This window comes from Poecile atricapillus, chromosome 2 (genome assembly GCF_030490865.1).
Source record: "Poecile atricapillus isolate bPoeAtr1 chromosome 2, bPoeAtr1.hap1, whole genome shotgun sequence".
NCBI classification, from domain to species: Eukaryota; Metazoa; Chordata; class Aves; order Passeriformes; family Paridae; genus Poecile; species Poecile atricapillus.
In genome coordinates, this window is record NC_081250.1 from 67,716,699 (window position 1) to 67,780,008 (window position 63,310).

Below are 63,310 nucleotides of genomic sequence, written 5' to 3' on the forward strand. Positions count from 1 at the left end.
TGAGAAAGAGAGAAAGAGAAGAGAAAGAGAGAGAAAGAGAGAAAGAGAGAAAGAGAGAGAAAGAGAGAAAGAAAGAAAGAAAGAAAGGAAAGAAAGAAAGAAAGAAAGAAAGAAAGAAAGAAAGAAAGAAAGAAAGAAAGAAAGAAAGAAAGAAAGAAAGAAAAGAAAGAAAGAAAGAAAGAAAGAAAGAAAGAAAGAAAGAAAGAAAGAAAGAAAGAAAGAAAGAAAGAAAGAAAGAAAGAAAGAAAGAAAGAAAAGGCTTTGCAGATTTTTGTTACAAACAAACTATACTGCAGTACATGCAGAGCACAGCTACTGATTCCATATTTTGTCCAACCAAAATAGGTCAGTTAGGAAGCACTCCAAAGTTGCACAGAAGTTGGCATTTCTGATTATTCGGGCTGAACGATTCCAACGGGCCAGTTGTCAAGCACAATTTGCAAAGGCTCCTGGCACTCTGGCCAGGGGGGAGTTCCCCAATTTATGTTATAAACACAGACAACAGCAGTAACATTTTAATCAGACAGTTGAGCCTGCTGAGAAGCTCTGTTATAATCCATTGTTAAACCCCAAAGGACTGCAGTTAGATATGGATGGGGAGTCTACAGTGGGCTGTGGTTCCTTAGTGCAGCCACCGTGGATGTCAATGCAAAATTAAAGAAAAGATATTTCCCCTCTCCTTGACACACACTGCTGTGAGTGACTTTAGTAAATTATGCCTTCTGCACACAACTCTAAGCTATTTTAAGAGCTATCTGCTCTGCAATTAGATCAGGGAATACCTTGTATGTTAACAGGGGAAGTTGCAATTAGGAAGCAGAGACAGAGTTCTTTGTCTAGAGGACTCAAAAGATGGATCCCAAGAGCTCGCTTTGGGCAATTAAATGCATGTTAAGCATGAGTTCTTCATCTATACCAAACTTCTAAGATATGTTCTTGCAATCAAGAATTTAAAATCAAAAGTAAGGTTTTTGATTTGCTGTAATGTCAAAACCATTCTGTCTTTCAAAGATACTAAGGAATAAGAGCAACAATATCAGCCTTCATCTCATGGTCCACTTGACAAGGCCTCAGTATAAAACCAAAAATACTTCAAGAAAAAGAGAGGAGGAGCGAGAAGAAAGAACCATAGGACTATGGATTTTGCAGAAAAAGAAGTAGTGTATTTAAGGAAAAAACAAACAACAAAACACTGTTCAAATGGAATTAAAAATATATAGTCTTGAAATTTAAATACTATAAGTACAATAGTTCCTAGGTTTATGTTTTAATTACATGAACTAGTATCTTTCTTGAAGCAATTATAGTATCCCTAATTAAACTGTAGGTCTTTTACAGTACTATCAATTAGCTCTTTAAAAACCACATTATTAATTTATCAAGAAGACAACTTGATAACATAGTGAAGTCAATGAAATAGATCAGTCTGTAACACCCACTGCTAGAAGGAACAGACTTCATTCAAAAGTAAATGGACAGTGAATCTCCACTAACTTCTGAGAAGCTGCACAGATTCACCCCTCTCAGAATGGGATTTGCATTCCTAACATCAAAACTTTCTTCTTTATCTTTTTTTTTGCCTGTTTTCTATACACACAAACATGAAGAAAATCATATTGTCCCAGAGTATGACATGTAATGAGGCTGTATCATACTGGTTTTTGCTTTGCTATAAAATGCATCTTAGTGTGTCTGGGAAGAAGAAAAGGGCATAAAATAAGTTGGAGGGGGAATAAGAACTGAAATTAAAACGAACAACCAAAACAAAATAAGAACTTCACTGAAAGGTACTTTAGATACTGACAACAAAGTTTCCAGATGATCCAGAAAAGAAAGGAATATAGGAAATACTTCTGGAAAGTACTTCTGAACAGCAAAGAGATGGTTGGGATGGGTTGTGTGTGTTTGACAGCAGCTACTCTTTGGAGTAATAAAGGAATACTAGACAACTCTTCGATCTGCTGGTGGTTTTGGATGGCAGAGATCCATCTGCACTCAATGTGGCATTACTTTATAGGAAGGAAAATATACAAATCCTCTGATGAAGAGGAATACAAACAAACAGTGCAGAGGGAGAAGCACGAAAATCTTCCCCTAGTGCCACAGAATTATGCAGCTCCTTGCTTACCAAGCCATTACACTGGCAACTGTGTGATACAACATAGATACTGATATAGATACTGATCTGGATATATAGATATAGATATATGGAGTTGGTATTTCTCCTCACTTCTGTTCATTACATCTTACCAATTTCATTACTCCTTTCTGTTTCTTCTTTCAACCATATTTCTAACATAATTTCCGCTAAGCATTCTTCTAGAGACAATTTCCTCATCAGGGCCCCACAGATATCTTCCTGATTTGCAAAAGTGTCATCTGTATTTACATACATGTTTGTGGGTCAAAAACCAAGCCTCCCAATCACTTCAGCATGTGCCTGCAATGACTTGCTGATGTCGACATGCACCCTCTTTGGGCCCTGCACAGAAAGTGTAATGTAGAGCTCCATCTGCTGCTGCAGGGGCCTCTTGCTTGGATCATCACCACACAGATTCCTGCAAATGCACGTAGGGAGGACACAAAGTTTGTGCTACTGAGTCTATGGGAGTTCTACACGGTCTGCCACCCATATAGTATATAGACTTCCACATGAGCCTTTCTGCTTTGTTCTGATGCTCAGGACACTTGGGCAACATTAAAAACACTGTAGATGAACCCAGTCTCTACCAAATGAAATGTCTGGAGTCACAGAATTGGTATTTTCTGCAGGGAGACAACTGCACCACTGGAAAAAATTCTCACTAATTTTAACAAAAAATTCAGGGGTTATTTGGTGACAAAAAATCACCTAAATCTTCTGTAATATAATGTAGGTAGGAAAAGGGTTCCCACTCTTCCAAATATCTTTGAAAGAAAGAAGGGTTTGCAGGGTAAAGTCAAAGTGGTAGCTAGATATTAGAGACCCACAAAATATCACCACAGAAGCATAAATAATACAGCAAGACAAAATAAACAGAAATTTAAAATACAATTTTCCTTTGTTAAAATTTCTCTCAGAAAATTATCTTTCTTTATAAGGAATCATTTACCTTGAAATACTATTCCTATTCTATTACAGATATCTGAAGAGAAATGAAAATAAAACTATAAAAGCTGAAACTACATATTTGGGAGCACGGTTTTGGTACTCTAATTGGTCAAAGCAATAATGAGGAAAGTGGATAAAAGTTTTCAAGGAGAACTGACTTTTGCAAGATTTATCAAGAACTGTGTTTTCTAAATGATAGTAATAATAAAGAAATGCAGCATGCTTAGGTAGGAAATTGTTTTCCTCTATTAAATTTAAAATAATCACAATCTGGAACAATGACTTTAATATAGCTGATACAATTTGTTGTCATCCATGACAACATTCCAGATAATCAGATAAAATAGTTCTGGATTTGGATGAAAACTACCATTTCTGGTAGGTTTGAGCCTATATAGAGTGTATAAACCTCTGCACCTTCAGCCCATATAGTGAAAATTATGCATTTAAGCTGTCTTGTTTGGCAGTTAAGTCTCCAAACATGACTTCTCATGCAACAGGACCAGGAGGCTGTAAGACTGTGAAAGACCTCTTGGGCAGCACACAGCCAGCTTCTATCACAGTGCAGGGGATTGCAACAAAAACTTGTGCAATACACCAAGAAGGGTGATAAAAGAGGAGAAAGACCTACTAAGCTGAAATAAATGGGATAAGTACATAAATCAAATGCTCGTTGCTCATTGCCAAACTGTTTTTGACCAAATCCAGGAAAGATGGAAAAAATTTTGCAAATGGCAAACCTCCAAAACAGTGATACCTTACATATGGTTCAGGGAATGTTGCCTTTGAAGTTAAAAGGCAGCCAAGTGTGAAATCTGTGATCAATATAGGAAGCAGAAGGAAAAAGCTAACCAGACACAAACAAAAAATCCTGATGGCATTTTAATTCCACATGCATTAGACAGCTCCCAGGGAAAAGACCAATAACTGGATATACTTTAAATAAACTGCATGCAAAATATGCAGTGTTCATCCTTAATAGTATACCTACTTCCATTATCAGTTAGGCACTCTTTCATTTTCATTTTCTTTTGATTCTTTGAAGTTTTGAAAGGATGAGATTTTATAAAATTAAATAAATTTATTCTTCTTTGCTAAGGAGTATTGCTGATATTTTTTAAGAACATTCAGGAAATTTATGTAGCTACAAATATTTGCTCTTTAGGCATTTAGCAGCTTCAGGAAGTATCATCAGCAATTAGAGGAAGAATGCATTAAATCTGGAATTAGATAAAACTTTATACTATTCCCACTGAAATTTCTCGTGGTCAAATATTGGCTGCATGATTTCAAGAAGGCCTGGCTCTCACTGATACAAATAATCCAGTTAGGGAAAGCTTAATTTTAAAGTTCGGGGAAACTCCCTAAATCATATTTTCCCTCTGCTATGTCTTTCAGAAATGAACTATTTCAGCTTTGACTAGAGACAGATCTTATGAACAAAGCTGGGCTCCAAAGATCAATTTTCCTCAAAATATGGCAAGCATTTCAGTTTGTTTTTCTGATTTTTTTCTGAAAGAGATACAAAATTTTTGAATATGATATTTTCTAGCAAATGCTTGTTGTGCTGCCATTTAAAATGCTTCAGCACCTCAACTGAACACATATTTAATATCCCGTCTGTTTTTAAACAGGTGAACAGTGTGAACTGATTTCAATAGTATCTTGTATGTCTTTTAACAAGACAGAGAACAGAAGAATAGCTGACCTCCCAGGGCAAACTCAAACTATACACAGCAGTCCTCTCCAAAGTGCATTAAGCTGGGTAGGCATGGCAGGAGGCTGTTTTGGCAAGTGTCACTCCCCTTTGATGAAGAAAGATTTGGGAAGCTACAGGCTGGTCAGTCTTGTCTCAGTTCCTGAGAAGAAAATGCATCAAATCTTCCTGAACATCATTTTTGGACAAATGAAGGAGAAAAATGTGATGAGACTACTCATTCAGTAAATAAGGGTATGAAAGTGGATGTCATTTACCTTGCTTTTAGTAAGGCTCTTGACACAGTCTCCCAAAGAATCTTTTCATCCTATCTGGAAGGGTATGGCTTATGAGCATGGAAAACTAGTTGGTCTGCCAGCCTCAAAGAGCTCAAAATCAAACGGTAGTCAGTTACTAGCAATGCTTCTAAGTGTTGATCTTGGTACTGGTATTGCTTAACATCTTAAGAAACAGAGCACAACCAGTCACTGTCTGCTACCAACACACTGCTGGCAGTAGGAATAGTCTTGGTCACAGAACCTCAAGGCTCCATGGAGATGGACACCATCGGAGTATAACGCTGTTGACTGGTGCCACTAGAAGGCATATAAAATAATGGTATAAATAAACAAAACAGCACATATCCAATATGCAAAACTTACTTCATATGGACCTCAATCTATTTTCTTTTAATCTGCCTAGACGTGTCATGACAGGGAACAAATCTACTTCTTAGTTTTTTGAAAGCCAGCAGCAAGTCTGTTGTGACTCAGATCTTGGGGGAGTATCAGGAGCATGTTGAAGTATTTAGAACCACAAATTAGGAATCCTTTCTCATTTTCATAAAATGGCCTCCTTGATTTAAGATTAGAAATCCAGGACAGGATTTTTTAATGGCTAGGCAGGATCATCAAAAATGTTTCAGGTCTCTAAATTTATAATATGCCATTTAATTTTTATGGATTAATGCACTGTTTTGACATGTTTCTGTTGCAGAAGTAAATACTGAATAAGCTAGATGAAAATAATCTCTTTTCCTTTGTCTTCCTTTCTCTGTTTCAGTCTTTTGGGTAACTATAAGTGTCCTGAACATTTTCTAAATATGAGTTGGGACTGTGCTGTGCAAGTTAGGGCATCATATTTAGTTTTTGTAACTTCTCTTTTCTCAAGCGACCAAACACTTTTGACTAAGAATGTATACTGTACATATGAAATTATGAAGGATTTATTGCCATTTTTTCATTTCTTTAAATATGTGAATAGTATCCTAAGATACCCTATCAAATGTTAATTGAAGGGTTGAGAAGGAAAAGTGTTTAGTGAAGTTTTTTTTTTAAAGAATAACAAACAATTGGTCTGGGAATACTCTTCATTACTCTTAGGGAAAAATAAAGCATTTATAAAAAACCAAAAGAGACTTCATGCCTCCTACTACTGTCTGCCATGACTGAATAGAAGTTGGATAAGGCATTCCTGCAGGACAGATGGTGTTGGGCATCCCTCTTGACACATACCTCTTCAGCCTCTGACTACTGTAAGAGACCTACAAGGGCTTATAGCCTATTAATTTGTTTTGGTCTGTTTGGTGGTACAGGAACACTGCAGGTTTTGTTTGTTCTCTTTGTATCTGTCCTAAGCCTTCACAAAAAGCACATTGTAAGCATTGGATTAATAACTCCTCTATGCTACAAGTATCCAGACAGCCTTGAGGTGTATGCAACTCATGCTAAAGACATCCTTCATGCCAAATATAATCACCTATAATAACACAACAAATAGCTTTTGAAACTGATGGGAGGCTGCTGTGGAGGGCACTGTGGATGAGAAGTATGGCATTCATATCCAGTTTTAGGTCTGCTTGCTGACTTTGTATCGCAAGTATGCCCTTATTGATGAGAAAAACCATGGACACAAACCATAAAGCGTCTACTGCTGGATTCTACTGCAATGGACCTCTCTTAAACTATAAAGTAACAACCCTCCTAATTTTCCTATCTTGTTTTAATTTGAATTCATTCTTTCAGGAAGGAATTGAGTCTGATCATTGTTAATGCAAATAAAAGACTCCTGTAACTTACCACTAACAGCAAAAAGCCAAAGCAAAAGTAAACTACCCAGAAGATGCAATTTTACCACCCTTGTGGTGTATTGAGTAATACATATACTGTAAACTACAGATTACCAAGCTTGTGCAATGAATTTCCAGATGCCTCCTAAGGACTGTCAAAAGCAGTTGCTAATACCTCTAACATCCATTGACTTTAATAGAAGTGTAATCAGAACAAACAGAGCACATCTAAGCAAGTGTACATTGTCTTTTAAGAGCATGACTACATCTAGACCAAAACCAATGTACTGAACTTCTAATCCAAAGAAAAGAAAGTATAATTTGTTCCTGTTTTGTTCTTTCTAAGCAAATACAAAGTAGAAATACAAATGGTTAAACAGCAATATATATAACAACATATACTAATAACAGTTTTTGAGAGATCCCCTCAAAATATAACTCTACATTTTTATCCATGTAAACAATACATTATGACAAAACTTATTATGTGAGGTTCCTTCAAAAAGAACACCTAGACTTTAGCTGGCAGAGAAAAATTTTCAATAAAACTGGGTAGTATCAAATTTTGGATCCTATGCTAGGCTGTGAATTTATCTTTACAAAATACCCAATGGTCTGACTCAAGTCCCTTCCTTATTAATTAACACCAGGCTTTGCATTTATAGGTGGGAGATTTCTTTCAGCCTCTGAAGTTTGTTTTCAGAACAATGTCCTCTCAAATTAGTCCTGCAGTTTACAAAGCATTAATACACTTGATTTTTAGTGGCTGAAGCTCATAATGCTTTTCTTAAAGGCATTCACTGCCAACTAGTGACTGGGGAGACAAAAGAACATTTGAAGTTTACCATACTTTAAACATGTTGCAGTTGACTTAAGGGAAGGCACAAATACTTAACACCTAATATTCCATTTCTTCTTTCTCAAAAAGGATGCAAGGGCACAAATTGGTTTATGATTTGTTCATAAAACTATTAATATAAAATACAGTTATTAGAGGTTTCAATAGCTGAACTGAGTACAAACTGTTCTATTTAGTTGCATTTATATAAACTTTCTGGAGGCCAAGTCAAAGAACTGGGGAAGCCAAAGAATTCAGCCTTAAATTTATGAAAAATATTAATGCTCCTGGAAAGCTAAACAATAATTTGATTGCAACCATGGGACAGCCTACAATAAAGTCTTCTGGCTCTCAGTCTTGGCCTTAATTACACTTCTTCCAAAAATAGTGATGTGTAATTCCACTGGAGGCACTGTAAAAAGAGCAGGTGAGACCACAATCATGCCTTTTGAGTCCAGTATCAACCTCTCCACACTTTTATTTAAAAAAAAAAAAATTCCTCTTGATTCATATTACACATTTGTTCCTAGATATTCTGGCAGGAAAGCAGTCTCTATTTCTCTCTCTTTTCCTTTTTTTTTATTCAGAGGTACATGGAAATTACACAGCACATGAAAAGCTGCCAAGGACAGTTCAGTTCTAAGTGTCATAACAAGCATCATATTTCATGCATTTCTTAACCAGCCTTGATGTACTGCAGGAATGATCAAATTATCTTTGGCATGTGCAAGTGAAGGACACACCAATATACCATGTCAAAGCTACAACAGGAGGAAGCTGGTATGAATGCTCGGAGTTTATTATCTGGGAAATATTTCAGCCTTGAAACCCACCAAAAGCCCTCAGATATAGTTTCAAATCTTAGAAAACAAGGCAAGGAGCTGAATACTTAAATCTTTTGCTCCTCCTAAATCTCTCTGTGGGTGGTGTCCCTTCCAACCTTAACCGTTCAGTGATTCTATGAGATTTACTTCCAAATTTGCACTGACTGGGTTACTACACATCAGAATGACTCCTTGCTTCTGCCTCCTACCTTCTCATGTACAGGAGAACAAGAGCCCTCAGAAATCAGTAGGTCTGCAAAGATAACAACAGTGTATTGGAGGGCAGGCTGCTGGGATTCCAGGCAGGCGCAACAGAGTACCATGGTCAGTAACAAGAAGGAGACAGGGATATACCTGTGACCTCTATTAAAACACAGAGCACCTTCAGTAATGATGCATTACTGACTGGTAGAATGAGAATGAGTGTCTGAAGAAATACTGATTAAAATAAAATACAAACCATTTGAACCTGGTCATTTCCCTCATCACCACTCAGAAAGCTGGACTGGATTCCTTACCCCATTGCTTCCTTTGTGTCTCTCAGACACGCCTCCATCATCAAACTGTACTTCATGTAAAAGTGGATGAACCCCACATATAAGAACAGCACCAGTTTGCACTGGTGTGTTAAGGAGACCTCCTTGTCATTCAGGGAAGTAGCAACTACTACTCTCATGAGAACAACCTCAACAATTTTACAGAAAATGTCAGAGAGTGAATAAATTAAGAAAGGACATTTTTAACTTTGGCATGTAAAAACCTGAGCCAAAACCCGCCCAAGACAGCAGGAAAACCTAGTGCAGAACCTCTGCTGGTGCAGCTACACAGCCAATGTCTGTACTCTAGATGCAGCCTGCAAGCAAGAGCGGCTCAAGGGACTATTTGGAGATTGCTGTGCTGTTATCTGTGATATCAACAAGCTACAGATACAGATGGATTTTGAAACAGCAATTTTTTTTTACCACAGTGGTAGTCAGTTGACAACAGCAGTTTTTTCCAGGAAACTTTAAGGGAATTCAGGAGAAAATAGGACTGTCCTTATATTGATCTATTTGCAACACATGTCCCACAGTTTTTTTAGCATCTCCTCCCACTATAGATCTTACTTATTCATATATCCAGACTCACTTTACTGCATCTCAGATTCCTATAAAGTCTTTTGCATCTTATTAACTTCCATAATTCTAAAAACAGCTTTCAGGAAAAATAAGGTTTTGGTCTGCTTACAAGGACCTTCCTACATGAATAAGATTTTTAAAGTACTTAAAGTCCTGCAAGTTTTATTTAAATAAAACATTGAGCCACCCACAATGAGTTCAGAGGTAATCAGTTTCTTCTGGGATTTACTCATTTGCACAATGGTTGCGCTAGATTGAGACAGGAAGGGCAAGTTCTTACTGTACCAGCTAGAGCAGCAGAGAGGCTTCAGGGCACATATGAAGGGAGGGAGGGAAGGAAGGAAATTAAGAGGGAGGAGCACTGTTTTTTGAGATGGGAGAAGGATAATAAATTCTCATCTCCTTTAGCAGAGAAACACAGAACAAGATAGAACATCATAATTTATTGGGTTCAAGTGCCCTGCTAAGGCATTCCTGCTAACCTCAAGGTTATTTTATTGATGACCAATATTTGCTCATTTGTTCATTGGGAAAGACTGGGAAGATGCATTGCATCTCCTTTATTTAAAACTCAGTGATTGCTTGTTGATAATAATGGCAGACAAAGATGTCTGTTTCATTCTTACTTAAGCAACCCTTTTATCTAATTAAATCCAGTTCATGTGCTTTCCTTTCTCCCTCCCCCAAAATCTTTAGACAAAACCTACATAGTCAAGACCTTCTTTTTCACTTTCATTTCGTTAAAAATGCTGATTTGAAAAAATTAAAAATAGAATTTCCTTCAAATGTCACTGGAAGTTAAAAATAGGAAGGTATCAGAAAAGCCTTTTATAGTGCAATCACAATACTACCACATCATTGTTGAGCACCACAATTAAAATGATCCACTGTGACAGTGATGTGATACATCTCTGCATTTGGTTTTCAGGAAGCAGAAAAAGAAATAGTGCAATTCTTGTTCTGTCTGTCAATGGATTTTTCAAATGGGGTACTCATATACTTGGAGATGCTAAAGTATTCTTTCCTTTAGATGTTGTGATATGGATATTTTTTAAACACATTTTTGAGATGTTAAAGTAACATTATTACATAGCCACCAAATCTGCTAAGACAAGAAAAGGAAAACTAAGACTCTACGGTAGGTAATACTTGCAGCTGGCTCCAAGAACCACAGTTTGTTTGGAAGACTGTGGCCAGGATAGTTATGTTGCCTTTTGCAAATTAGGTGAGAGCTGCAGGTGTGAAATTACTTTTGATATTTAGATAATTAAATTAATTTAGGAGACAAATTTGTGCTGACATTTATAAACATGAAGGCTGCTACAGTTCAGACTGAAAATGAAATGTGAAAACCCTTTAAAGGTGAAGCATGTAAGGAGGCATTTCTGAACTATACAAATCCTGTTTTCTTTACAATGAAGGGCCATCAGAAGAGAACTGTTTTCTTCAAAAAACAACCCTGTTACATAATACAGAAATTATTATAAGGGTCCACAGTACATTACAATTTAAGCAAGTTAATCTTACTTTATAATTCGCTATAATAAGATATTCATTAATACTTTATTGGTTTATTCTATATGAATTAAGATCAAGGAAGATTGCAAACTTAAAGGAAATTTTAGATGCATATATTAAGTAAATAAAAGGAAAAATATTTACCATTGCACCAGATCTTGAATATGCAAGGAATAATACTAAGAAATACAAACCTAAGTTTAAGTCCTTAGAGGTATTTGAAGTACTGTGTTAAAAACAGGGGGGACCCCTGTGGCCAGTCCCTACGACCCATGCTCTTGAAGCTCCCCTCCAAGCTGACTCGGACATACCATCTTTTTGTGATATGAATGTTACATATTCCAAAACATTTGGTCAGTACTTCTTTGCCAAGAGGGCTTTGAGAAACTGTAGCTTCTTTTCTAATAGTTCTTTTTGCCAATACAGATGACACAAACTTGCATTCAACAAGATCAAGGTGTTTACCTCAGTAGGACACCAATGGAAAAACTGGTGTAGGGAAAAATTAACCTCAGGGGGTAAGAGTTTAATTACTACTTAAGCAACACAGCTGTTTGCAGAAGAGCATACCAATGTGTTGCACAATTCAACACGGAGTGGAACCAGAGTATATAATAATGACATTTAACTCAGAAAGAAGGAAAGAGGGGAAAAAAAGAAAAACCAGAAAAAACCCCATAGCTATCTATAGTATGGGAGACAAGGAGTGAGGAAGGATGACTTATTTGCAAGGGCAGAGTAGGCTACTTCATATCATTACATCTGAAACCAAACATTTAGAGAAAAAAATAAATTCCTGATGTTAATTGTAGAGGTAGGAATAGCTGGAATATGGGACAGTATAAAGGCTGTTTGCAGAAGGTGTACTGCTGGAAACATCCAAAAATTGACTGAAGAATTAACTGAAACCATTAGAATTTTCAGGGTTTTTACCAGCTAGATTGTAACACCATGACCTGGACAGAAAAGTGCTGTGCAAGATTTTGTCATCCTGCTGAAGTAAAAGCCAACAACATCCATAGCTCCTTCCTCTTTCATAGATCTAGTCATTTAATTATAACATGAATTGTGTCAGTCAATGCAATAAATGGAATTGGTTCATGCTAACTAAATTGTAACTATTTGGAAAGTTTTTATTAGAAGCAATCAAAAGAATCAGTGTTACAAGGAGGTGTACCCCTTTACAGATGTTACATGTTAAAATTGAGGGGCAGGATGTAGTTTGGAAGATAAGCGATGTCCCAAGATGAAAATGGCCTTGAGATGGACAAAATTAGAACGACTTTAGGCATAGGGCCTAAAATTCATTAAATGTAAGATTAATTAGTAGACTTACATAACACAATGCTTAGTATGCACGTGCAAACCTGTGAGGCCATCCAGAGGACAGCGAGGATGAGTATAAGCCTTCATCCAAAGACCACCAAAAGAAGACTGGAGACTCCCTAACAACAAGTGAAGCGTGCACTGTAAGGAATAGTGATGTAAAGTCAGAAAAATCAGAAATAGGAGGAAACTTATGGGAAATATTAATGAATATGTGTAAGCATACAGTATATAAGTTTAGCTTGAAGTGCTTTGTTTTGTATGTGAGGCAGGGTGGGGAACCCCCCCCGTACCCCGGTCGGTTTTGTACATGAGGTGGGGTGACAAGCCCTCCCCATACCTTGGTCGGTTTTGTTTATGCTTTAATCATACTTAATTAGTGGCAAATTATAGCTATAAATGGTATTTTTTTTACTAAATTTTTTTCTTTTATTAAATTGTATTCTTTTATACCAAATTACTATTCAATTCACTAAATTGTATTGATTTTTAATTAAACTGTTATTAACTCAAGGGACCTAGTTGTCAAAATTCTAATTTCATTTATAACAGTCAAGCATATCACCCTTGACAAATTCACAGTGTTCTCAGTGACCTTCTTCTCCTTCATGTGGTGAGGACTGGCTTCCAAGAGGACTTGAGCCATAATCTCCAAAAGAAGTAAGCAAATTTGGCCGACCTAGTTCCATGTATTTTTATGGGTTGAGATTTCTCAAGTGAACTCTCACTTGGCCATCCAACACAATCCCTCCTTATCTGAATATGTCTCTGACACAAGGCTTGGGAAATGCTGATAAAGACAGAGGCATTTTTAAATCTTCTGCCACTAATTTTCCCAGCACTTTCAGCATTTGTTCTTTTTGCTGCTAAGCTAGCAGTAAGCATGCCCTTGATGTTTATTGTCTGTTTCAGCTCTAGCTGAACTTTTACTGCCCTACTGCCACCCACGCCATTGTGGGCAGCCTCTATATTCTTTCTTTGTAGTCTGCTTCTGCCTCTTACACACGTTCTTTTTGCCTTGGAACTGAGCCACATGTTCCCTATTTTGTCAGGCCATGATATGTATACTAATTTTCCTGGACAATATTTCCCCCCTTATAATAAGTAATAACTTGAGCTCCTTTGCTCTTCAGTGATGCCTTCTACAGGATCTCACCAACCAGCTCCCCTTGAATAAGCCAAAGTCTTCTCAGCTGAAGTTGAATCTCTCCCTTGTTCTTTGCCTACCTCATCCCACTCAGGATCTTGAACATTGCTGCTCTATGGTCACTGGGGACAAGGCTACCATTGAGAAATTACATCATCTCAAATCACGGTATTCAAAGGGCTGAGATACTCAGTCCAACAACACCAATAGTAAAGATCACTCCTGAACTCCCAGGGCTCAGAATACTTGCAGAGGAAGCTTCACTATGCAGCAGAAAATGTGCTTCTTAAAATTTCAGAAAATTTCCTTCCTAAGAAATGGAAGAAATAGCAAAAGCTGTACAACATGTTTGTATGGATTTCATTATTTAGGAGAATCTATATCAGCTCTTTGCAAGAGAGAATTATCAATTCTGGCATGTCACATAAATATATTTATTCTTGATAGAATAGGGCACTGGAGGATTTGAAGCCATGCTCTTATCCTCTTCCCTTTAAATACCCAGTAATGACAGCTGTACCAGTCTCCCATGAATTCACTGGCAGCTGTTTATTTCTTTATGCCTCACTGTCTTTCTCCATCCTGTTGTCTCTTAAATTGTAAGCTCTTTGTGGCAGGAAAGCTCTTTGTTCATTGTTTTGTTGTGGGTTTTTCTGGACAGCACCCAGAACAACAAGGAATGAAGTTCCTAAACTTTACCATAATACTAAGCAACACATGTTCATATTTTTTCCTATTTTTATATCTTTAGAGGTGACATTTTAGACCCTTTTTGCCCAGCTCAGCTAGACTTCAGAAGCCGCTCCATTCACATCTTCATAGTGGTTTCAGCCACAGTAAGCAGAAGACTAATCCAAATAATCTTCTTCAAATATGTGTAACATAAGTACTGCCCAATGTGCCATCTACAGATATAATCAGCTTTCTAAAGAAAGACAGAGGCACAAAAAGATGACCATGTTACAGGCTGCTTTTGCCAGAGAAAGCAAACTGGTCTTTGTTACATTGAGTGGTTTTCTTTAAAAATAACAGAAAAACAAATGAGAAAGAACATGATGTTGTTCTTCATGACAGAGGAAGATGGTTCTCATTAACTTTGCCTGAAGAATTGACATACTTCTACTTCAGTTTTTACAGTAGGTGCTTGGACCCAGAGAAAGATTACTTTTCATTTTTGAAAACTTTGGAACATCAGAACACCAGTGTTTCATCATGCCATCAACAATACACAATCATGTAGAACAAACCTCACCTTTAAAAAAATTCCACACTCTCCACAAGCATAGGTGCACAATTTCATGGATGATGGAGAAAGTAAAAAGTGTTTGTCTCTAAAGGCCTCCTCTTTTCACAGGTTTTCACAAACTGTTTCTTGTACAAAATATTTGGCAAATTTAGTTCCTTCCAAGGCTTAGCAAGCGCTACCTAAAATGCCGCTACATTTAGTGGTGTTTTAGAAGAGAAGAAACAAAATAATTCTTGCCTCTAGAGATGATACTAGTCAGGTCACCAAAGAGGTGGTCCAACTGTACTAACAGTCCCTCTCATCCCAAATGTTTCAGTGTTTAAGAAAATGGTCTACAGCTATGTAATCTATTCAAGCCTAATCAAAATATCCCAGGATTACAAGAGCACTGATGAATGATGCCTATGTTCTCATCTGTGTCTATATGTCAGACCCATTTTGTTGTGGGAGTACTTTGAATGGAACATCTTTTTGTTCCAGGAGTAACTATTCTGAGCAAGATTTGAATACATTAGTGTCTCCTTTCACCTCTGTGAATAAATTTGCCAACACTTCTAAGCATCTGAAAATAAATAATAAGAAAAATGACCTTTCATGAAGTCTGACTTGCATAATATTTTGTACTCCGTGTGCATTTTTCCCGAGAGAATCTAATGCTCTGAAACCTGGATGTATTCCATACGACTCTCAAAATTTAAACAATTTAGTCCTATATTAAATATATCTAATGAACTCCTGAAGGAAATTCAACACATTCACCTTACACCATGACATTCCATCAAAGATCTAAGAACTAAGAAACAACTATTATATCTGAAAAGCAGCTATAAAGCTCTTGTAGCTTGCACATGCAAAACATTTAAGGTGTGCCTCTCAGAATTTATTTTCATAATTTAATATTTTGTTTCCAGGTCTGCTAGTTTTTCTGAAATGGTCATATAAAAAACTTTAAGACATGACTTCTTTTAAATGCATGTGAAAAAGAGATAGCTAGATAATTTGAATTAATTTTTAGAGGATTCTGTAAACAGCAAAGGATTCTTGTGCATCATCTAACAAAGCTGGCTTTTCTTGCTTGTTTTGCACTGAGAATAGAGTCCCTCACATCTCTACTACCTTGTAGTACTATAGCTATTTCAACTGAGGACTCACAAGGGGAAAGAGATTAATGGCCCAACAATTTTCTACCTCACCCCATCAGTCCTGGCTGTACCAGGACATCATGTGAGACAGAAGACTATGCCTTTCACAGCCAAGATTAAGTCCCTTAGAGTGATAAAAATCACCAGTGGTGACAAGTCAGTTCATAAGGGTGATCAGAGGCTTATGCTGAGGGGCTTTTCTGTATGAGCAGCTTCTCTGAGATGGTCCCTAAAATTGGTAACATCAGTGTTTTTCCTGCACCTACTAGTATGGCAATTATTTCCATAACACTAACAAGTAACTGATGCTGTTTACAATGGCACTGAATGCAGGTTTGTAGGGTAAGCGCCAAAGGTATGAAAACAGAAACAAAAGAAGATCTAGTGCATGCCATTCTAAATGAGAACATAAAATTCACACAGCTTCAGAAGATCCAGGTGTCCACCTAGTGTTTCTCCAAAGCATTAATTTATGGGACACTCTCTGAAGAGCTCACAGAGCTTTAATCACATTGCAAATCCACATGTAGCCTGAATATCTGAACTAGATTTAAAAAAACAGATTCAATAAAGTGCTGCACCCTTGTTCTCAGTGAAAAGATGTTCAAATATCATTGTGTCAAAAGAGCAAGGCAGCTACAATTCCAGCTAAGAATAAATTTCTAGGAAGTGACACATTTCATGTGAAACAACAACACAGAGACAGAATGTTTCTTTTGTCAGAAAAGAAACAAAAGCTTCAAGGCACAAAGGAATCACGAAGGATTAATTACTTCACTGATACTGTCTTTCCGAAGTGGGCACTTCAGTGAATCAGCAGTACTTATGATGACATCTACCAAGAAAAATGCAATACCACCTTTCAGAATTATTCATTTTCACAGACCATGTTTACTGAAGCATTCTTTGTTTACTCATGAGATTGTGGTAGGAAAACTAATATTTTTGATGTTTCTTCTTGCTATAATGCCTATCGTGACTATATGAGTAGAGGCATCTAATAAAAGGAACTGGGTGCTACAAATGTAATTACTGAGAGGGCCAGACAAACTGAACTGTCTAGGATATCTGCTTGTCTACAATGTGCATACAATAACTTTGTCAGCTAGATATTCAGTTGCCCATGTGCACTGAAATAAAAGATTTTGGTTCAGATTGTATTTTGAAGCTATTTTGAAAGTACTCTCTTAGTCCAGGTGGTAAATAATGTCTCTCAGACTTAGGGGTTTTAAAAAGGTTTAGTTTTATAAGAGGATAAGCATCACAGAATTGATGACACCAGAGTACTTGTATATAGACATTTGGATAAACACAAGGCAACTGGATAATTGTTATAAACTCTTGCAGATGATAGAAGTTTGGGATTCAAAGAGATCAAGAGGATGTTGGGATCTTATTCAAAATACTCAAGAAGAACTGGATGGATCCAACAAGCAGTGATCAGGCAGTTGTCAGCCTGTGAAACTAGTCCTGCCATTTTTATTCAGAGCAAGGAGAAGACAGCTTCCAGATCTGCCTAGAAAGAAAAGAAAATTGTTGTAGTAAAACACCTACTAGAACTTTACAAGGGTTTGGACTTAATCTGAAAGAAAAGGGTGCAGGACTGTCAGGAGATAATGTTACCATCAAACAAAACAGATTTGTTTGGACCATGGTAAGTGTTGCTCTAATGTCCTTTTCATTGCTTCAAGAACTACTCTCCTCCTCCCATAGTAGGTTCAATTTCTAAAAACTGTAATGAAAGAGCCGGAATGAAGCAGCCTCAGGAAAAGGAGCAGCAAAGAATTGAAGTTGTGCTAAACCCAGCCCCTGGCCAGGTTGGGGTTATTGCTGGCCTAAGTTTGAGCCAAAGAATAAATATTGTGAATAGTAAATTGCAGAGCTTGTGGAGAGGTCATTGGCAAATCAAAACAGCACAAAAACCTAGAATTGATGTGGTAATCCATATATGCTGGGGGCACAGCAATAAAATGTGCTGACAGGTACAACAGATACTTATTAAAGTGTTTAAGAACACATCTGCAGATCACAATATGATATGATTTTTTGCAGAGCTTTATCAATAAACTGCATTTACTTAAATGCTTGACCAAAAAGGACAATTAAAAAGATACTACAAGCATAAGCATGACAAAGGTATCTGTAACACTTCTATAATACTTAAAGCAGTTCCTATGCTTTATGGTGGCCAAAGAACACCGTGAGGAAGCCTAACTCCTTGGATTATCTGTGGAGGAGAGGCCTGTTAATTTGCTTTCAGTAGGTATAAAAAAACCAGTCACTTCTCAAGACACTCCATCAAGAGGAGTATAGGAATGAAATCGCATATAGAATACCAGAAAAATATGGAGCAAGGGAAAAAGGGGAAAACTAAACCAAATTTTAGTAAGAAAGTGTACTTGCTTGTAATTAACACTTACAAAACAGTGAGAAGCCTTTGCAGCATTCTTGTTTACAAATTGTATCAGCAGAGCCACGGAACAATGAAAACACTGTAGTCTTAGCAAGCCTGTGATTTTTTCAGCAGACATCTTCTGGGCTTAAGCAAATCTGGAGTTTCCTCAGTTTTGCCTCAGAATTTTCAGGAATTCTCACTGCATATATATTCTTGGGTCATAGAATAGTTTAGGTTGGAAGGGGCCTGCAGATCATCCAGTTCCAACTCCCTACCATGGGCAGGGACACCTTCCACTAGGCCAGGTTGCTCAGAGCCCCTCCAACCTGGCCTTGAATACTTCCAGGGATGAGACATCCACAACTTCCCTAAGCAACCAGTTCCAGTGCCTCACACCCTCATAGTAAAGAATTTCTTCCTAATGTGTAATCTCAGTGCAGCCTTTTTCAGTCTGGACCCATTTCACCACAAGTGCAACAACACAGATCACATATAAGTGAAAGCCATTAGCAATTCTTCTGCTCCAGAAATTTTCCAGTTCACTCCAGACAGCTCCTTCTCTGCAAAAGCCGTCTGTATCAGCTTGCACCCTATGCAAAAGTAAAGCTGGACTTCTGTGTAATTTCTGCATTATTGGCCCATGGTAACAGTCTCAGACAACTGGCTGGGTTGCAGTAAATTACCTAGAACATAGATCTGTATTAGCTATAAACTTATACTGTTCAAATAAACAGTGAAGTAAAGGGTGCTAAAAATAATTTTAAGGTTGACTGGTAGAAAGAAAATTAGTAGGTTATCTCAAGTTTACATTTAATTCCTTATAATTTACTAAGAGTATACCTAATGGCCTTACTCCAAGAAGACAGCTACATGTTTATTTATAAAACAATGGGTATGTGTTATATCTCTTAAATTGTGTCAAGAATCTTTAGTTACTAAAGAAGTGTGGCTTAAGTGTTACAGCTTGTCTTCGTCAGTAGGGATAAGGTGAATGATGTTACAAATACACATTACCAATTACCAAAGACTAGTAAACCCTGGATGTAGAGTTAAGCATCATTAGAATTTATGCATCAAATGTGACCGATTGCTAATGTTTCTGGTCTTACTTCATTTACTTACTCAGATTGCACTGCACCTTGCAATCTGAAAACTGTTTTACAGGAAAGCAAGCATCTACAACACTCTCATGTATCTGTACTCAGCTTCATTATTTGACAGAGCATGAATCCTTTGATTAGGTTTGTTTCATTTGTGTTTTATGTATTTGATTATCTGTGTTGGTGCACGACAAAGGATGCTGCCTTAATGTCATCCTTGTCCTCGTTTTCCAGTGCTTTACCACGAGGAGGAGCTGTAGGGAGCCTTGTAATGAGATAGAAAACTCCTGGGAAATTTATCTTGGAACACACTTGCAGCAAGCATTTGCTCCAGATCCCGCCACTGCTGGCACAAGTATTTAACACAACTGCTTACAACAACTCTTATTGTCAGGATAAAGGCTGCACTAGACTCTTGTCCTCTGAAATTATTCAATGTGATTTCTATTTTTTTAAAAAAATACAACAAATTTAGGTCACTAATAATTAGATTTAGCTATTTTTTTCCTAGCTTTTGCTCTCTCTCCCAAATGCAGGATGATGAAATTAACTGTTAATGCTGGGATTCATGCATAGTCACACGTGTGTGCATGCAAAGGTCCCTTCTGTATGGGAGGTGGGATATTTTTCCAAGCAGGAGAGTCTACCAGAAGCTTAAATCTATATTTGAACTGGCTGAGTTCTCTCCAGAGAAGAAGGAAAAAACGAATTAGCATATATTACACTCTAGTGTCTTCTAAAAATTTAGTGTACACATTATTTATAAATCCCAAGGGAGAAATTAGTAAAGAATTTCATTTGAAGCCTATAGAATTTTATGTTATTTCCCGCTCAGTTTTACAGCGGCTTTACTATTTAGTTATAGAGATGTAAAACACCAACAGCATACTGTGAACATGCTCTTCAAAGCAATAGTCATGACAAATATTTTACAAGCCAACCATGCTCTGAAATATTTTAACTTTTATTCCTAACCCAGATTAATGGCACATTTCTTTATGAAGCAGAAAAGGATGAGAAAATTACCACAACTTTTTCATTTAGCCTTTTCTTTCATAGAATGAGATACTTCAGTCATTTCCTGATATCCTTCTCTCCCTACCTTTTCTATCATTCTCTTTTTTCCAGTATATGAACAGTAGAAATTGTCTCGCTCTTCATGTCTGTTCATCCTTTTGCTTCTCTGCTGCCTGCTGCTGTCGACCAGCATGACAACTGGTGCCAGTGTCTGGTATGATCTGGACACCTACTTGCTAGGAATTAGAAATGAGCTTGGTACAATTTCAATGCATGCCTCTTTAGGATTGCATTCAACTTTGCAAAATAAATTTCTATTTCCCGACTTAATGTGTTCAAAAATATTTGAATCCCAGCACATTCAGTCAAAGATAAAGTTTTATTTTCATTGCAAGAACTTTACAGTTTTGTTTTCAGTGATATTATAAACAGGATAATTTGGAGCCCTGATGTGTTCCACTAATAGCTTTCATCACTGAAAGCAATGAATCACTGTCATTGCTGAAGGTCTCTAGGCCATCACAGGAATTGGAGCCATACATAAAAAAGCTGCTGTCATGGCCTAACTGCATACATCAGGTACTCTCTCCATAAAATAACACTCTATTTTCTTTGTCTACTGCCAAAACAGATCCAAAATCAACAAGAGACACATTTAGAATCTTCAAAGATAAAACAGTTCAAATCTTCTGAGAGGAAACTACAGCTCTGCACCTTTCAAGTAATTAATATTTTAATGTTAAGGGAAATATCTGCAAAGCACTCTCCACACATGACTAAAAGCACTAGACAATTAAAGGGTATTCATTGCATACTGGAGGAAGAGGACCATTATCCTCTCCTCAACCAAAAAGCATTTCCACCACGAGAAAATAGAATTCTATTGACTTACTGCATCAACACAAACTTCTTTGTCAGGCACAGTTTACCCCTTTAAACATGAGGCAACACTTCTGGCTCACAGGGTTTATAGCACTGTTGGGATGCACAGATTAAATCCCCATGTACAAGAAGGAGGCATCATGTTTTTCAGCAAACTTTACCTTGTTTTTCAAGAAACAATTTTACTTATTGGCACAAAACATGTGCTGTTAGATTGAAGGATAACAACTTCTACTCTTGGCTATGCCAAATCCATTTTAAGCAGCTTAGTGTCATTCTATTATGGAACGGCCGGAAAGAGACGGCACAGACTCTCATGGAGTCGGAACAGGAGAATTCCTTAGTTTATTGCTTCAGCCTTGTTTTATAGACTGGTTTGTGGAAGGTACAGAAAAGAAACTCTTATTGGTTAGTAAATCACTACATCACCATCATTGGTCAGTGGTGTATAACACCCTCTGATTTTCTCTTGCCAAGAAAACAATGGGCAGACAAACAGCACCTGGTGCTGCTGTTTTCTGTCTGTGAGGATTGTTTTCAAATCCTCCCATGAATTTCTCAGGCTAGCTCTCCAGAGCTAGCATCCATAGCTTAGGTTTTTGGTTTTTGAGCAGAAACAGTCTTGAGTTTCATTGCAGATACAATTCAAGGCCATTTACTGGTTATGCTCAGGTTCTCTCCATGGACATACAGGCCCCAGGACTGCCCAAGTTCATTCTGTAACCAAGCCAGAGCCCAAGTTCTCACTTCATTCATAGTCATAAGATTCCTGATTTCCTTAGTGGTGATTCCATGCAACAGAAATAGAAAATGTCATGGTCTCCATTACAGCAACATAATTTAAAGGTTTTCTCTATGAGTTTAATGGCTAGGCACTTGCATGAAAACAAAAACATTCTAAAATGTAATTGGGAAACAGCATTTCTATAAACACACCCCTCTAAGAGAAGCATCTCAGCTATGTGTATTAACCTGCCTTAGATAAATATTGAATGAAATTATTTAAAGCAACTAGTAACACAGGAGCAAGTTTGAGGTGGTGTTGGTGAGAAGCAGGGGAGAGGCAAGAGAATAGAGACTGAGGGGGTAATTTGAGAAAAGGAAATAAGAGGTTGTCATAAGGTTAGTTTACCTTTAAGGAAGTTAAAGTTGCTGGGGGCTCTTGGGAGTCTTTTCTCTTGACCAATTATCGGTCATTGCTGAGAATTGACAGCAGTTTTAGCCATTGAAAAGTAGAATCAACTTGTGAACCCCACCTTAAAGTGTACACCCAGAAGTCTGTGGTGCTCCTTTGTTTTCCTGACTGCGAAGTGTGGCGGAGCTCCGGCTGGCTTTCGGTTCCCTGCCCAAGCCATGCGGCTGGGCGGGGGCCGGGCCGGGCCCGCCGCGTCTCTCGTCTCCCGGCCGGGAGATGGGGCTTGCCCCGAGCTAGGTCGGGCTGGGCCGGGCTCGGCCCGATCTCTGGTTCAGCTGGAGGTTTTGCTGTAACTACATTCACTAGAAAACTGCTGAGTGAAAGAGGAAAGGAACTCTGAGCCTGCAGCAAGCAAAGACAGAGACCACGCTCTCTAAAAGCAGCTATGAAGAACTTTCCATCGCAGACGGCTCTAGCTCCTGTTCAGCAGAGATCACCGAACCATTTACAAAAGCTTGGGCAAGATTTTAACTCTTTCTTATCCAGATGAGACTTGCGGATTAATCTTTTTATCCAGAGAGAGAAAAGGAGAGTGATCAACATGAAAAAAGACTTTATAAACTACTAGTGGCAAGAAAGAAAAGAGACTTCAAGAAAGGTAGAGAATTAAGAAGATGCTTTAATTAAGCTGAAATATCTTTCTGTTAAAACTATGGAGATGGACAATGAAGTCCTGAAAAAAACCCCTTTAATTCATAATAGAGTATGGAGAGGAATAAGGTGTTCAAAGTGTAAATTTGAGTAAAAAGTGAAGTAATTGTGGTATAGTGAAGTGCTGAGAGATTTGAAGCCTTGAGAGGCAATGAGAAAACTGGTTTTTAGTGAAGCTCACAGAAGCAGATGAAGAATACTTTTTTGCCTTTGACTAACTTATCCTTAAAAATGCTATCTTCAAACTCATGACCCATAACACATTTCAGAGTGATGTGGAATGGGAGGGGTGGGCTTTAATAACAGTAGCTCTGAGCAGCTGATATCAGAGAAACGAGAAACTATAACAAAAATAGTTTTCTTGTGACAAACTCCATAAATTAACAGAAAGGAACTTCTGTTTCTCTACAGAAACTGAGGAAAAGACTATAAGAAAATTAGAACTGTTTAAACCATCAAAATTATAAAGTTTTTGTCTCTGTTGTCATGTGAACGAAAGAATAGTGAGCAGTGAGAAATGAAAAGGTTTTTCTAAAAGTTTATTCTGGTGTTCTTATTCTTGTAGTTTGTCAATAAACTTCTCTTTATTCCTTTTAAGTTTTATGCCTGATTTGCTCTTATTTTAATCCATATCTCACAGCAAAAAAATAATAATTCTTTTTTCCCCTTTGTTTGTTAATTACTAGTTCAAAACCACGACAGAGGTAGAGAAGAAAAACTTAAAGGAAGAAAAGAGATAACTTACTTAAGAAAAAACAAGGGACTCAAGATTTAAAGTATCAGGATTTCAAAATTTTGACCAAGTATAATAAGTAAGCTTTTACTTCAATTGACTCTCAAGTCGCCGGGCTCCTTAAGGGGTATGTGAGGATGTGTGTGGGGGTGATTTCCCTTAGGAAAGTACTCCTATTATTCTAATGATTAATGGATTCCTTTATATGACCTGTTTATCAATCCAATTTAAAACAAAAATTGTAACTATAACAAATTAAGTAAATCAGTCAGGTTAGTTCACATCATTTCAAAGTAATATACCCATAGTATCAAAGCTCCTAGGTAGCAGGTTTACTTCCTTAACCTCATAAGATTTATGATATAGAAGCATTTTGCCCCAGTTCATACAGACATGAACAAAGATGCAAAAAGTCAGATCTGTTTTAATTGCTATTGAGTACAAAACTGATGTTATCACAGAATTATTACAGTTCAATACTTTAGCATACCTATTAAAATAGAATGGATATCATATAAAATTTTCTAGAGTGAATTCATCTGACATTTTACCATCCAGTCACTCAATCTTATGATGTCCTTATGCATATCTTTGCCATTGGCATGTATCATTCCTTCTGTGTTCCTACTGTTCCTACTCCATTAAGAGTTGCCAGGCCAGTGGAAGAGAAAAGAGCAGTGCATGAAATGTGTTGTCCTGGTTTCAATTGAGATAGAGTTGATTTTCTTCCTTGGAACTGGCACAATGCTGTGCCTTGGACTGAGGTTGAGATAAATTTTTATATACACTGATGTTTGCTGCTAAGAAGTGCTTACCTTAAATTAAGGATTTTCATTTTCCCATGCTCTGCTAGGCAGGAGGTGCACAAGAAACTGGGAGGAAGCATGGCCAGGACAGCTGACCTGAGGTGACCAAAGGGATATTCCATACCACAGACATCCTGCTGAGCATATAAACTGGGGGGAATTGTCTGGGAGAGGCCTATCACTGCTTGGGGCTGGGTATTTGTCAGTAGGGGTGAGCAAATGTACTCTGCTTTGGTTCATAGGTTTTACCTCTCTTTTTATATTCTCCATTATCATCATCATCATTAGCTTTAGTTATTAAGCTGTTCTTACCTCAACCCAAGGGTTTTACTTTTTTTCCAATTCTCTTTGCCACCCCATCAGTTTATCTGTGCGTGTGTAAAGTGAGTAAGAGGCTGTGTGTTACTTAGTTGCCAGCTGGGGTTAAACCAAGGCATACATACTGACCAAAATTGACCACAATTTCAAAACTAAACTTACCTAAAAGCAGAACCAATGAAAATAAGGATTACAAAGGAAAAATGTTATATATTAGGGTAGTCTCCAAAACACCTTCAACACCCCACAAAATTACTAACTCAAATTTAAAGAGGAATCACCAGCCTCTGACATCTGAGTTGTGCAAGCAGTTCAAGCAAAGCTCTGAGATGGACCTACACCATACCCTTGTCAACAGATTTATGGCAGCCTGGAGTCTGCTAGGTCATCCAAGCCCTGGGCTGTGGGAGGAAATGAATTAGCAGGACTAAGTCTCCAAATTACACTGGATACAAGCAGAATGCCCTGCTGCACTTAACTCCTACCCAAGTGTGATTTACTGCTAGAACTCCTGTCCTGACACTGGTCACCATGTGGAAAGGTGAAGTAATGAAGTAACTAAGTATTACTAAACAGTGATACAGTCCAAAGATAAATGTTTCAGCCATCTCAAAGAGTGACTGTGCTCTGAGCTGTGTCAGCTCCACTGTTCTTGTGGAGAGAGGAAATCAAAATAGGAAACTGGTCCAGCTAATGGGTTTTCTTGTGTCGGTTATTTTTTAACTGCATCAGTTCTCTGATATGGTTTGTTGAATGCCCACGCAAATACCTGTGTCAGCACTGCACAGTGGGCTGTGCAAGGGTGATCACAAACAAGCAGAAGCAGAGAATGCTTCTCCTTACAATACATCATGGCCCAGAGAATCTCACACATGAGAAAAATGTTTACTACAACAATTGTTTGATAGAATACAAAGATTGTGATGTAGTCTTTTGCTTACTGGAACCATTAATAGTTTCACTTTCTTCTGTAAACAAAAAAAAAAAAATATATGTGTAGGGACTTAATATCTTCTGCTATCTCTCTGTCAAGTTTAATTTTAACACGCTAATTGATGCAGACCACTGTCAATTTGTAATGTGCCTCCTAGAGGAGCCAGGTAACAGCCCCATTTGTACCTACTTATATGTGTAGTGCTTCCTGCAAAATAAAACATTTTAGCAATATAAACAGCCCAAGACAGAAAGCATACCAAATCCCTCAAGGCTGTGACAGAAATCAAAACAAATCCCCCAGAGGCAGTGCATTAATGCTTTAATATCATAAGCTGACAAAACTGCTGCTGAAAGAAGCAATCCTACTGCCTGTCAGGCCCCTTCACATCTCCCTCCTTGGCTGATGTAAGAGTGTGCATTCATGTGTGTGACAAAAAGGATAAGTTGTTTGATCTGGGTCACAATTAACCATCATTCATTTACTTACTGGGTTTTTTCCTGGTTAATCGTAACTCAAATCAATTCCCTGAGCTGGGTCAATGCGTGGCCATGAAAACAGCCCTGTCAGCAGAAAACAAGGCATGGGAGTGAGCTGGGAGGGACTGAGGAAAACAGAAAAACTGCTTTTTCAGTAGTGTGTTTACTTATTCTAGCTTAAACTTTAAACTGAAATGAAGGCCCAAAATACTTTTTTTAAAAATTTTTATTTCAAGTGAAAACACAGAAACAGGAGTGCCAGATCTTTGGCAAAAGGGTCTGATGAGCCCACAACCAACACCTGCATCACTTAAGGGTTCTGGAAACTAAAAGGGTCTCCAGCTTAAGAAGATTTCAATTCCTTTAATTAACAACAATTCTGCCATTTGTTGATTCATATGTAAAATAAGACTCCTGTAACTACATCTCCTGATTGAATTCCAGGCAATAGTGGTTTTTTTATCAGGTGCTTTCAGTGTGAAAAACCAGTGGAACCCAACATATCATTTTACATGCATCCAAACAGGATTTTCTCATTTCCTGCATTTGCAGATTAATTTTAATGGGTATCTTGCCAAAATACTGACAAATATGTAACTGACTGATATGTAACCTTTCACAAATAGTTGTAGCACTTCAGAACAGGAGGATGAGAATGTACACATTCCACAGATTGTGAATAGGGGTTGCAAATCTTCAACATATTTGAAAACATACAGGTCTTTAAAAAGCTTAATACATAGATTTGCTGGTTACCGTGTAAAGCTCCACAAAAATATATTTGAGTTCGCTTTCCATGTTATTTCCTGAAAAAAAAAAATTGTTTGTAATTGCACTTTTGTTTCTGTTCTTGTTTAACATCTTTAGAATAATATTCCTATGCAGTTTAAATGTTCATTCAATAAACCAAGCAAGATGATGAGGAAAGTTCTGCAATTTCTGAACACCAATACACTGGTTAGAGAGAGGTCTCAAAACAAGATTGCCAAGTAGTTTGTTTAAACCTGAAACTTGTAAGAGTAGCTAAGGGCTGGTGATAAGAAGCACAAAAGTTATTATGATGATGACCACAGAGTGAACAGCCTTCTCAACAGTGTCTGAAGACTGTAAGTAAATAGAGGATGACCAAAATAAATAGGAATCTGCCCATATTCTACCTACGGAAAATTGTACAAGACCCTGCGTGACACAGGCACCTCCTGCGACTGTACTGTAAAGGGATCAGAAAGACTGTACAGTGAAATTCTGGAAGAAAATTTGAGAGACATTATGGCACACAGAGAAAAGAACTAAGCAATAAAATAGAATGTGACAGCTAACTTTATGGTACACTTGAGGTAAGTCCTTCAATAGCAGTGTAGTGCCTAACTAATTACAGTCATTTCCAGACAGGAGCCTTAGCCCCTCAGATACTCCTTTATGAAAATATTTCAGTGAGACAGGCCTAAATTTATAGCCCAGTACATAGGATCTTGATAAAAATTATATGCATTGTCCAACTTTACTGAATGCTGAGAGTTTTGGAAAGATTCATAATTCAAGACAGAAGAGACTATATTTTTATTAGATGAGGATAATCTACAGCTAGATGGGATACATTAATTTACATTCATGGTAAAAGAACTGCAATGATTTGGAGTAACAGGGATATTTTTGAATGGAACACTAGGACAAAGTGTAAGAAGACAGAGACAGCTCAAGGTATGCATCAGGTGGTCAGTGGAGGTGACTACTGAGAATTGTGGACCAAGAACTTGGTGGTTTAGACCCAAAATAAGCACAATGCTGCAAAAAGGCTATTCCTCCAGAATTAATGATTGCATGAGAATGAACCAGCAATCCAACCAAGAAAAGTGGAGCATAATTTGTGAGCACCTGATTAAGTCTCACATTCATATTTCTCTGTTGGTAAAAAAACTCTGCTTAAGTAAATAGGTCCAAGTGTAATTCCTTCTTGAGTGTCAGGAACTGAGCATACCTTTCCTGCTGAGGAAAAAACAGGGCCCACATAAACAGGAGGTTACAAAGACGTCAGTGATTAATGCCCGTTGCTAACATTGTCATTCTCTATACTGAAGCAGCAAAACTATGAAAACTCCTCTCCCACATGTGTGAAACAGATTGTCATCATCAATGCAAAAACCATGCTAATATCATCACAAAGTAAGTCTTGCAGGATTTTTTGGACTGGTTTTCAAGTGGAAAACCGTTTGTCATGGAAATCAAGTTCTGAATAATAAAATACACAACACATCTGCTTTCTGGATAAACATTTCCATCAAGGAGAAAACAGCTGCATTATGGTAATTCATGGTAAAGAATTGCAAATATTCAACTCCTTATATATGACTTCAGTCCAGTAACATTATAAAAAGCTTATTCTAGAAAATCTACAGGAAAAACAATCAAACCAAACAGAAAGACTACAGAAATCATTACAAAGATGAAATAAAAAGAAAAAAATATGATTGTGCTGGTCAGAGTGTAGAATATTGCACAACTGAAGAAGAATAAACTGGTGATACAAATGATAGAGTGATCACCTCAGCATATCAAAATCAGCTTTGATTGTGTCAACTCCATTCCTCCCTTCCACCACAAAATTACGCAAAGCACTTCTTGTTCAGACTTGCACCAATACACTAGAGAACCTGCAATTATGCTGAAGCACAGAGCATGTACGTATAGATTACAACAGGCAATCACTCTGCAAACAAAACATCAGGATCTGGTGGTCTGAAAACTTAGTGCATGATTTGGTGTTTCATAAGAAACGCCTGGTGTTTTCTCTAGCACATATATACGTGCCCATGTATAAAGGGACAGAACAAAAGTGCATAAACATTGAGCCACACTGAAAGCTGTGAGGTTGGTGGCCTTGCTCCCCCAAGATCACAATTCCAGTAATAAGAATACATCACAAAGAAGAAACAGTTAAAAACATGCTAAGAAAAGAAACCATATTGCATATGTAAGCAAAATATAACACCACCCATAGGACAGAAAGAGGTTTATGTGATAAGCTATTCCTAAAATGGGGGATTGATTATGTTTTAGCTCACCTGAGCAGTGAGATGAATGAAAAGAAGTTGAGAGAAAAACTAGAGATGAAAAAAGAGAAAAGAAAAAAAGAAGGAGGACATCTGGAGGTATAGGTTTCTAGGGACAGACAGATACAGCAAATTACACTCTTGTAGACACAATACATGGATTGTGATCTGTATCTTAGAGAGGTGATGAGAAAAAGAAGTTGCTGAGGTTACGATTTCTCTATGCCCCTCTCTGTAGGCACAGAATACAACCAATGTCTGTGTTTAATCCTATAGAATGCAATCCATCTTTGAATGCAAAGACGCCTTTTTGCAGTCTTTAGGCAAAACTGAAAAATGTTCATGTATTTTCAGAAGTTCCAGTGTAACTTTATTAAAAGCCTGGCCTATTTAAACTGACATACATTCAGCATAAAGAAATTAAGCAAAATTAGACTTCTAGGCAGTAGCAGAAAATGTGAAGATGAACTAAAGGAAAGAACATAACAATTTTACCCAAGGATAAAAGTGCAGTGAGGAAAAAATCTTCATCTTAACATTAATAATAAAATGCTAGAGAGGGCATTGCCATGAGGGACTTGTTTGTCAAACAATAAATCTGAAGCAAATTACTAAATGAGTTCTCTAGGGAGCCCTCTCTAGATTCATTACTTTAGTGCTAACAATACTACTACAGTAAACTTTCAACAGATATTAATAGTGTTACATTTCTGTAGTGATTTTTCTGTCCTTTATAAATAACAAGACCAAAATTGTTGTGTTCATAAGGTTTTAGTTTAAAAAAAAAAAAAAGGGTTCCTATAACTGGACAAAACGAATGCTAGCATTTTAGAGGCAAATTCTCCTGTTATTCACAGAATAAGCCTCGATCCTATATCTCAGGGCAAAACTTAGTCCACAGTTCAAAATATTGTCTCTAACAAGTTCTATACTTGTAAGCCATGAGTTTTGCTTGATTAGGGGAAAATAAGGATATAGATCAACAGAAGCATTTACTATAACACCTTCAGGAGAGTGCTTTTAAAGTCTTCTGCAAATATGAAATAATTTCACATCACAGTCTAGTGTAGCAAAGATGGACATTGCTACTGAGAGGCTAAAGCACAAATACCTGCTTTAAGTAGGTCTGCTAGAGCTGTAAACCAGTAAAGATTGTTTCTGAAATTGAGAAATGCTAGGCTTTTGGATCCGTAATCACGAGCAAAAGCTGTGCATCAAGTTCAAAGAAGAACACCCAAACTTGAAACCCAAGGCTACATTAAAAAAAGTCAGCTACATGTGATTTGACCCAGGACACACATCACGACCTTCACAGTATGAGGGGAAAAATGTGTCATCCTGATTGTTAGTATCTAACAGCTATATACTATTTGGAAAACTCTAGTCAAACACTTAAGGAAGGAGAACCCTGCAGGTCATTAGCAGCCTCAAAACATTTATCCTTGAGGAGAGTCTTAAATGCATTTATTTTTGGGGAGGGGGAGGGGAAAGCCCCAGGACTAAAAGGTGATTTTATTAGATGTCTTCTGAAAGGAAACTATCAGATCTGAATCATACCTGAACTGTGAGGATCTTCAGAGCACTTATGCAAACACAGAAACATCTTTCACAGAGCAGGTAACACTGGTAAAGGAAAATTAAATTTACCTTCAGGAGCTGAAGATGAAAAAGCAAAAGCTGAGCAATAGTGATATCTTTTAAGTTAGATGGAGCAGACAATAGAGTTTATTCTGCCCTTACATGGTGACAGTGCCACCGAGGTACAGACACCAAGCCAACCAGCAGCCTGTCAAGTGATTTGTCTGTGCAAACAACAACACAAACATTTTAGGAGCTTCCTAAATACAAAGTTAATACATTAAGTGGATGTAATTAATGATGCAATTAGCCCACTACAAGCTGCTTTTGCAGGGACTGAGACAAGTTCACTACTTTTGCTCGTGAAAGGGTTCTGGTTTCCTATCAATTCATTTTTCATTGGCTGCTCTGGTGACCTTGGCCGACCACCAGGTTTGCACCACAGCTGGTTCCATTTCTCACCCTGCAGAATTTGCAGCATGTGGAACTGCCTGGTCTTCTTGTTACTCTTGCTGTCAGTGAGTTTAAGGTCCTGATCAGCTCCTAAAGCATCTTTAGACACTCCCAAGTTTAAGGGACCGGATGGGATTTTTCCAAGGGTCCTAGGGGAGCTGGCTCACTAAGCTGCTCTCCATCATTTATTATCAGTACTTTGGGAGCTAGAGTTGTTTAGCCTAGAGAGGAGGAGACTCAAGGGTGACCTTATCACTCTCTACAACTTCCTGAAAGTTGTATTGGCTTCTTCTCCCAGGCAACGAGTGACAGCATGAGAGGATGTAGCCTCAAGCTGCACCAGGAAAGCTTCAGGTTGAACATTATGAAGAACTTGTTCACGGAAAAAGTGAAGACACTGGAATGGGCTGTGCAGGGAGGTGGTGGCGTCACCATTCCTGGAGGCGTTCAAGAAACAACTGCACTAAGTTCAGCCAGTTCACCTGGTGCCATGGTCTAGCTGACAAAGTGGTGTTGGGTTGTAACTTGGAGCCGGTGATTTCAGACGAATCTGTGGCTCCGGGGCATAACTACGGAGCACTGCTACATACGGCAGTGCCCGCCTGCTTTTACCGACAGGACGGGGATCTGCCCCAGCCCCGCCCTCAGGCCGCCCTCTCCGCGGCCATGGAGGCGGCTCCATCCCCGGGCGGGGGCGGGCGGCTGCCACCGCCCGGCTGAGGGCCCGGCGGGGCGGGGTTTTCTGTCTCCTCCCGCCTCCCGCCTGCTTTTCCCCTGGTTATGGCGTCCCTGGCCCTGACCTTCGTCCGGAGGCTGTGCTGGCGGTCGCCCTGCGGGACAAGGTGAGTGCCGATCGCTCCGGGGCTGCCCGGTGGAGCCCTTCACGGGGGCGGGCAGGCTCGGGCCGGGGGTGTCCGTGCCGGGGGCTGGGCAGCCCCAGCTGGCTCCCGCCGGGGCTTGGCGTGCAGAGCAGGTGCTGCCCTGCCCGTGCCGCTGCATGAGCCGGGCTGGCGTTCCCCGGATGGCCCCGGCGTTAGACACCGGGCCGGCCGCCGCTCTCATCCCCAAAACAGGGGACGTCGCTTCCTGCTAAAGTTGGGGACCCCTCTGGCCTTACCCACCGCCTTTAAGTGTTTGAACACAGCGTGGGACTGGGAACCCTGTGTTTGATGCCTTGCTGAGGGGATATTTCAGCGCCAGAAAAATTGTTGGTTAGACTGGAGGTGAGGTATCCAAAACCGCACTGAAATGTGTAAAAGAGTGTGTGTTTGGGCCTTTTCTTGTTTTCTGTATTTAACAGGCCCATAGACCATATAATCATGGATGGTTTGGGTAAGAAGGGAACTTAAAGTTCATCTAATTCCAACTTCACTGCCAGGGCAGGGACACCTTCCACTGGACCAGGTTTTTCAGAGCCCCATCCAGCCTGGCCTTGACAAAACCAAGCTTAATTGTGTGTCCAGCTGATTAGGTCTTCTTGCTAAGACTTTTCTGGATTTCCAAATAATCACACAGCATCTCCCACACCTCTATTTATTACATATTGCTTTTAAGCTGTTTCCAAATAAAGTGTCAGTAAAATGGTTGTATATGAATAAGAATCACAAAGTATGCCAATTCATAGAATTTCCTCTTCCAATCAAAAATAGCTTAATACTCAAGAAAAAGCAAGATGTGTTAAGTATACTTGGTAAACAAGTTTCTAAATAGAATAGTGAAGCAGACATTGTCATACCAATAGATGTAAAGATGAGTGATACTCTGATTTTTAACAGTATTCAGATTTGACTGTTATAATGCACACTTTCTTAAGTGAAATGCTTTTTCTCAATTATCCAAGTATGTCTGTTAGGCATGAGTGCATCTTAACCAGAAGACTGTAAGACATTTATGCATTAAACTGTAGTATTTTTCACCCAAAGCATTGTATGAAATCATTTAAGTATGTACATGAACATCATAAGACAGAAGGAGAAACAAAGAGAATTGTGTGACTTCTTCCCTCATTTAAAAAAAATCCCTAGGCAAGCTTTCTCAGCTAAATAATATGAGTTTAATGTATCTAAGTTGTTAAAATGAGAGCGAGGGAAAGCAGTATTAGATTGGGAAAACACATGAGAGACTTGCCTGCTGATCATCATTAGGCTGTGGAGTCAGATGCTTTTGAAATAGCAAGTTTCTATATGAGACAGCAGTTCATAAATCAGCATTAATAATGGATTCATGGTTTTAGTATTTAATCAGATATAATAAAGAAAAACAGTGCAGTTTTTCTAATGCTGGAGCACCACAAGGGTGAGCTTTATTTTCTGTATTAGCAGTATGCAAGCAGAATTTTATCAAAGACACTGGCAACATTGCTGTGCCAGTGAACTTAGGAAGCATTTTTTGCAGTCTAAACTTGGAAAAAAAGAGTCATATCCTTGGACCACTGAAAGAGAAAGACTTGTACAAATACAAAGGCAAAATGCAAGAATTGCTCTTGCTTTGTTTTGGTTTGTTTGTTTTTCTAAGCAAGACATAATTCTTTCAGATATGGAATTGTGGGTTCCACAGGCTCTTCTTGTCCTTCCCTGTTGCAATATACAATATTTCAAGCTGAAATGTTTAAATTGGTCTGAGGAGGGGGGTGCTGATGCAAATGCACATTCAGAAGAGTCTTACTGGGGCTGTATGCATTTGATGGTGTTTGCATTCAGGTCTTTGGGGCTGGAGGCCCCACAACACCACTGCTGTGAAGCCATATCTGCACTTAGGGCAGGCTAGACCACTGGGCACCGAATGCTTGCTGCTGGGAAACGTCCACCTGTGCTGTCCTTGTTTTGGGGGTTTCCTTTGGGCTTTGCAGTGCGATCCCAGCACTGAATGCCTGTCAGTGGCTGGAGGACATCTCCCAGTTTTGTGTAGTCTAGAAGGGATCTGACTTGTATGTGCCAAGCACAACTCGGGAGAGTGGAGTTGGCAGCAGCTCAGACACTTTCTCCAAGAGCACTCTCCTGGTCAAGCCAAGACAGTAACAATCACACCCAAACTTCCTAGTGTGTTCCTTGGTACACGTATTTCAGCAACTTTAAAGGAGGTCACATCTTTTCAAAGACCAATTTCCCATGAGCTACTCTTTTATTTCTCAGAAAAGCCTTTTTCATAGGAGCACTATTAAAGGCTGGTCTTTAAGTAAAGTAAATTGAAATCCAGTTAATTTTCTCTTACATTGTTGGCTTCTCCTTGCTTCTGTAGCCTTGTTGGTCTCTCCCTGTGCCTGGAATACTTCCTGCTCACAGTAAATCTCTACTACAGTATCTGGTTTTCAGCTTGGGAGGCAGAAGCCTTTAGAGTTCAAGTTCACTTCCATCTGCCTCTTGAACAGCATTCCAAATCTCCTCTTGTCATCCCCTCATCATCTCATGACAAAACATCTGGATGTTTACAGCCCGCCCACATGGCAGGAGCTCAGGTGTTCCAGCACAATACACAACAGTTCTTATTCAGTCTCTGCAGCCTTCTTGTACTTCTGCCTGGGAGTTAATTGATCCTGCTCCCTGAATTGCTTACTCTTTACTTGGTAGTGCAGTTGCATTTGTTGGTCATTATATCAAGCACACTTTAATATATTTATGGCAAAACAGGATGTTATAACCCTTTCATCTTTTCCTTTACCTGTCTCTGACTGCAGACCTATAGACCCACAGAAAAGAGCTATGGCTCTTTTCTGCCTTGCCTCCCACTAAGCCAGTCAGATGTAAAGTCATGGGTCTTTAGGGCCTAGAAGTGTGGCTTTGGCATGAAACTCTGCTTTTAATGAGGGAGCTGCTCCACTGAGGGCAGAGGAAGAACTGATCTCTTGCAGCTGAGAGATTATGTCTTGCTTCGTCAAACGAGTGTGCTCAGGGGCCTTCTTCAATTAGAAGCAGCTCAGTATTCCAGGTCATCCCCTGAAAAGACTTCTTGATTGTGTTAATGATGTATCACCTGCATCACAGGTTTTTGTTTGCTTCTTTTTAATATGTGAAGAGCACATAAATACATTTTACATTTTTTCACTGCTACAGACATGCAGTAAAGTTTCCTGCATTTGAGGAGAACTGTGGATACCAGCACACCCAGAGGGCATGTAAGCCTTGCCTTGTGGAAAACCTCTTTGAGGCTACTGCCATCCTGGAGGTGATTAGTCTAAGTCTAATGGTATCCCCTATTCCATTCTGTTTCTTTTAGGAGCTTTGTTCTGGTGTTCTCATCTGGCTGAGCAAAAAGGGCACTATTGCCTTTTCACTCACTTTCCCCCTACCAGGCCCTAGTTCTGTATTGTAGTAGCTTTCCTTTTTTTTTTCCTGCTGCCTGCTGTCATCCTTAATCCAATTCCCTTTACAAGGAGGAAGAATGGATTTTTGTAGTGTTGCTCTCAAGTAATAGCTCTTCTGGTGCTGGCAGTAGAAGTTGCTTTTATGCCTGAAACTTTTCCCCAGATGTAGGCAATGTGGGTCTTGTTTCTCCCCTGACCTCAGGGAGGTGTAGGCAGCAGGTGCCCTGTAGCCTCCCAAATATCTGTCTGCCAACTTCCCCACCCACTAGCAGCTGAATGGGAATTCATCCTGGCTTACTGACATGGAAATGTGTCCACATATAAGGGTTGTGTCTTATCCACAGTACAAAACACAAATCCTGATCCTACACCAGGGAAGCCCTGTGGAGTATGTTTTTTACTCCCTGTCTTACACAGGCTCTTGCATTTTGGTTTCTGACTCTCTGAAAGTTGTGCCTCGGTGCTGTGTTTCAGACTGCACTTGTGCACCTTGCTCAGCTCTTTGCTATTCCCTATCAACCAACATCTTTTTCTGTGACAGATTTCCATTCATCAGCTGTCCTTGGCTTGTGCTGGATTCTGTAGTGCTCAGGTACTCTGCTCTGCTGCTCTTGCTCAAGATAACCATGCTTATCTTCTTTGCAAACTTACCTTTGGCAGGTCAGATCTGTAGTTCTAGTTGGTTTTTTTAATCTGGGTTATGTGGGCCACCAGCAAAGCAAGCAGAGCACATATTTGCCTTTATTTTAAACCTATTTTTTCCCTGATCTTTTCCCTAGTCTTTTCTGTCTTGGTGCAAGTCAGTAGGAAGTTTAGAGAGCTCATCATACTTTCCTTACCTTTTAAGTAGTAATATTTTTTTTTGTTTGTTTCTTATATTGAAGAAACTACCTTCTTTCCTTTATTGAAACATTGTGCCATTTGACTTTTGCAGTAAGTTTTTGCAAAATACTGCTAAAATCAGCTTCCCCTAGCATTTGTAACGTAACTTTCAGAGTCTTTCAGAAAGACTCTTCATACCACCAATGGATCTTGAAATTCCCCTTTTCTTTAAGGGCCAGGATTCTGAAACATAGTTTACACTGTGCTTTGAATATTTGCCTTAAATAGTCACAAGAATGAACAGCAAAATGAACAACTAAATCTCCTAATGAGAGGCTTTCTCTGCAAATACTCATGTTAATTGCAGGGGTTGCTACATCTTGTTTGCTCATGCTGGTTTTACCAATACAATTTAAAAGACAAAAGGTAATGATGAGATGATTGGATAGTTTTCCAGAAAAGTGTCTCCATAAACTTAGGTCCTTATGTGGGCACACTCTTAAACTGTGTTGAATGGAAATACACACAGCAGTTAAAATCAGCAAAATGTAATCCAAAGCAGCAAGCTTTATGTAATTGAGGTGGATTTCACAGTTCATAGCCAATATCAAGCCAAGGTGTCTGGAAGCCCTGAGGCTGGGTTGTCATGGAACACAGCTTTCTGAACAATCCCAGTTCTCTAGGATTTCTTTCACCTGTGAGATGCTCCATCTTTCTGGTCTCTTTCCAGCATGACCGTGTCTCTTGTACTGTGGAACTCAGGACTGGATGCAGTAATCCAGGTGTGGCCTCACCAGTGTTGATTAGAAGAGATTCCATTCTTAAATGTGAATAAAAATTATTTATTGAGGATCAGAAATACTGTGCTGTATGGATTCTTTGCTGGTTCTTTGGCCCTCCAAAAGAGTGGCTACTGTTTTTCTGGTAAGGTGTTCTGATAATATTTTTTCTGGTATAAGGGGTATATAGTTTATAGAATGGCAAATAATTCTTGAATAATTTGGTTCTTAGAAGCTAACCATTAAACAGGGTAAATTTTTAATTTCAAATATGCTGTCATTTCATACCATGATACACATGCTGGTAAAATGCTTACTGCTTCAAACATGTCAGTATAGTCAGCCTGCTTCTGAAACAAAAGAATCTGTTTGGTTTTGTGTTGATTTTCATAATTGCCAGTACGGTGCCAGATGAAACACACTTTTATTTGGAGAAAGAACTTCCAAGTGTCTCGGTTCTAGAAGACAGGTGTCTGCTGGGGAGAGCAGGAGCCTCCCTTGGGATGAAAGAATGTAGACCCCCTCCCTCCGAATTATTATAATTTCGAAATCAAGCGGGCTTTCAGGCAGAGATCTGGGGATAGGAATAACAGTTCTTTACTAGTATAACTAGGTAAACAAACAAACAATAACTACAGCAATAACAAGAAAACAGAACCAGGGACCCCGGGACAGCTTTCTCGGCTGAGACGGGATGGAGGAGAGGCTTTGTTTTCACAAACCCCTCGGGCAGTCAGTCCCGGTGCTCCTGCAGGGCTCCGAGGAAACAGTCAGCTGGAACAGCAGGGATGAGCTGAGATCCTGGGCTGGTGGATGAGGTGTATCAGCAGCTCCACGGCGATGCCTGGCAGGACAGGGAGTGCGAGGCCACCAACCAAGAGGGGAGAAGGAGAAGAAGCAGCTCCGCGACCTAGCGCACGAACGTCCTTCTTTCCCGAAGCCGAGGAAAAAGCCAGCTAAAAACTGTCCCCACCCTCCTTTTTCTGTCCCCTTCCCCCGCCACCCTGAGCCCGGCCACTCTTTGTCTTTTGTGAGCACCCTTAAGTACCGGTAGTTAGGTTTCCCAGCACATAATGGGTAAAAATTCCCACCTAACCCTCAACACCAAGTTATATGGGTTGTCCACCTCTTTCCCAGATCAATAATTCTTCACGATCTCTACAATGACAGCAGAAGCCAGTTTGACTCTGCCTGTGTTGCATTCCCACTTTTAACTGACACAATTCAACAAAATTCTCTGATCTCTGTCTTGGGAGCTGCTGCTTTAGGTGCAGTCTTCTAAATGCTATAATTTAAGCTTTTTACACTGTCTCCGTAAGACATGACGTGAAGTCCCTTGGTGTGTGTGTATTTCCATTTCAGATTATCAGATTTTTGTTGAGTAAATTGCCCCAGGTCTTTAAAGACAGCCTGTTGGTCTGTTTGATTGTGGGTGCTGGAAATACTGACAAAACCAAGAGCAGTGTGCTACTTTGTGTTTAGACCTAAAGTGTTTAATTCTAAGGTGTCTGAAAGAGATCTAGATTTGGGCAGAATAAGCCATTGGCAAATACTGCTTTGTTACTGATTTGTTCAGTATTCTTTTTGTCCACCCCTGTTGTATCTAGGTGTCATGGATTCGGGAAAGAAAGAAAGCCTCAGACAAAATTTTTGTTTCCTTTCACTAATTCAGCTGCATTGTGAGGAGTGTCAGTGGGTATTCTGATGTGGGTGGGAGCTGCAGGAGCTGCTTGTATCCATGTCAAGAAACCTACCTATGTTTGCCATAAGCCATTAATAGTAAAGTCTACATTTTCTTGCTTTCCATACAGCCAACAAGATTTGTCCCTGCAAGCCAAATCAAAATGGCTTTTTCCTTTCTCCATTAGCAGCAAAATGATTTTGAGTATTTGTTCATAACTTTTTGTTAAGCCACCTTGGATAAGGGTGTGTAAGGAATGTATTTGAGTTTGCTGCTCTCCAAATGGTGCAATAAACTCTCAGTGATTCTCAGCAAATGTCACACGTATGAGTATTGCAGCTCTATATTTTTTCTGCTAAAGTTCTTATTTTTAACTTTGGAATGTTCTTCAAAGGATATCTCTGTAAATCTCCCGCTTTTAGAGATGTCTTACATGGGCTGAGCATATACAGAAGGTTCTCTCATGTTTTATTCATTCACCATGTCCAGTCAACTTAAGTCTACTGGAAAGAGAGATTGTGGAGATTTCAGGAGATGATCCTAGTGTCCCTCCCAGCAGCTGTGATGAGAGCATAAATAAATTAAAGCTGTGCATGTACAGAGCAGAAAGGTCAGACCATTTCATATTTCAGTGAATGGTAATCTAGAACCTTCATTCTTAGCTATTCTATAATATTGAAAAAGAAACTATCAAGCACAGCTGAGCCACTTGCACTAAACAACAGTGATTCAGCACTTCAATTTGCCAACAGACACATAATTATCCTCTAGTTTTTATATGTCAAAACAGTGTAGGAGTGTAAAATAGTAAAAGCTGATAAGCTTATTTCTTTCTGTTTTTCAAGTAGCAGTAAGTAAATTGTTTATAGAGCATTTGAACTGATGTTTTCTACTAGTTAGATACATTGGAAATATGAGAACACTAGAAACATTTTTATTGCCTAATAGTAATAAATTTTAGTTACGCCATGCTGCGGTATAGTGAGGTACTGCCAGGGGCTGTGCTGGCGGAACAGGAAGGGATAGTTTCCTTACATCTTAGGAATTCTTTTAGAAAGGCTGAAGTTCTGTTGACTGAGTCATCAACTCCTTCATGGTGTTGCCATGGTTAATAAAACTTAGTATTTCCCCGGATGAACCAAATGCATTGATTTCTAGAGAATAACTTCGATGCTGATAAGACCCCAAGGATGGAACAGGGACGGTAAGCACATGTGCAGGAACTCTGAGCAAACAGAAAACAGCATTTTAGTCAGCAACTATTAAAATAATTTATTAAATGCTTGTAACAAATTTGTTCTCTAACATGCTGTGATAAGATCTGTTGTTACCTTAATCCTTTGTGCCCCACACTGGGCATCAAAAAGGACTGTTGTGGTTTAATCCCAGCTGGAATACCATGCAGCCACTTGCTCACCACCTCCCTTCTCCTAGTGGTTACTCCACATTTTCCAGTATAAGAGAAGAAACTTGAAAGGACGGATCTAGTAATAAAAACCTGAAGCAATTTGCCTTCATTAATGTAAAAATTGTCAAGCTGAGGTTTCTTTTAATATTATAATGTCACTGCCTACTACACAACTCCTATTTGTAAGAAAATCTGTCTATACAACTTAAAGGAAGAGTGCTTTGCAGCTAAAAGTCAAACAGCGGCAGCAGGCATCATTGATTTGATAGGCACACATGACAAAGTAATTCAGTAGCAAGAAAAGAAAAAAAAAAGACAATCTGAAAAAAGTATATGGTGAGAAGTGTGTATAGTTAAATTATCTGAATTTCTTTGGGAACAGCCTGTTCCCAAAAAAAGGTGGCATAAAGAAAGAAGGGTTTGCTTTTCTTCTACAGCCAGAAGAAACTACCCAAAATTTATCTGTAGATTTATGATCTACACTCTCCATAGCTCTTTTTTTTTTTTTTTTTTTCCCCAGCAGCAAAGGAACAATGAGTGTTCCATACATGTCACAGGATGCTCAGTTTGCTTTAGCATTTTCAGGTGCCTCTTCTTTTTTCCTTGCTCAGGTCTAGGTGGCTTGTGTGGGGAGAATAATTGGAGAGATACAGCAGAAATGAGCCCTCTCCACTTTAAGCAGTATGGGGAAAGCTCCTACATTGCTGTATAAGTGCTTGGGCTATGTAAAAAATTTATGAGTCCTTAACGTTACATAATTATCTGTTTGGTTTCAGTAGAATGTAACCAATGGCATGATGAATGTGAACCTGGGGAACCTGCAGATTAAAATTCTCTAATCATTTTTATGTTAACAGCATGGACAATAGCTTCCTCTTGTCAGCAAAACTAAGTGAAGTACAACTTTAAATTTACTGCATCCAGAAAATACTGCATGTAAATATGGAAAATGATAAATATTATTTTCCTGGTTACCAAGGAAGCGTGGTACTGCTAATGCTTTGCTCATTGTCATTATTTGGTAATTAAACTTTATTTAATCTTGTTAGAGATTCTGATATGAAGTCTTGGGGGGGGTGGAAATGAGAGGAGTTGATGTATCAGGTTAAATTTTCTTTTTCAGATAGTTCATTCATTTTCTCGTGGTTGTAGTTTAAATACAGGTTTCTATTCCCCTCACCCTCCTCATTTCTTAACAGTTGCTACAATTTCCAGCCATGACAAGCTGTCCCACCAGCTCTGCTCCTGCACCCCTTGATGTAGCTGAACTAATGATCCAAAGTTGCTGTTCCTTCTCCAGATCCCTCTTCCCCTCCAGGGAGAAAAATCAGGATGATTTTAAGGGAGTATCAAAGTGAGAGAAATACTGCTGAAAGAAGGGGAATGAAGCCTGAAACTGGTTGGAATGGTACTGTCCAGGCACCAGCAGGCAAGGACTGCCCCAGTGACCTTGGCAGGGAGCACACGTGGTTCCTCGCTGTGGATGGATGTGTCCCCACAGCAGGAGGACAGGGAGCAAGGAGGTCTCATTTGGTTGCTCTCCTCCCGTGTGACTTCACAGCAGCCTCAAAAAGCAGCACTTGCTGGTGCTGGAGCAGGAGAAGCTCTTGGGATAGGTTTTAGGCTCCTGAACCTTGTAGAAAAATTGGAGGTCTGGCTGGCACCTGCAAATCAGGTGTGGGCTGGTCTGGGAAATGTTCTGTCTCTTCTTTTCAGGGATTCAGGAGAGGCGTGCAATCAGAAGCTTGCTTTTGGTTATAACCAAACACTGAGAACTTTGAGGTTTGTGGGAATTGATTGCTTTGAGTTGTAACTAAAAAATTCAACAAAACCCAACACATAAAACTCTTTAAATAGCAGTAGCAAACCAGTATTTCATTTCATTTTCTTTTAAGATGGAAAGAAGATGAGCGGAAATAGTGGCGCTTTATGATGCTGTAAAACTCTGTGGGGGAAATGGCAAGGGGTGGTTACTGTGCCCTTTGCTGTTCTGCATGAGGAACGTGTGGAAAGAGCAACGGAAAAAATGACAGCACCTTGAGACAGTGATCATGGCAAAGAAGGGATGTTGTACACATGATCTGAAGTATTACACATAGTGGACAAAAGATGTTGCAGGATTCCTCCAAGTGACAGTTTAATGTGCTTCTTGCTTCTGTCTAACAACGCTTCCTGTTCTTTTTCTTGCTTGTCTCCCTAAAGCTACTTAAAATAATGTAAAATGAGCAGTTTCCATTTCTATCAAGAGTTTTAAACCCATGTATATCTAGCACCACCCGCTGCTTTTAATCCTAATAGGATTTTCTATGTGCTTTATTTCCCAGGGATCTACTAATGTTTAAAAGAAAACTTGTACTAAGTAAATAGAAGATGAATTTCAGGTATATCCATCCCTTTCTTTTGCTGAATGTGTCTGATGTTTCCTGTGCAAAGAGATCTTTTGACTTCTGGTTAATTTTATGAGGAAACTGCTATGTTGCTTTAAAAGTTAGAAAGTGAGCAGTCAGTATTTTACAAAATGTGGGCATTTTAAATTACTTTAAAGTCCTTATGCAAGTGACAGAAATAGGCAGGAGTGGCCTGCCTTTAACAGGCTTTGCAATCTTTTTGTGAATAACAGAAACAGAGTGAAATAACTTTCAGTGTAATTACAGTCCTAAACTGAAGAGATCTTTGGATGTTTATTGGGAAAGAAGACATTTAAGTGAACAGGTAGAGTGAATAGGATGAATGATAAGCCTCCAGGATATCCTGAATGACTGAATGGCAACAAAGAAATGTCTGAACCCAGGGAATAAATACGAAATGATTGTCAGCCTGAATGTTTCAGGTTCAGACAGTGATGCCCAGGATTTATTTCTTTTTTCAGAGCGTGCAACTTGCGAAGTCCCCAGTGACTGGTCTTGCAGGAGAGCGCAGGCATTTGTCATGGACTTTGACTGCACTGCCAAGTTGTGACTCCTCTTACTTCTGTCTCTCTGGTGGGAGCTGGAATTTTACCCAGTTGGGGGAGGTTGCCCAGCCCTCACCACTGTTCTGTGGGTGCCGCTACAGCAAAGGTAATTTGTAGTAGTGGGGCAGTGGCAGCTGATTGCCCACAGGGTGCAGGATAATAAACAGGCAGCTTTTTGAAGGAAATTGTTTAGCTTTGTTGCAGTGAGTAGATGAGAAAGAGAAATACAGAGGGGTTTTTGATTGCCTTTCCTAAGCTGTTTTTTCTGGTTGGATTTAAAGCTTGTACATCAGGTTCCGGGCTCTCTGCCTGCCTTGCGTGGCTTCCGCAAAGTCTTGTGTGGCCACTAAAGTGGGGCATGGATTTGCTCAGTGAGTGACTAGGAAGGACTCAGTGTCACAGCAAGGGAGCAGCAGATGGAGGGAGCAAGTTGTTGCACACTGTACTGCTGCAGCCGCTCGTGTTCCTCTGTCCTTGGGACTGGCATGGCACCACTCTGCAGGCCAGAGGTGGCAGCGCTGCTGTGTGTGCTGAGAGGTGTCGCGTGATCTCCTCCCTCTGTGTGGTCTACTTGGGATCAAGGAGATTTCTTACTGCTGCTTGTGTGTGCCTCTGAAGAATGAAGTCCTGCCCAAGATGAATTAATTGTGAAATAACTTAATTTTTCCTTTGTGTTTTCATCATTTGTTGTTACTTTAATAGAGAAATCATAGTAATCAGCTTAGCCTTAGCATATCGAGAATTGATGAGCATCTCCGATGTGTAGGAAACGTCTGTAGAAATCAGAAGGCATAAGGAATGGGGTGAATCATCAATGTCCTGCAGAGAATTGAGCTACAAGCAGCAAAGAAGAATGAAAGATAAAAGGCCTTTTCTTATAAGCAGACTTCAATAAACACCTAAGTTGCACAATTTCCTATTACAAATCAGTGGGTAATGAGGAAAATAAGAATGAAAGATTAAGTATTTGAAGTGGATAGGTAACAGTTTCACCCAAAACATTTAACTAAGAATCAAAAAGTGAATATAACCAAGCAGCAAAGTTCCTCTGAGCCTGGAAGATCATTCCACTTTTCCCCAGCCAAAGTTTTTGATTCACCTAATAGTTTTCTCATCATCTTCTAACTTGTCTACTTTGCATTCCTTAATAAGGAAGAGAAGTGTAACCTGCTTAGTGCTAAGAAACTAAAACCAAACCAACCTTAACCATAAATATGTGTGTACATACCTTCAGACCAGCAGCTATGGCATCCTCCTCTCTTCAGCTGCTCATCCTCAACTTTTGTTAATTTATGATCATTACCAAATTGTATATAAAATAGATTATTAAAGCCTTTTTATGACACTGACCACAGCCAGGCTGAAGTCCAGATTTTCAAACATGGTGTAAATCCAACTCTCCATTTTTAAACATGGCATCTACCTCAGTCACTGCTTAGACTGACAAGAAAATTTGTAGTAGATATGCAGAACATCTTGTGGACAGTAGCATTCCAGTAATTCCAAAGATGGCTAGCAAAGTTGGAAGGAAAAAAAAAGCCAGACCAAAACAACTACTTTTCCTTCATTCTCATTTCTTCTTCCTGTAAATGTGACTTTAAAACACATTAGAGAATAGGAACTGAAACTGTCATGTTCTGGGACTCCAGGACAGACTAATGAAAGAGATGCAGTTAAAAATCTTCTATCCATTTAAGTGCATTTTTTCCTGTTGAAGCTATTTTTTTAATGCTGAAAATGGAGTCGACAAGTTGGCTAAATAACCTTCCAGCTATTTAAGGGGGATATATTTTAATATTTTATTTTACAATATATTAAAATATATTATATTTTAAAAATATAATATTTTAGCTTAATAAACTTTGACAGAGTCATCTGCACACACCAGCTTTAATGTTGGTTACAGTGAGGGTTGTTAACCCTGTGTTTGTCTGGGTGACCTGCTATCTTAATAGAAGCTTTAAGTTGATCAGCTTAAGTAGAAGGACTTTCTGTTCCTGAAACCTTTTTTGATAGCCTATTCCATTTTGTATTATTCAGATAGGTTTCCTGCTACTAGCATAAGATTTTGAAGCAAATTTTGAAATCCTTTCACTTTGAAAGAAATTCTGTATATAACAAAAAATATTTTTTCCATGTCTGTCATTCAAACTTGGTATCTCCAAAATATCAGAACTTAGAAGAAGGGCTGTAATAGGACATTAAACCGATAGGCCTTACAAATATATTTACATCATCTATCTACATAAAATGAAAGAGGAATAAAATTGATGGGAAGCAGTTCACATTCTTCACACTTTCTGCCTGCAACTTTTAGGCTTTCAGCAGAAAATACATTTTCTTTAAGAAATAAGAGCAATGAGGATATTCTTGAGGTAGGCAGTAGAACATATTTTAAATTCTCATTAGGTGTATATAAAAAGGCAAAATTTCCATGATTTTTAAATTATTGTCTTGTAACTGAAAGATTAATATTAAATTGATTAAACATTGTCAGTCTCCATTTGAGATACTCATTAATTTTTCAAATGAGACTGATTATAAAATCTATCATATATGATGTTCTAACATGACAAGTGTGTCTGTAAGTTAGAATAGGGAAAGTTGGGCCTTTTTTCTTTTTACTAGAATAGAGAAGGAAGGTTGATACATTAACTGCCAACATTTTAAAAATAGTAAAAATGCTTAACGTATATTGCAATTTAACAACAACAAAAAAAGCTGTAACAACATGCTTTTGCCCTCTTGATAAATAAAAATTGCAAGACTTCTTGGCTTTTGATCCCAAACTTTACTGAAGTAAACCTGATTTTACAAAGTATTACAGAATTGGGTTAGGTTTGCTACTTTTGGGGGAAGTTTAATGGAACTGCCTTGTGCTGGTGGGAAGTTGTTCTCCTAGAATATTTTGACTGCCTTGTTTTTTCTCAAGCATCTACAAGTTGCTTTACTGACAGTCCTTTTCTGAAGTACATTTTGAAATTAGTCTTTACTTTTTCTGCCCTGAAGGGAGAACCAGACTTCCAAATTTAAATGTTTCTAGCTAGAAGCACACACACTTGAAAAGATCATGAAGAGCGGACAGGCTGCATGCTCATCTTAATTCATGGACATAAAAAGCTGCTAATCATAGAAACATTTAGGTTTCAAAGGACCTTCAAATGAGATCTTCAAATCCAGTCATTAACCCAGTATTGCTAAGTCCACCACTAAACCATGTCCCCAGATGTCACATAGACACATCTTTTAAATACCTCCTGGCATGGTGACTCCACCATGTCCCTGGGCAGCCTCTTCCAATACCTGACCACCCATCTGGATTTTAGGAAGATTTTCTTTGCCACTGGTGCAACTTGAAGCTATTTCCTCTCATCCTGTCAGTTGTTACTTGTGAGAAGACACTGACCCCCACCTGGCTACATTCTCCTTTTAGACAGCTTTAGAGAGTGACAAGGTCCCTCTGAGCAGCCTTTTCTCCAGGCTAAAAAACCCCAGCTCCCTCAGCTGCTCCTCATAGGATTTGTGCTCCAGACTCTCTGCCAGCTTTGTTCCCTTCTCTGGATACATTCCAGCACCAAAATGTCTGTCCTGCAGTGAGAGGCCCAGAACTAAATGCATTATTCAAGGCACTGACTATAAGGGGATGAGATTTAAATAATTAATAAAAATAAAAAATTTCCAAAGGTAAATTATATCACAGCAAAAGCAAACTTCTAAAGCAACTTTCTTGTGACTTGTAATATCTTTCTTGTTGTTGTTATTTTGATTAGTGTTGTATGTAATGTTTCACATTTACTTTAAATGTCTTAAAAAACTGTGTTTGTTTCTCCTCTAGTCTTTCACAAAAATCAAATAATGGGATTTTTTTTTCCCCACTTACCCTCAGGCCAACACAAGCTGTTTGCATTCCAGCGATTCACCTGCACGTGACTGCAGCCACCATGCAGGTCAGCCAGAAGGACTTCCAAAAGGCTCAAGAGCAGCTGAAGCTTTTGAAAAAGGATCCTGGGAATGAAACTAAGTTGAAACTCTATGCCCTGTTTAAACAGGTAGGCTTGACTTGACTTACTTTGTTTGGTAAAGAGCATTTATAACCTGAGGGGATAGGCCTGTAAAATTTATTTAGAATACAGGCTGTTCAAATGTATTGTGTGTTAACAGGCTCTTCATTTTACATGCTCAAATTGTGTTCCTGAAATGTCAGCCCCTTAAAATGCCTAAATTCTAAGGGAAGCCAAACCTGTTTTTTACATGCTTTGAGTAGAAACCTTTATTCAAAGAAAGAAAGCAAAATTACATCCATTGTGTGACGCCTTCCATATACGAATATTGATTCAGCTTTGGAAAATGGCTTATGCCTAGGAAAAAAAGAGTAGGCTGAATGCTTCCTCTTAAATTTCTTATGTTATAGGCCCAGATGACTGTAGATATAATGGTGCTGACATTTCGAAGTTGATTTCTGGTGGGGGTTTTTCCTTTTTTTTTTTTTTAGTATGATCATTGTAGGTTTTGTTTGGGGTTTTTTGTTTGTTTATTTTGAATTCAAGGAACTGTCCTTCTGCAGTTCGAGTGAAGGTCATTCTTTATCACAGTATGAAAGGAGACCTTTGCAGAAATAGCTTTATATCCATAGCAGGGCTTGTACTGGTATTTCAGGAAGTATTTGTGGATCTGGATTGACTGCAGGGTCACTACAGGCTGTGGCTTATTATGTTGAGGAAGGCAATCAGTAACACATTTAAAAAAACCTTAAAGACAGCTGATGGTTCCAGGTAGCTTTATTAATAGTACTGAGCTCATAAATGTATTCTTTCTTCTTTCTTTCCTGCCTCCCACTTGAAATATTTCTTTCCAATAGTTTATTTTTCTTCAGGAAAACGGATCATAGAATACTTGAGGATAGTTCAGACTCTTGCAGTTCAGCTTGTCCAGTGCCCTTGCTCATAGCAGGGCCAACTTTGAAGTAAGATCCAAATTAATAGATCCTATTCAATGGTCTCTTCACACAGCTAACAAGTTTAGAAGATTCTAACATTGAGGCAGGAGAACTTAACATGCATGGGTGTTTTGGAAACCAGTCTCTCATACTGAGTAGGTGCTTCTGGAAGCCCAATGCAATATTAGAAATAGCAGACACTGAAAACCTCATGGTATGTAAACTGTCAGAATATTATCCAACCAGTATTCCTTCTCTCTCATAGTTGAATTCTGTATCCTGATCAGGTAAGTATTCAAAACAGTCATCATCTTTTCTACCAGATCATCTGAACTCTCATTAAAAGCTTAAATGTCTGTTTCTCTCTCTTTTCAGGCTACTGAAGGTCCCTGCAATGCTCCAAAACCAGGTATGCTGGACTTTGTCAAGAAAGCCAAGTGGGATGCATGGAACTCTCTTGGCAATTTGTCTCAGGTGACAAAACCCATAATTTGACTTAGATACTTCGTAGATTACTCTGTCTTTAAGTGCCTGGTCTTTAAATGAATAGCTGATGACTAAAAATATTACATGCTAGTTGAGCATCTCTGCTTCAGCCATCAAAATGTTTCCTACTGTATTCCTCAATCACTTCACTGCTTCAGTGTTAGGAGATTTTTATTTTTTTTTAGTGTGTAAGCCTAGTTCTACATTATTACTGCCAGCTTGTATCTGTGTAAGAGATCTTATGCAGTGACTTCTGATGAAAATAGTGGGTTTTTTGTGTTATGGTCCATTCTTCTCTTTTCTTTAAGAAAGATGTTAAGAAATATTCTCAGTTCTTACAACAAAACACAAATCTCTGAATTCAGCATATTCATAAGTTTGCCATTAAAAAAAGTCAGTCCCTTATGCTGTTGACTAAAAACCAACAATACTAAAAAAATTGGTGTATTGAGAGCCTCTGTTCATTCCTGCTTTCTCAATATATCTTGATATTTTTGGTATCTTTCATAACCTTTAGAGAAGTCAAGTGAAGCAAGCAGGGAGAATAAAGATGCAGAGGTATATAAGCATTCCTTTTTCATGCAGGCTTTAGTAAATCTGACTGCATAGAGCTGCTGTGGTTTTCTCAGCTGCTATTAAATGAAGGAAATAAGATTTTCAAATCAGCTGTTTCAGTGCTGCATTAGGCCTGCTGCTCAGTAGTAGTTGCTGAGCTCAGTCAAAAAGATTCTTTAATATAGAGGAGGGGTTTTGTATTTTTCTTTTTTTTTTCTTAAAGAAAACACGCTTGCATAATTTCATGAATATAAGATATTGTTCTGCTTTGGGTTTCTTGGGGTACATTTTGATCTTTTGTTTAGTTTGTGGTTTTATTTTTGAGATGGCCCTGCAGCTTTTAGGACTAGTCAAGAAATACTTAAGGAAAAGAATTGGCTCCTCAAGTTAGAGTGGAGAGTGGATAGACAATTTCATGTGCTGCTCATTATGGATTATAAAATTGTTCAAAGCCACTTTCAAGCCAATAAATTGTAACAACCAAATACTGAAAATTCTTTTAAATTACTGCTTACTTTAGAAATAGGGAGACAGGATTCTTTCGGCTTCTGTGTGTCATGTTAGTGCTAAATGAAAACTATTGTCTTCAAGCAATTTTAAAATGCCATAAGATCCATTTCAGTGCTCTTATTTTCAGCAACACATATTCTAAAATAAAAACTTCTGTTGGAGAAATGTCTGACTGGAAAGCAGAAACAAAGGATCCATAGAAATGTGTAAATGCTGGGAATATGACAAAGGTCTTTCTGGTAATCTTAATCATGGATTGGGGCACTCTTCCAGCAAAATAAATGTCATCGTCCCAACATCTATGCACTTTTATTTTATATATCTATTGGTGCTGCCTTTAAGGTGACTTGAAGCATGTTCTGCAGTGCTCAAATACAACGTGTTCCCTATCTCTCCCCCCTAACTGGAATATGTTATAACAGAGATTTTAATTTTCTTTTTTCCTGAAGCACTCACCTTCCCTTCCCCTCCACCCAGGTACCCATTTTATTAGTACTCTAATTTCAATTTCAGCTTTTCAAATCTTGTGTGTGTTATTTTATTCTTACTTTTTTTAAGTTTTTTTCCCCCCTTTTTTTTTTCTTCCCTATTTTTTAATTTCTTTTAATGCAGGATGATGCCAGACAGAAATATGCTGAACTTGTCTCAAGTCTGGTCTCTGCAGAATCTGCTAGCCAGAAGAAAGAGGCTTCTCCAGAAGAGGGCAGACATGATGGCTATGAAACTTTAATAGTAACTACCAAAAACAATATCACAAAGATAATGTTTAACCGACCTGATAGGAAAAATGCCATCAACCATCAGGTAATCAAATTAACTTGGGAGGATTAATGATTTTTTTTCTTTCTGGACAAGCTACTTTAATCTTTAGAGTACTTACTACAGGTTCAACAGAACTGACTGAAGCATGGTGGTCTGAACTTTGTGAGGGATCAAAAACAGCCTAAGGAATAAATATCCAGTACAACATGAAATCATTCAGCTAAAATTTTACAGATTAGGCTTTTCTGTGTCTCTTGATTCCTTTCAAACTTAATGTAGGATTATGGTCTACACTAAATTAAAATGGCAAACTGCAGGAAGACTGGCCTGTGTTTGGATGAAAGATTTGGCTACTGTGTTGGGTATAACAAAGCATTTGTGCAGCCTTTGGCTCAGCACTGCTGCATGTATGTGTAGGTGATCTTCTGTTTCCCACTTATCTTCATGAGTAAGTCTGTTCTGTTGGAAGCATCACAATCATCCTGGTTTACAACTGCAGAGATACCAGAGCAGGGTCTTCTTAACCCCACTGCTGCTAATTCTTTAGTATGTTATTTTGTCCACTTGAACTGCTGTCCTGAAATTAGCTGTTTCACATCAGTGCTTGTTTTTCCAAAGGACTTTATGTTGTCCTTTAGATTTGCACTGCAAGTTTGAGTATTGCAAGCATGTGTCTTTATGGTCAGAAGTACTTCACATGGAATACCAAACTTTCTGTGCATGACAAATTCTTCAGCACTTAAAAGGATCATAGTTAATCTGTCTCTTGAGTTCCTTGTTGTCAGTGTTAATCTCATCTTTATGTTCTTTTGCAGCATCACATTTATACTTTGTTGATTTTCCTTTTATGCAGATGTACAGAGAAATTATCAAAGCACTTGAAGAAGCTGGAAAAAATGATTCTACCATAGCAGTTATTACTGGTATGTTTTATATTGTACCAAGGTATAGTACTGACATGAAATACCTACCTGTGTTTAGACTAAGGTAAAATTAAGTGAGGAAGTTCTTTCCTTTGTTATAGACCAAAGATTTTCCAAAATGTTTTGGCAAATTTTCTTCAAGTGGGCATTTTAAATTCTTAAGAAAGCATGCTGTTACATCAAAACATTTTTCTCAGCTGAGTAGATGGACATGGAATATTCCTAAGGGCTTTATTACTTTTGAGTAGCTACCTGTCTGGCCCATCCTCATTGCAGAAAAGCGGCTTTTTAGGAAATCAGCCAAAACTTGAATTTTGGCTGGCAGCTAAGTAGTGTGAATTCAAGGTGAATTTGGGCTTGAACCTGTTTACTCTGAGGTAATGGCTTGCAAATTCTTCTCCACTGTCTGCTTTACCAACACCTGGTTCCCATTCCCAGGATGCTAGATGTCCTGTCTGTAGCAGTTACTGTGCACCACATCCCTTACAGGATAAGAAAGGTGATTCACACAACTGAAGCTGAAAAGTTCAACACATTACATAGCTGTGAGTCAACAGCAAACACCTCTGCAAAACCTTTCTGTTCCTTTTCACACTGTGAATAAGAGCACTGCAGTGTAAAGTAGGTCCCATGCTGTGAATGTCCTCATGGAATATAGGGAGATTTAGGCACTTGAGTCATGCAGTCAGCTTTTAAATGCTTTTTGCTTTTTTGGTGGTGCCTCAAACTGACTTACAGATTGAACACCAGCTTATCTGTTTTTTTACTGAAGAATCCATCTTCCAGTACAGTGATGTCAATGCAGTGCTGTCAGTCTTATCCTTAGACTGCTACACCTTTTTCTAAATAGATCATAAAAAATGTGAAACTCTACTACATGTTAAATAGGTTATTTTGTCTACTTTCAATTTCTTCATCCGTTTTTGAAGGTGGGTGAACGGAGATGCATCAACTTACATTTCCATTGTGCTGTTTAGAAAAAAGTTTCTCACATCTAATTGTTTGAAGGGCTGCAAATTGACAGAAAAAATCCCTGAGGGAGTGTGCAGGGAGAGAAATAAAATAATTTTTCCATCTTACAATCACAGAAAAAAAAAAAGAAAATTAATTTCCCCCATCAAATATTTCACAACTAACGTTCTTTGGCTTTTTACTGATTGTTTTTTTCAAGAAATTGACAGTGAAAACTTACTTTTAAACCCTAGATATCCTTTAAGATATTGTGTAAACTTTGAGAATATACCTCCAATTACTTAATGTTATTAGACACTCGGGATGAAATTATTTTGTAAATGTAATAAATGAAAGCTTCTCTTTTCTACTCAGAAACCATTGCTGCATTTACTCCTATGTGTTCTCTGCAGGAAATGGAGACTACTATAGTAGTGGAAATGATCTGAATAATTTCACTAATGTCCAGCCTGGTGAAATGGAGAAGATGGCAAAAGATGGAGCAGTATTACTCAAGTAGAACATCTTGCTTTCATATATGCATAAGTTAATGCAATGGGAAAAATATAATTTGCAGGCATTGTTAGAAAACACAACACCAGAGACCCAGTTATGCTACGATTCATCTATTTAGGTGACTGTGTCTAAGGGCTCACCATGTGCATAAACACAGAGATCAATTGGGAGGAAGTGGTATTAATTATATGAAATTAATAGATTAATACTAGAAGTACAGTGATGCTAAAGACTTGATTTCCTTGATTAGTTCCCAAAGTACATACAGCTATAATGACAAAGACATTATTTTAACTGTATGAAAAAATGTTGGGGTTTTTCAGTGTTTACACTAGCAGGAAAAGCCAAAATACCTTCACTGGCAGACTTCTTTGAACAGAGACAGGTGTAATGAGCTTGTTCAAAATTGCCCAGTAATTCTGGGATCTTCGTTCTGCCTTTAAGTTTTAATTGACCTGTTAAATTAATTTATTTTCTAAGGCAAAGTAGATCAGGGATATCATCTCACATAAGGGTCTCCTTTTCCCTTACTTAAGCAGATTTTGTCTTTTTTACTTCTGTATGTGGTAATTGCATCTGAGAGATGCTTGTAAATTGCATTGTTTCCTTAGGTACTTGCAACTGGTGGAAAAGCTAAAATACACAGAAAATCAGTGGTTTTGGTTTATGTTTTAAAAATGAACTGCAAGTAAAGTACTCAGTTTTTACAGCTTTTACTTGGGTGGGCTGTCTGTGGATCACAGTTGCCCCTCAAAGTGACAGTGATGCAGTGTGAGCCTGTTGTGAAGATGTTACTCACTCTTACTTGGCAAGTGTTCCAGCCTGCAGTGTTTTGTAGGATGTTCAGCACAATCCAGGGTCTCCTGTGCCTTATGCTCTTTAACCTTGCTCTTGGGAGAAGCCTGTGTTTCCTGGGCTGTTACTATTACACAGGCATAGTGCTTCACCACAACCAATGCACAGAGATGGCAGAGGAATGGAGTTCTTACAACACTGTTCTCTTTTGGAAAACGTTTTCTTTTGAGAATGCATTTTGCACCTCTTGGATGGAGAAGCAGCTGTCAGATGAAACAAAATGCTGTTTCTCAAACCTGTGCAGAAGGGCACTAGGGAATTCTGTGTTGTGGTAACATCACAGTGTTGGTGCTGTTGGGGCTTCGCTGCAGAACAGAGTCTGTGAAGGGAATTGCTATCCCATGGGTGGAGTTGGGATGGATGCGTAGGCAGAGGGCTCTTGTCAGTGAGCTGTATTCAGCAACTGTAGCTGAAGAGGAAAACACTTCCATAACTTGATCACAGGAGCTAGGAAAGCTCTGCTGACATGTACATGTTTGATTCTTATGTTGCTAAGGAAATGCAGCTTTTTCAATTAGTTCTTATTTTGTCAGAATTCATTTCTGAAAGGCTCAAAAACCATACATTACATAGTTTCTATCTAGCCCATGGATTTTGGTATGCAGTGTCTAATCACGTGTTTTGCAGTTTGTTTATATTGGATGAAAAAGACTTGAGATGTGTGTCTTACATCTTGCATCTTCTGCTTTCCCTTCTCTCTAGAGAGTTTGTGGGCCATTTTATTGATTTTCCTAAACCACTGATCGCAGTGGTAAATGGACCAGCTATTGGAATCTGTGTAACAGTCCTTGGTTTGTGCGACCTTGTCTACGCTTCTGACAGGGTAAGTACTTTACATGGCCTATCCCAACGCAGTCTTAAAGCCTCTTTCTGTATTAAATATTATTTGATTTGGGGTAATCTGAAAGAAAAGAACACTTCAGAAAAGTCTTAAGGCTTTTATCACATCAAGGAACACCTGCCTATATTAATAACCAGCACAGGGGTGAATCAGCCAGGTAGTTAATGTGCGTGGAATTTCCCGTGCTGTAGTTATGTTTATCAAGTTACTGATTCCAATGCAGAGGCTCTTTCTAAGAGCCCCTCTTCTAGGCTAGTGTGAAATAATATTTATAAGGCCCTATCTAGGTGTGAAGGGGGAGAAGTTTATTATGGCATGCAAGTTCAGTAACTGGCTGAAGTAATTCATTACAGATCATTGATGACTGTGTCACTCCTGATATATGCTTGTATAATGTGCATGACTTATTCAGTCAATTATGGCCCACAGATCTCTTTTTTTACTAGAAAAATATTGGCTTCTCCCTCTTTCACCCCTCTCATCTGATCTTTTTTTGCTACTGGGTGAACCTGTTTTTTTTTGTTCTTCAGTTTAAAAAAATCTATATTCATTGTCCCTTAGAATAACTTTAGCCATCAGTGTATTTAGCCTGTTAGATATATCTCAGGTTTACCTTCTCAGTCTTTTCCTTTTTTTTGAGCTGAACAGCTGCCATTTGTTCAGCTTTTCCTCATGTAGCTTACAGTCACATTCCTCAGGACTCCTTCCATTTGCTCTGTGTCGCTTTAAGCATAGTGGTACAAGCTGGACACATCTCTCCAGCTCCTGTCTTACTGACGTGAAATGGAGCAGAGAAGCTCTCCACATTCTTCAGGCTGTATTTTTGATTTGACATCCCACTGTGTTATTTGATTTGCATACTTGTGATCTGATCTAACACCTGGATCTCTTAGTGCAAAGTTGCCAGAAAAACAGTTTTTCCTATTGTATATCACATGCTACGTACTAAGTTCTTCCGGACAAACTTTAGCTTGTCCATTGGTAGTATCTTCTTACTCATTACTCTCAATTTTATTAAGACTATTTGGAATTCTAGTTACTTCCCCTTAGCATTTCATCTCCTTATAGCCATGAGTTAATATGGATTTAGTTGAAGTTTAATCCAAACATGCACAAAATGTTTTGTCCTCTTAACATTATCCTCCTTTCTTGAATGGGTTGAACTTCCTTTTACTGGTTGTATATATAATCATTGATAAATGCATCTGAATTTTGCCTTGTGTTTTTTTATATCTCTGCATGCTTGTATTAGTTGCATACATGTTGCCTGACATAGTTTTCACTTTCTGTATATTTGTGTTTAAGGTCCATGGCAAGCTCATTATTTAGAGTCTGCTAGTACCTTCCTACCTGCACTGGGACAGCTTTTGCTTGAACCCTTGGTAACAGTTCTTGGAAGATTTCTATAGGATCTAACCTAGCCTTTCACTTAGATTATCCTTTGTGACAATTTTCCTATTAACTTCAAGTTTATTGAAGCCTTTTCAAAGATGATTGTTCTCTGTTCTAACAGATTGTTCACTGTTCAGTTCTAACTTGTAATTATGGTATTATTTTGTATGACTTCTTGCTGCATTTCTGGCACAGGCTCTTTTTAGGTTTGCTTAAAATTTGGTGAAGGAAGATTCAGTGACTTGAATATTTCAGAAGAATAAACTTGGTGTGCCTTCAGAAAGACAAAAATGCTTTTTGCCTCCTAAGTTATTTGGAATATGTATTTAATAACTTTTAAGGCAAATATGAATTGGCCTTCTCTAAAGATTTTGCACATACATGTTAGTTTCTCTAAGTGCTGTATTCAAATAATATAACTTAATCAATAGGGTTGTTGGATGTGGGAATGGAATTATAAAAAGTTGGCTCTGAGGTGCATTGAGAGGATGAAGCAATGTTACCAGATGGTATTTGAAGCCTATAGTAATATTGTAATTATATGGTAATATTGTAATAATATGGTAATTATGGTAATAGTTCAGATGTGTTTGGTGAACTCTCAGTAGAAGATTTAAAATTAAATCCTAGTACTTCAGTTCCATGCTCTGATGTAAGGTTTCCTTTATTTTGTTCTTTTTCTTTTTTTCCAGGCTACGTTTCACAGCCCATTTAGTCAACTTGGGCAGAGCCCAGAAGGATGTTCCTCTTACCTGTTTCCAAAAATTATGGGCTTAGCCAAGGTGAGAATGTCTGCACTGCCTGTGGGATCATCTGACCTTGGTGTGTTGGTATCCTCTGACCGTGAGAGCAAGTGTGGTCTTCTGTCCATACTATTAATTTCTCTATCTAGTCTAGAAATAAGGAAACTAAATAATAGTAAAAAAAAAAAAAAAAGAGACAGTAGAATCAATTAATTTTTCTCAGAAGAGCAAAAATCCTTTTTGCTTCTTTTGATATCCCACAGAAAAAATCTGGGTAGTTTTAAATACTTACCTGACATTTCATTTATTAATATGTATTTTTTTGGGCAGGGTTTAAATCTATAAAGAGCAAAACAAGTGCTTCATAGAAATCCAAGTACCAAGAGTAGTCTGTTCAGTGAGACACAGCCTGCCAGTACATGTTCTAGAAATCCTGGAGTCACTGCAAAAGTAAACAAACACATTTAAGATGAGGTAATTTCAGACTGCAACCCTGGAGCTCTGCTCAAAAAGACACGTACAGTCCTAGTGAACAGTAGGAACTGTAGGCCAGTCCCTAGTGATGAAGCCCAAGGATTGATTCTGGATGTGAAACTTGCTTAACATCTTCATTATGGGCTGGATGATGGGACTGAGTATCCTGCTCGAGCAGGGCCTTTGAAGTAGACAGTATCTGGAAGTTCCTTAGTAGTAATAATAATAATAATAATAATAATAATAATCTGTGTTCTTTTCAGAAGGCAGATATTAACAAGCAAGAGAGTAAAATGACTATGTGGAAGCATGCAGCTTCTCTTTCAGACAGCGCAAATCTTGTGTCTTGTTGAATCACACTTTTTTTTTTTCCATATACAGGCAAGTGAGATGCTGCTTTTCAATAAAAAGCTGACTGCAGCAGAAGCCTGTGCCCAGGGACTTGTGACTGAAGTCTTCCCTGACAGCAGTTTTCAGAAGGAAGTTTGGGCAAGATTAGAAGCTTATGCAAGCCTCCCCAAAAATGTCAGTATTTTTAATTTTCTTCCACCTTGTAAGCCTGTAGCATTCCCAATTCTTCTGCCAAACCTATCCTGTCGCTTGGTTTCACTTCATCCTTAATCAAAGTAATGAGGCTCAATATATTTTCCTTCAAGCACAGATCTGTCCCCCTGCTGCTGGGAAACAGATCCTTCTTTTCTACTGTCTGCATCTAAGGCAGTGCACTGTCCACAGAGTTGCAGTGGCTGATTAATCCACCTGTGCAGTGTCTCTGTGAGTGCCTTAGGTGGCTTCTCTTAGGTTTTTATTTTTGCAATAGATTATATTTAAGAATCTTACCACTAGTTCTGCAGTATTATTATAGTGTGTGCACTCTGGGTAATCAGGATGACACTGTGTGGCTTTAATTTTTGCTGAACTCTGTCCCTGCTCCCTAGTTTAAGATTTGCACTACTGAAGTCATGGTGGTCTTGTGTTACCTTGGACAGGGGGAGATGGCGGTGCCAGCAGCTGATAATGTGGGTGGCATTTGACACTGCAGACGGTTGAATGGGTTTTGTTTCTTTTGCCCGTCTGCTCTGATTAGGAGCACTCACGGGACTGCTGGTTTGCTTTCCATGAGCCCTCTCCACCTAATTAGCAGTCTGGGGACTTAAATGCAATAAATACTTCCAGCAAAAAGGTGGACCAAAAGCTAAGAGAACTGATGTTAATGCAGTTGGGTTAGGATTCCAGTGTGGTTTTGTATTATTTCCTGAAGCATTCAAGTATAGAAAACTTACCTTTCTAACGTTCCTCTCTTTCTTCTCCAGTCGTTGGCAGTGTCCAAGCAGCTGTTACGAAGTATGGAAAAGGAGAAGCTCCATGCAGTCAACAGTAGAGAGTGTGAAGTGCTGACGGAGAGGTGGTTGTCTGATGAATGTATAAATGCTATTGTCAGCTTCTTCCAGAGGAAGCCAAAACTCTGATCTTCACTAGTAGAGTATTTCACCATCTGGCAGTAGCCTAATCTGCCCTCATCATTAATAAGCTTCCTCTGCTCTGAGTACTAGGTTAAACCTGGTTCCCAACATTAATACACTGTTATGTGCCTTGGATCCATTATGGATATTTGGGTTGGGGAAAAAGGTTCATTATTCTACAGGCATCAGTAATGTTTCTGAATAATACTAAAGCAGATTGTCTTCCAAAGAAGCAAGAGCTTCTATAGCGTTCTGTTTTAATAGCTCTTCAATAAATATCTTATGAATGGTTCTTTTTATTTGTCTGTGAGGAAAGAAACACTGTATTAATGAAAAAATAAATAGAAATATTTAATTACTCTTGTGATGATTATTATTCTTTCTGTGACACATCTTGAGTGAGAGGGTAAGTAGTTCCTTGGGAATTAATTGGGAGCCCTATTAAGGTAATGATCCTACAAAAAAGGATTCACTTGACGTCACATTCAACTCAAAAGATGTTTGTTTGGAGCTTTGCGGGTCTAATCTCCAATGTATTTTTCCATTTGTTGCTTCATATGACTCCTTTTCTGGGGAAAAGTGTGATGTATTTGCTTTCCTCATGGGAAAATGCAGCCCATGATAAACTGTTGATGGATGAAATAGCAGAAAGAGGGATGCCTTGGTCAGTAGATGCCAGCACACCTCTTACAGAAATGGGAGATAAACCACTGCTCTCTGTGAGTAATGAGAACAAATCAACATTACCCCTAGGGAATGGAACTCCTATGTGGTTTTGGTTAACTTTTGGCAAAGTTAAATCAGTGTCTCAGATAACTTAGAAAATTCATAACTTTTATGTTCACAAAATGTTTCATTTATAAATCTTTAATAATTTATACACATTTTATCGTGTTTGGTATTAAGAAGAATGAAGTCTGATGAATCTCTTATGACAATTTCTATTTACTCCATACCGCAAAGCAGCAACTTTGGATAATTTCTTCTGAATTTATTTTCTTATTCACTTATTTATTTTATCTATTACAATTAGATGGTGAATTACATTAGTGTTCCTGCATGTTCCCTTCCAAGGTATCACTGTCAGATGGTGCACATTTTTCTAATGGGGGTGCAATGTACAGTAGGATTCAGGTCTTGCTCAGTGCAGTTATACACACACCTACTATCTGCCTCTGTGTTTGTATAAAATCACAGGTAAATAATCATATCAACCACATGAATACCAGAGGCAAGATACAAGCACCAAGTTTCAGAAAAGTAGGTGTTCTCAGCTTACACTGATGAGACCTGCAACATTCATTGATTATATTCATTATAGTTGCTGCTAATACAATACCTGTTTGACTAAAAGCACATTTGAGACTAACAATTAGAAATCCAAAGTCTGTCAGAACCCACAAAACTGCCTATAAGCAATATACTCAGTATTTTCAGACTGCATTATGAAGCCAGCTTTTTTGTGTTTCTAACACTGAATTTACAGTGAATATCCATAACAACTGCTGTGTTGAAGTGCCTCTCCCTTGTTCCAGCTGGATGTGAACACTTCCATGAACAGTGTATTACCTGAAGAGTCTATTACACTTCCACGTATTAGATCTCTGATCTGAGCAAGGACATAAAAATTTTCCAAACAGGTTAGAATTTATAATGAAAAACTAAACTATGGTCATAATTAAAAGGTTTCCTGCACCTAGAAAATTTCCTTGGTACTTACAGACAATTATGCACATTATATAATCTTGTAGGAATCAAGAAAGATATTTCCATTTGCAAGATTTTCTTTGATTTTTCTTCAATTTGCAAGCAAGCAAACATTAAAACGTTTTCGCCTATAACATATGTAATGTCAATATCAATCAGTATCAATACATTTTAGCCATAAGTAGGTGGAGTAGGTTTAGAATGCAACATGTAAAACCTGGGGAGGAAAAAGCTAGCCCAAAACCTTTGTCCCTTCCTAGAGTCCCTATCTCGTTCATGCACACCCAACACCTGAGGTATGTTAAAAGCCAAGTTTAGCTCACTGAAACTAAACGCACTTGTAGCAGGTTAAAATTTTCTAGTAAAAGTTCAAAGGAAAAAAGCAATTCAGTAATTTCTGAGAAGTGTTTTAGAAGTGTTTTCACATGCACTATATTTCAAATTGGTTTTCTTTTTTTGTAGGACTCTTGAGGACCTTTTGCTAAACTTGAAGTTATCTGAACATCAGTGTAGCATAACAGAGGTGAACTTTTTTTGCCAAATAAATTAGGTATCCTGTTTTATTTCATATTCCTTGTGCTTATTGTGAAATAAATTTCTGATATTTGAACAAAATTTTCCATACTTTAGCTAACTCAAAATATCAAAAAGAATGAATATTTTATGCCTGGAAGAAGACAAATGAAGGTAAAATTGTTTTGAGCAAGTAAAATAATGTTCTAATAATTATATCAAGTTAAATTGAGTAGTTCATGTCATAGGCACCCACCCACGCCAAACAGGGGAGAGCAATGTGAACAGCATGTGAAAACATGTTAGCACTCTGGAATTAAATATAACAGGTAATTACATTTATGTACTTTCTAATTGGAGCATTCAAAATGTTTTTATTAATTGATGTCAATTTTTTTTCATTAAGGAAGGGCATTTGGGAGGTAAAAACCAGTATGTTACAGTAAAAGCTTTGAGTCTTGAGCATGTTAATTTGTTGAACCCTGAAGATGCTTGTAGACATCTAAATATACAATCCATTATTAGTATGACTTCTTCAGTAGATAATCTTTATTCTCTGTCTAATTGTTGGTTTTAGTTATTGATGAAGTAGGATACAGCAGGAAGGGAGGTTTTGCTTGGCTGTTTGTCTCTTACTGGTACTGGGCTTTCTCTTCCCATTTAGTTAAGATCCAAGAACTTCAGGAACCACATCAGTACTTTCAATTTCAAATATTTCTTATGCACCATGTATTCTACTTCATAGGAAATGTTTATGCAGATTTAGAACTCCAACCTGAATTTTGAATAATCACTTGCCTTGTTTTGCCTGAATGTTTGCACAAATAATGATGTCTCCAATTTGTATCCCTCATGATAATGAGGGACATGAAATGTGTTCACCTTAATTAACATTTAGTGATGTGTAGAGTTTCATGTTTTTCAGCCAGTAAAATATCTACTCTGAATGTATTTTTTACCTAGTTTTTTAGATAGAAGTAATGTAACTAATTTACAGATATGAAATAAGGAATTTTTTTACTTATTGATACGAATGTTAGTTTAAAAATCTGTGAAAGATATGCATAGCTTAAAAAACCAGGAATTAAAATATAGAAATTCCATGGAGTTTGTAACAACGTACCTAAAAGAAGATAACAAAACAATTTCTAAGTTGCTGCAATTAAAAGAATATTTTTGCTGTCTCACAGCACTGCTGAATGTAGTTCTATTTCATGTTGACATTTAAAGTGATGACTGGAACATTTTAAAACTTTTTTTTTTTAAAGCATCTGAGCAACAAAAGCCAACTTCAGACCATATTGTTCCATTAATCCTGATCTTTTGAAAATGTGTAACTTCACAGTTCTTTTGTGATACAAGTACAGAATGCCTTTTTTTTTTTATGAAGGTCTACCATCATAAAAGAAGGTACAGGTAAGTACACAAAATTCATGGAGAGAATTTCTTGGAAATCTCCAAGTAGTAATAGAACCCACAGTAATAGAACAAAACATTTTGTCAAGGACAAACAGTATCAAATTGATCAAATTTCCTTTATGAGTGTGACCTGCTTGGTGTGTAAGTGGACAGCAGTGAATGTCATTTAAGTTTAGTAAGGATATTGTGCTGTTCTGCTATGCAGCTACAATAAACAATTCCAGGAAATGGGATCTAAATTAAATCACAGTTGTAGGGTTGTAGAATTGGCTGAAACACTCAACTAAACAGCACTCATAAGGTTATCAAAGTGAGAGGGCATAGACTGGGATCTGCAGGAATTACAGTTTGGGCTGGAAGGGACCTTTAATGATTGTCTAGTTCCAACCTCCCTGCAATGAGCAGGGACACCTTTGACTAGATCAGGTTGCTCAGATCCTCATCTCACATCCCCTTGAATTTTCCAGTCATAGGGCATCCCCCACATCTCTGTGCAACCTGTTCCAGTGTTTCACCACCCTGATTGTAAAAGACTTTGTTCTTAATATCCAATTTAAACCTGCTCTCCCTTCAGTTTAAAACCATCACCCCCTGCATATCACAACAGGTTCTGCTAAAAAATCTAAGTGTGGTAATGGCATATATCTTCACATGTACTTTTTCCTGGAAAAGCACACAGAAAGGATTTGCTGCTGCTGCTTTTGCTGATTGTGTTT

At 38.3% G+C, this 63,310-nt stretch overlaps 1 protein-coding gene across 4 annotated transcripts; it reads left to right on the forward strand.

Annotated features, from left to right (window-relative positions):
* Positions 1-32,289: 32,289 nt before the first annotated feature.
* On the forward strand, positions 32,290-59,314 carry ECI2 (enoyl-CoA delta isomerase 2). 4 transcript variants are annotated; one of them, XM_058832626.1, is made up of 12 exons: positions 32,349-32,447; positions 42,920-42,976; positions 43,465-43,654; positions 47,435-47,597; positions 48,860-48,958; positions 50,648-50,839; positions 51,651-51,720; positions 53,085-53,187; positions 54,745-54,865; positions 56,968-57,057; positions 57,874-58,017; positions 58,806-59,314. In XM_058832626.1, the coding sequence occupies exons 4-12, from the start codon at positions 47,490-47,492 to the stop codon at positions 58,959-58,961; spliced, it is 1,083 nt and encodes a 360-aa protein (XP_058688609.1). In that variant the 5' UTR covers positions 32,349-32,447; positions 42,920-42,976; positions 43,465-43,654; positions 47,435-47,489; the 3' UTR covers positions 58,962-59,314. The 4 variants fall into 4 exon arrangements, with proteins under 4 accessions (XP_058688608.1, XP_058688611.1, XP_058688609.1 ...); XM_058832629.1 differs by lacking the exon at positions 32,349-32,447 and adding an exon at positions 37,477-37,651; XM_058832628.1 differs by lacking the exon at positions 42,920-42,976 and having other exon boundaries at positions 32,314-32,447.
* Positions 59,315-63,310: the final 3,996 nt, after the last annotated feature.

Coding starts and splice junctions, on each gene's coding strand:
- ECI2 (XM_058832625.1), top strand. CDS start 32,386: ATGGCGTCCCTGGCCCTGACCTTCGTCCGGAGGCTGTGCTGGCGGTCG. Junction 48,959..50,647: donor CTCTTGGCAATTTGTCTCAG/GTGACAAAACCC, acceptor CTTTTAATGCAG/GATGATGCCAGACAGAAATA. Junction 50,840..51,650: donor AAAATGCCATCAACCATCAG/GTAATCAAATTA, acceptor CCTTTTATGCAG/ATGTACAGAGAAATTATCAA.